Here is a 72,089-nt window from a genome sequence, read left to right as displayed (position 1 = left end):
GGTGCAGCTATGGTTCCATAGTCTGCCATGAAATTGCGATAGTAACCAGTGAGCCCCAAAAAGGCTCTCACCTGGGTTTGAGTAGTGGGAGTCTCCCAGTCCTGTACATCCTGTACTTTACTGGGGAGAGGTTGGATTTGACCCCCTCCTACCTCATGACCAAGATAGGTGACTTTCCCCTGCGTTATCTGGCACTTGGTGGCCTTGATAGTGACGTTAGCCCTATTTAACGCCTGCAACACTTTATCCAGATGAGTCAAATGCTCTTCCCAGGTGGAACTGTAGACGGCAATGTCGTCTAAGTAAGCCACACAAAAGGCTTCCAGCCCACTGAGCGCATGGTTGACTAATCTCTGGAAAGTGGCAGGGGCGTTCTTCAGCCCGAAAGGCATGGCTCTAAACTGGTAGAGTCCCTCTGGTGTTGAGAATGTCGTCTTTTCCTTGGCATGGTCCGTCAGAGCTATTTGCCAATAGCCTGAGGTAAGGTCGAAGGTGCTCACAAATTTGGCAGCACCTATGGTGTCCACGAGCTCATCAGCCCGGGGCAAAGGATGTGTGTCAGTCTTGGTGACGGCATTGACTCCTCGGTAGTCCACACAGAATCTCCAATCCTTGGTACCTGCCTGGGAACTTGCCTTGGGGACAAGGACCACAGGACTGGACCAGGGACTGGTTGAGGGTTCAATAAAACCCAGATCCAACATCTTGGCGACCTCAGCCTGGATGTGGTTCTTGACGGTATCTGACATACAGTAGCACCTGCTTTTGACAGGAACACTGTCACCAGTATCAATCTCGTGCCTACACCACAGTGTAAGGCCTGGTGTCAGTGAGAATAGAGAGGCGTACTGTCGGAGCAAAGCACGGCAGGCCTTCTGCTGCTCTGTCGTCAGATCGGGAGAGAGATGCACTCCCTCCACGGAGCCATCCTGTGGGTTGCTGTGCAGCAAATCATGAAGGGGCTCACTCTCATCCTCTTCTTGCCCTGAAGCTAGCAAGAGGCATGAGACTTCGGCCCGATTGTGGAAAGGCTGAGCCTGTTAACATGGAATAACTGAGGGCCTACCCCAGGGGCTCCCATGTCAACCAGATAATTGACCTCGCCCATCTTGGAGATTATTCTGAAGGGTCCAGTCCATTTATCCGCCAACGCCCAAGGCTTGGTAGGCTCCATCACAAGGACCTCCTGTTCCGGAGTCCAGTCCACTTGTGATGCTTTAAGGTCATGCCAGTACTTATTCAATTCCTGGCTGGCCTTAAGATTTGCTGTTGCCTGACCCATCATCTGTGTCATCCTCCACCTGATGCCTAACACATATTCCCCCACTTCCTTGGTGGGACATGGAGGGGTGGCCTCCCAACCTTCTCGGATCAAGGCTAGGGGCCCCCTCACGGGATGCCCAAAGAGTAACTCAAAGGGGCTGAAACCAACACCCTCTTGAGGTACCTCTCTGTAAGCAAACAGCAGGCATGGCAGGAGAAGATCCCACTTCTTCCTGAGGGGCTCTTCCAAAGTGCCTAAGATGCCTTTTGAGAGTTTTGTTAAATCTCTTCACCAAACCGTTGGTCTTGGGTGGTAAGAGGTGGAGAATTTGTAAGTTACTCCGCATTCTTTCCACATGGTTTTCATGTAACTCGACATGAAGTTGGATCCTCTATCAGAGACAACCTCCTTAGGGAATCCAACATGGGTGAAAATGCCCAGGAGAGCCCAGGCAACCACCTTGGCCGTAACCGTCCGAAGGGGTATAGCCTCAGGGTACATGGTGGCATGATCTACCAAAACTAGGATGAACCGATGTCCACTCGACGTGGGAGGGTCAAGGGGACCGACGATGTCGATGCCAACCCTCTCAAATGGTGTGCCCACCACTGGCAACTGTTGCAGTGGGGCAATGACTCTGTCTCCAGTCTTGCCAGACAACTGACAAGTTGGGCAGGTCCTGCGTAGGACTCCACTTCTACTCCCATCCGTGGCCAGGGCAGAGAACCTCTGCTTAGTCTTCTTGGTACCAAGATGACCAGCCAAGGGCAACTCATGCGCCAACTGCAGCCGGAAGGGCCAGTAAACCTGGGGTACCACCAACCTCTTGAGGGCACCAGGTTCAGGCTTAGTGGGCTCACTAACAAGGAGCTCAACCTCCCAATAAATCTGAAATGTCCTAGGCCCTTCTCCCTGTGCCTGGGACAGGGCCTGTGTCCTCAGACCCTTGAGACAGTGGCACTCTCTCTGTCCTTTACAGAAGTCCGCCCGGGAGGGTCCCCCTTCAGCCAACAAGCATTGATGGTCAGGATGATCCTCCGGGTTAAGAACCTTCCCACAGGAAAGTCTTCTGGCTTGTCTCCCACAGGAGCTGAGACGGGATTTACCACTGGACCCGGCCCGTCTGGATCATGGATCTCAATGGGTGCTGTCGGAACAGCGGGAGGAGTATGGGATCCCTCCACAGAGGCAGCCTTCTTACTCCTCTGTTTCTTTCGTGCCTTGGGTTTCCCCGTTGGCAAGGGTACCGGGCTCGCAGCCAGACCCTGTGTGACCTGCGATCGGGTGACTGCCACAGCAGCCATGGGTAGACCATCCGTGATCATCCCCAATTCGACCAAATCGTTTCCCAACTAAATATTCGCAGGCACGTTGTCCTGAACCAGGACCGGAAGCTTTACTGTCTTGTCTCCAATCGTAATGTTGACTAAGGCTACAGGCGATAATTTGGAAGGCCCACCAGCTAGCCTGGTGGTTCTCAGAGGAGCACCTACATAGTCCTCTGGCTTGATCAGGGTCCTGTCCACCACTGTCATGCTTGCCCCAGTGTCTCTCAAACCAGTAGAAGGCTGGCTATTCAAGAGGACACTTCTCAAAAACCTACGAGTGTTTTGCGGGATAGTCACCAGTACTTCTGTGTACTGGTCCCAGGGCCCAAGGGACACTAAGGAAATCTCTACAGGAGCACCGAAGGTGATCCTAGTAGAGGAGGGGAGGACGGTGGCCTCCACCACAGGTACGGAGTATGGATAGGTCAGGCTGATGCCTGGACTCCAAGTGCCTTACCCTTATTCTTGTGGTCACCCCTTCGGTGATCCAGAGCCCCACAATCCCAGCATGTGCTGGGCGTGCGGGGTATGGTACTGGAACCACTGGGCCTTGCTTTGCAACAGGCAGACCACTACTCTTACTCCCACCCACAACAAACCCATGTCCACTAGGTTTTTGGGTCTTTGGAGAGGAAGGTTTTGGTTTACCCAACTGTGATTGCTTTTGGGACTCCTCAGCTTTCTGAGAGGCCCCCTTTTCTTTCTCCTTGTCCTTCCTACTGGAGTCCTTAGGGTACACCCGGTGCGAGACCCACTTGTCAGCCAACCTAGCCATCTTAAAGGGGTCCAAAATGTTCTGGTCAGCAACATACTGACGCGGCTCTGGTGAACAGGCTTCCGAAAAATGCTCAAAAAACAAGAGGTGAGACAATTCAAGAAACGTTTTCACTTTGTATCCATCAATCCACCCCATCATGTTCATGTGCGTAGAACTCACCCAGTCAACCCAAGACACATTCTCTCATTTCTTAAAATCCCTGAACGGTTTAAGATATTGGGTAGACGTTTTTCCAAACTTGGCTATTAAAGCAGACTTCATGCACTCATACTGACCCCTTTCTTCCACACTCAGTTTCAGAATACAGTCATATCCAGTTTGAGGCACTCTGCTTAACAAACACTTAGCCCAATCTCTCTTATCAACATCATGGATTGCACAAGCCATTTCAAACGCTTCAATCCATTGGAGGATATCAGAACCCTCCACATATACATTATCCAAATCTTCCATAAACTTGGTTGCTGGGGACCTGACACTCTCAACTGGTTTCGCTGAAGTCTTCACTCGAGCTTTCTCTAGCTGGATTCGCTGACATTCAGTGTCCCGGTTCTTGAGTTCAAGGTCTGTATCTTTGAGTTCAAGATCCCTATCTTTTAGCTTAAGATCCCGGTTCTTGAGCTCCACTTGCTGTGCCAACTCCTCTTTCTTAAACTCAGCATCTAGTTCCAGCTTGCGATATTCAAAGGCTAACTTCATCCTCAATAACTCAAGCTCTAAAGAACTGCTGGGGTTCAGAACAGAGGCAGCAGGAATGGTGGCATTCCCAGAATCAGTTTCGATGACAACCCCCGGGCTGGAGTCCTCATTGGTTGCACCCCCCCCACTTCAAGAGTTTCACAATCGATCTGGTAGTCCACCAGGGCAGCTATTAGCTCAGCCCTAGACTTATCCACAAAGTCTAATTCCCTGGCTTCACAAGCACTCTGGAGAGCCTCTAAGCTCATCCGAGTCAATTTACCATTCGCAATAGATTCCATTGCTTGTAATGAAATTATCTTGTACACGACTTAACCTTAATTTAACAAAGTGCGGATATCCTTCGTTAGTGGCATGGTTATACCCTGAGGGCCTGATCATGACTTTGGCAGTAATGCTGGCGGTATTACCGCCGGCGGTATTCGCCCTACCGTGGAACTCCCCGGCGCTAATAGCGCCAGATCACGAGTTTGGTGGTAATGTAATTCCTCATTCCCCATTGAGCTCATTCGGGAATGCCCCATTCCCCATTGGGCTCAATGGGGAAAATTTGCGCTCTTACCGCAGGCGGATTTCCCGCCGGCGGTAATAGCGCAAATTTTCAGTGGATTTCCCCCCAGCTCAGAGCTGGGGCGAAATCCGCCGAAGTCCTGATTTGGCGGACCCTTAAATCCTGCGGTAATAGCGCTACTGCTGGATTTAAGGGTTACCGCCAAAGTCGTGATCAGGCCCTGAGTCTTCAAACCATAAGCATCCCACCGCTGCCACCAGCCGTAAAGACCGGAAGGGGGGTATGCACTTCAGCTCTCTATATGGTTGTGGGAGGCACAGAGACCCCTGCCAAGATTCCCTATTATTGGTACGTGGTCGAGCAATCAAGGCCTAGCTTCTCAGGAGGTGATGCGAGCTGGTTCTTAAGTACAGTGTAGTCCCCGAGCACCCACGAAGGAATGCCCACACACTGTATCAGTTAAAACACAGTCTTTATACAATTAATATTCAAAGTCATATGCACGATCACGATAACTCACTTTGTGCTCTGAAAATCAACAATGGTAAATATGTACAATTCTAAAGTGGTACCACTAATGTTAATCGATCTTATTAAAGTTCATACGGTCAGAATGACACACAGATCAAAATAAAGAGGAAACCAGCAGTAGAGAGAGGAAGGAAAGCAAGATGGTTGAACGATAGGCAGAGTACTGGCCCCGTTACCTAGACACAGTTCTGTGTGGAGATCCCCCCGCCTGGTCAACCTGTAGAAGAAAGATACAAACCCAGTCCATATATTGTTCCCCCTAGACTTTCCAATAGTTCTGCAACCCCAAAGTACCTTGGTGTTGTAGCGTTCGCATTGGGGAAATTGAGTATCCTCCCTTTCAGGCAGGAGTCACGGGTCATCGAACGTCCGACGGAGAACTGGTCGAGCTACGACGGTGAAGTGGCCGCGTCGTTCCTAGCGGTGCTCGTTGATGGGGAAGCGTAAACGTCCTGCAAGGAAGAGGCGTGTGGGGCTCCTCGATGTTGATAGTTCTGGACCACAAAGAGTTGGAGAACTGTGGCCCAGCAAGGGCATCGAGTCGTCCGCGTCTCTGTGGTCTTTGGGTGGTGGGAAACCCACGAGTGGATGCTCCTCGGCACGTCGACAGTCAGGCCTTCTCCAGCAGGATACAGCGGCGACGATGCGGACGAGAGTGTCCTTGGATCAATGAAGTTCTTAGGCAACGGGAGCACGGCGGCTCCAGTCAGCGACGGCTGTCGGCGACAGTGGCGGACAACAGTCCTGGCGCTTCTCCTTGGAGTTCTGCAGCAGTCCCTGTATCCTGTCAGCAACCTGTCGAATGTCTGTCTACCAGGGCACTTAGGCAAAGATCATCTGTGCACGATGGTCCCTCATAGCTCTGGAAGAGGGCGCCTTAGCAGGTCCTCTCTGGGTCAGTTCTTGAAGCACAGCAGCTTTCAGATTGCGAAGGAGAGCAACAGCAATTCTTCTCATCCAGCAGGGCTCAAGGTTAAGCTTCACTCCAGTTACTCGTCGTAGTGGACTTCAGCTTCTGAACACAATTCCTAGCAGTGAGATGTCCCCAGATGTACTGTTGATCTCCTATTCATTCCGCTGGGTCATACTCAAGCATCCAATCACGACTACGGGCATTCATGCAGGCAGGCAGCCAATCAGGCACACAACGTATTCAGGCCATTCACTTCTCTCCAGGCACTCACAACAAGTTATGTGTATTGGGACAAGAACCAAGCCATTCAACACTCCAAGCTGCATTCATACCGGTTTTTGGCAGGGTTGTCTCTTAATTGTGTCAACCACCAGATACTAGACAGCCACAACATAGAATGTATATTCTTCACACACTCCATTCACCCAGGTCCCACCCACAGGCGTACCCACAACATATGGTCGTTGAGAAGGCTCCAGCCAGTCTGTTCGGCACTTCCCCACACTACCATATACGGAACTTCCACCCAACAGCCAGTCAGGGGGAAGAGACAGAGGCAGGGGTTCCCAGGACTTCGGGAAGATCAGGGTAACAGGTGGTGGAAGGCAAAAGGCCATGGGGGCCATTTTGTCTCCATCAGGAATCTACCGATTCCAATGACAGGGCCTGGGCATCCCAAAATGGAGGATGCTCAGGGCACCAGTCATTTCAGCACGGAGCTTCCACCAGCCTGTACCCTGCTCTGTGGGTCACACACAGGTGCCCAAAAACATACACTAGGGGCACAGGGTTGTTCCCCTACCCATGGGTGCCATAAGGGTATCCCACAGGTCCATTCACCAAACCAAAGAAGAGAGAACTGCACCACCAGGAGCCCACATGAACTTCTGCGTGGAAAACACCACAGAACACACAATAAAATACAGTAAAGGACAAGGATACGGAGGCCCTGTCCCTCCGATGCATTTCCAGCATCACAAGGACACCATTCCAATAGAGGTGGATAACAGTGACCTAAAGCGTATCACTCTGGGTGCAGGCCCCATTATTGGAATGGTGGTTGATGACCAACATTTTTCCATAGATTTAGGTAACTAACTGTTAGGATCAATCCCAAGGACTGTTTTGACAGTGACAGCGACAATGACACAACACCAGAAAGGATCTTCACCCGGCATGGGGGGAATTTCCTGGTGTACTCTTCCTTCCCTTATAGTAAGGAAGATGTGACCTGTGACTTCAGGAGGGATGAGGTGATCTTTCAAGTCCACAAGGACTGCCTTCCCCACCTGAAGCCATTAGTCCAAATCAGCACTGTGACCAGGAACTTCTCCACCCAGCTGGAGGATCCCGCTGAGATAGCCAAACCGGAAGTCTTTCCAGGCTTCAGGCAGATGGTTGAAGAGAGAGTCAACCTAGCTGATGCCTGTGAGACTCTGGAGCAAAAGCAAAAATGTAAACAAGTTTTCTTAGATTTTCAAGATCTCCTTGCGGAGGACTCATATGACTGTGGTTGCACTGACATCCACACAACAACAATTTCCACGGACCCTGGCATGACTCCAGTGTTTGTGAAGCAATATTGCTTGCCTCTCGCATCAATGGCGTCCCTTACTAAAATACTTAAGAACCTTGAGTCATGCGGGATAATTCGTCCAGTTCACAGCACCTTCAATAATCCGGTGCTGGGGATTTTGAAACCTAACGGCCAGTGGAGACTGTGTGCTGACCTAAGGGAGCTCAACAAACGGGTCCATACTTTCCGATGGCCTCTTCCCTACATTGACCAAGGACTGGCCCAGATCCATAGGTCGAAGGTATTTACTGCCATTGACCTGACCAATGGGTACTGGACTGTAAATGTCAGTACGGAGGACCAATACAAGCTGGCCTTTACCTTCGGGGGAAGCAGTGCACGTTGATCTGGATTCCCTTTGGATATATCAACTCTGGCAATGAATTTAACATCTTTCTACATAAGGCCATGTCCGACTTGGGTGAAAGGGGTAACCTGGCCTATGTAGATGATGTTCTAGTCAAAAGCTCAACTGTGGACAAACACATAACGGAGATTCACTATGTCCTGACACAGTTGAGGGATCTCTTTTCAAAAGGCACAGTGGTGCAGAACCTGTGTCAATTTCTTGAGCCATGAGATAACTCCTCAGGGTCTCTGTCCCCAGTAAAAGAAAGTAGAAGCACTACAGAAAATAAAAGACACCACAACTCTGCAGGAACTAAGGAGCCTCCTGGACTAACTAATTACAGCAGGGGGACCACTCAGGGACCGGGAGGAAAGACCCAAGGAGCCTGGAGTGCCGTTCCATACTCCCATCCAGAACCGGCAAGGAGAGTGTGCCACCTCCAGCACTGATGGGAAAAGCAGACGACTTTCTCCACCTGGACCAAAGAAAGAAAAGAACATCCCAATCTCCCGACTTCCCCTTGACGGGCAGTCAAACTCAAGTCGTGAGGGGGGCTCCTTGGGATGTATTGACCCACTTTTGCTCTGCTATGCTGCATCACTGTGTTATGATGGTGCTAGAAAACAGCAAAATGGCCGCACAACCCTTGTGCGTGCCAAAATCTCTGAAAATCGTGCTTTGCAAAGCACAAAAAGATGGCTGCCCAATCTGCCATGCATTTTGTCAGTGGTGGAACAGAGATCTCACTCCTGAAATAAGTCACTGGGCTCCACAACAAGTGAAAATGGAGTACAGAAGAAAAAAGCAGTGCTTTGCTAAAGGAAACCCAAAATCTTGCTTTAAATCCCTTTTTCTTTGTTGCTGAAACTTGTACAAAACACCCTCAAACATCCAAAATTCTTGCTGGATGCTACAATTTACTTAGTTTAAGAAATCATTGTGAACTTACAATGTCCTGAAAAGCTGAAAGCTTAACGAGATTTCCACAGAAAAAATGGCATGTCTGTGGATCTGTCAAAAATCTCTCGATGCAGTACCCTGGGCCGCCTGAATGACAGCTGTCAGGAGCCTGCCCGATTAAACTTTAACATGTAAAAACTGAAATCAAATGTTTGCAATCTAAGAGGCCCATTACTGATAGTAATCCATATTGTAATTGTTTTGATCCCATGGTTTAAAATCTTGAATAAGTATTCTAGCTGTGATTTGATGCAACACCTTTGTTTGGAGCTAAGAAAAAATTCAACAGAGTTAACAGTTAAATTAAACCTGGCTGAAGCTACCATAATGGAATAACAGGTTTTCTCACAGAAGGAAGGTCTTTCCCCCGAGCAGGAAATCACACAAAAGCTCTAATTAAGGGGTAGGAAAGAACCTGGTCTACAGAGGCATGAGGAACAATGACCAGCTGCAACTAAGGAAATTCGAGGTGTGAGGACAGTCGTAAATGGCTTCTGCCAGGAGCAAACAGGGAGGAGACTGCTCCTGAACTGCAGGGAGACAAAAAGAGGCGGGCCCAAACAACCATCTGTGGCTGAGCATTAATAAAGAACATTTTTTTAAAGACTTATAACTTGCCAGTCAAAAGTGGGAAAAATATAAAAGTAACAGATTTGTGAAACTAAATCTTGGCTGCACGTTTCAAGAGGCGGCAAAATTGTGTGACATGTTCTGGAAAGAAACAGCAAGACATGTGATTTTACGCAAAATGTATTTCTGCTAGAAGTATGAAACTGTATACACATATGCCCATGTTAAACACGCACACTTGTAGAAATTTGCTTAAAAATTGGACATTGTGTTCCTGATGAAAAGGGCAAAATTCAGTGAAAAGCAGAGACAAGTTCCCACAGCTACGGGGTTTTGAGGAGTAGCTGCTATGTAAATTATGTAATCTGTATATGTGATTGTTGTAGATGTTGCACATGTGTAAATATCTATTGTGCCAAAAGTAGATTCTGTGTTCCAGGGGCTAGGGGTGGATTCTCAGCCTCATAAAAGCACACCACAAAGGTGACACTATGTTTCTCTCCTCCTATCAAGGCAGAGAGCAGACTCTGACCCAATCACATGTCAAAAGGGGTGAGCTTAGGCTAAACCAGCCCACACACCCCCTTTATGATGCCTGTTTATGGCATCAATAGAGACAGCTCACCACTGAAAAAGACAGATTCACTCACTATCCTGATTCTGGCGGAGCACCCTGCTGCTGAACTCTACATCTTCCTTGCTCCAGACTCCAGAAACTTGGCAAAGCAGAAACCCATTGCATAGCTAAATCATTTTCAGCTAGGCCTCAAATTCCAGAACCAGAACCCCACAAACCGAAGGGGAAACATCATAATAAAGCCGGGCTGGCTGTACTCCTTGCCTGCTGAAAATAATATCATCATAACCAAGAAGGGCAGATCCAATCCAGTCCTGTGCCGTTCTGTGGCCAGAGTGCATTGCAGATCCAGTCCAGTCCTGTGCTGTGCCGTGACCAGAGCATCTTGCTGACGCTGCCCAGTCCGATGAGCCCAGCCATCTGTCCTAGACCAGATCCCATCCCCTGACCAGAATCCTGACGGTTCCATTTAAAAACATATCCAGTGAGTATCTATAGAAAGAATTGTGTCACTGGCATATGTATTTTGCATAGTCCATTCCCTATCTTAAACCCATCTGATCTTGTCTTCGGAACCTGTATTGTTAGGAGTATTTTTGAATTGTCTGAACTCTCTATCCAAATCATCTTATCTTCCTCCTGTACTAGTATTGCTAAAACTATCTTTGCGCTGATGATCTTTTCTCATCTGAAGAAGGCACGTTTCCTCCGCAGGCAGTCATTCTGATCAAGTGACTGTGTTCCTGTGTGGTATTCGTTTTGTTCATAGTCATCTTCTAGTGTAAGAAACCCTGTTGTAATTTTAAAAGTGCATTCCTGTTTCCCATTCTCGCACCTATTGCGAAAAAACAACCTCCACTAAAATGTCCATAACTACCTTCGTTTGTGGCCTAGAAACGAAATTCCAATGTCTGCTTGTAGCTAACATCGATAGCTTTAAATCACACTTAGAAATGCATTCCAGATCAACACGGTTCTCCTGTTATCAGAAATATCGCACAGTGAAAAGTTTGCCGCACATTTTCGTTTTGGGAAATTCTTACACTTGTAAAACTGCTTTTAATTGCTTCCAACTTGAATTTTAAGATTTCAAATTGTTTCTTGGAATTAAATCATTGCTTGTTTTTGTGTGCAACTATCCAAAGTGGCTCCCATAAGAATTGATAACAATTTCAGCGATTTTGACCACATTTAGTGTTTACCTAGTTCATTCTAAAGATAAATTTACAAGCCATTTTGACAACTTGACAGTCCATTCTGTTTTCTCTCATGTTTGAAAGGGGGAAGTGGGATTGATATTCTGTTTTAATTCTGACATTCCTGAATACATGCTGTCTCCTCCTATCTCTTTACATTGCCTATTGGGAGGTTGAGGGGTGTGCTATCCGATCTGAAACCACACACAAATATTATTTTCTGTGCTGAATTGTTTGCTCACTGCTACTCCTTGTGTTTTAAAAAGATCATTCAGTGTTACATCACCCCATTGGTGATTGTTGTGTACCTATTAAGACATATTGTGATAACATTTTAAATACATAAATACATAAATACATCTTTACCTTTTGCAAACCAGCCTGATTCCTGGTTCAGTGTGACCAGGTGGGGGGTTCTAGGAGAAGGGCATGATATGAGTGGTATGTCGTTCAGAATAAAGAACTTTTAGACAAAAATAAATAAGGATTTCAGTTGTGCACTACATGCTAGGCGTTGACTTGGGTGTATGCCGGATTGAAATCACTTACACTATGTAGATGTATGACTCCTGTCAGTCATGCCCCCTTATGTAAAATGGTGAGGAGTGACCAGGCAGCCCCTCAACAGATGGCAGTGAACAGGGTAAAATGTCAAGGACAGATTATTTCGGGGGGGCCCAAAATTGCAACAAAATACGTGGGTGATGGGTAGGTTAGACAGGTCTGTTTGCAGGGTCCCCTGGATAGGTGGATTAGTCACCCAACTTTGGAGTCTTAAATTAATTTATGTTAATCTGTGGCTTTACCTAAGCCAGTGGTTGTGTCTGACTCTCTTAGCCCCTCTTCCAGGTTGCCTCCCCATCCTTCTCTCCTTCCCCTTCCATCTAATTAGGAGAATAGTGCTCCCTTGTCGCCTGGATTGGCCAGTGTGGCCAGAGGCAAACCCCCTCCGTCTGCCCCATCTGTAATTGTTCATTAACATGGGATATGGTCATTCCTAATACATTTTCTGGCCCCAACATTGTTCAACCTCCTGAAGTGTCAACTCCTCCTACTAGTTTAAGTATGGGAGTAGATTTGGCTTATGAACAATATACCTGGTTGGCTCAGGTCAAAGTATTGAGATGCAGCACTTTGGACACTCATGGACGGAATGTGGACTCTGCTTAGTTTAAGGATTTGTGGAAGTAAGCCAGTCAGCACCAAGCCCCTGAACTGTTAGATCTTATTCCAGACCTCTGCACCATTTCCTCCAAGGACATTCAAAAACTGGAACTGCCTTATGCTGAAAGCTCAGAGAACTGGGCACTGGTTACATTTGTCTCCCCGATAGTAGTGGCGTCTATTTGTAATAATGCTAAGTTATTGCTCGACTTGGGGTTTGAGATATTAGTATTCCATCCTCGTGCTAAAAAGGATCTAGACGATGCTTACCTCCAGTCTCTTAAACCTATTTTGGGGGATAGATCGAGAAAATTTGATCAATTGGCCCAGAGACAGCCCAGACAGTGGTCCTGGGTAACCCAGTTGGCGCACTGACCGAACCCCTTGGACGGTTCTGTTCTTTCTCTTTGCCTTTATGGAACTTCAGGGGGCACAGTTCATTCTTGAGTAACCCGGAATCCCTCACTATTTTGATGGGAGCTTTGTGTTTTTGTTTGCAGGAGCCATGGATAACCATTCCTTTTGACTTGGATAGCTACACCTTATTATTCCACCCATCCTTTAAGCTGCTCAAGGGTAGACCGAGAGGTGGATTATGCATTGGGCTAAATCTATTCACAACATCTCAGAATCTGCCCCTTGCAGATCGCATTGGAAACTTTTTATCTGTTTCTATTAAAAAAAGCATGATGTGGTCAGGAGGCCACTTTTGTTGCAACCTTCTATGATCGGCCGGGTGAGGACTTTACTCTTGAGTTAATGTAGGTGTTGACTGAGACCTTAAGAATATGGCATTTTCAATTTCCCAAGGATGGCATTATACTAATGGGAGATTTTAATCGTGACTGGGCTCAGCTTCAACAGAAAAACATTAGGTGGGCAAAGAAGGGTCCAGTGGGTAATAGGGCGAAGGAGTGGTGTGGGGTAATAGCAGAGTTTGACCTATCCCCTTTAAAAAGGAAAGAGGAGGAATCATAGATCACTTGGTCAAATTGAATGTATAACAGCTGTATAGATTTTATTTTCACTGATCCTCGACTTGCCAACTTTCCTCCTGTGCTTGAAATATTGCCTAAGTCTGCTAGTGATCATGCTATGTTATCTAAGAAGTGCTTGGGACCTCTAGTGATGTTGGGTGACATGCTAGAAGTTAACCCTACAGTTAATATTCAAGGGTATAAGCTAAGATGGACAATAACCAATATGGAAAAGTTTAATGTAGCACTAAGGCAGCGTGGCTTCAATCGAGGGGAGACTTTGAGGAAATGTGATTGGGATTTGGGGAGGTTGCATGTGTTGTTTGGTCCCTCTGATTTGAGACATATTGTTCAAAGCAAACCCATGGGTGTCAGATATGATCATGTAATAGATCTTAAGAAAAAATGGTTAAATATGGTGATGAGTAGGGTCAAGAGAAAGCTTGTTCTACTTTGGAGAGCAAAAATAAAACTGGTCAAAGCTGCTAGGTTAACATATAAGATATGGCTGCAGCGGTATACATTTTCAGTGAACACTGCCAATTCAAAGTTTATAAACCACTTGATCAGGACACATGATACCAAGAAATGTTGGCATCTTATTCATAGTCATGGGGCTGGCCACACAGCTCAGGAAATGTATGGCATCTCTGAAGAAAAATGGGGCTCTTTTATAGCGACTCTACATTTGTCGGAAACTGAGATGTGTCTGTCGGACAAGGTTAAGACTATCGGTGACTTATTAGTAAGTTCACATATAGGGGAGGTTGATATGGTGGCCTGTATTGCTAAGTCTGAGGCCTCTAGGTCCACTGGCCTGACGCTCTTTGTAATGTCCTGTTGAAGAGTGAGCCAGAGTTTTGGGCACCACTGCTTCATCTACTATTTAGGCAGATATGTGTATCTGGGAGAATACCTTGTTCTTGTAAAGGTTGAATCTGGATCACTATACACAAGAAATGTCTGCATGACCGACCAGTGAACTACATGCTATTGGCCATGATGGACTGTAGTTCAAAGTTGTTTGAAACTATACTATTGGAGCTGTTATCCTCCTGAGCTGCGGAGAAGGGCCTTCTGAACTTGCAGCCGACGGGATTTAGAAAGGGCTGCCGCACCACTCATTCAATATGGGTCCTTTTGGCCCTGATTTCTGATATTCAGTTATACCTGTTTTTTTTTTTGAAAGTCTAGGTTTTATTGACATTTTAGCTATAACATTACAGAGTGTTCAACATATCTCTGGTCCCAGCAACAATTATAACTATTTCCCCCTCTCCTCCCAGCCTCACCCCCTATGGGTGCAGGTCAACAGGATTCTTCCGCAATGGCAACAGGGTTCAAGATTAATACTTCATAAGACATTTAAGGACTTCAGGGCTGTTTCCACACTCAATCTTTTGGGCTTGGTACTGCTCGTTTGACATTCCCCATCCCGCGCAGCACGCCACCCCCTATCAAGGCGCAGCTCCTAAGAGTCCATTGCGATCAGGCCCTTCTGCCTTAAGGCCTCCACCTCCTCAATTCCCACGTCCATACTTCTCGAAAAAGGGAAGCCACAATTCTTCAATGTTAGTCTTGGACTTATCAATTATATGTGTAAGGAATTGCATATCATAGATAGCTCGAACTTTAATGACCCATTCCCTATCCCTAGGCATGGTTGAGCATTTGCACTTCTGGACCAGGCAACATCGGGCTGCAACCAACATAGTATGCAACATGTGACCCTGCCCGCCCGCCTTAATACCAAAAAGGAGGAGCCACAGGGAGATAGGCCTTTCAATTCCGTCCACCCCTTTAATCCAGGACAGCACCTCTTTCCAGTACATCTGTGCCACCGGGCATTTCCACCACGTATGTATGTAGTCCCCTATATCAGTCCGACATTTCCAACTGTGTGGGTCATAGCCCGTTTCATCCTAGCTATCCTCTGTGGTGGGTAATGCCACCTATAAAGGTGTTGGAATTGGAGTGAGGCCGTTGAGCGGTAGGCCCGCTTACACATCTTGGACCATTTTTATCGTCAATCTCCTCCCCCAAGTCTTTCCCCCATTGCGTCTGTGCTGGCGATGGATCCCTTGGTGTTGCAAACATGAGGAGTTGATACAGAGGATAAAGCCCCCTTAGATCCCCACCTTGAGATGAGGAGTTTTTCAAACTCTGTAAGGTCCCTTCTAAGGGTATCGCCCCAATTAGATTCTGTGAGTACGCCCTTCAGCTGGAGATAACGGAACAGGGAGAGTTTGCTAAGCCCCAGGGCATCCTCCAAGTCTTTCAGGGGCATGAAGAATCCCCCACCTACATCTGACCCTGCCTCGTACTATAATTGAAAAGCAATGGGGTCATCAATCCTGTCTCTGATTGGGGAGCCCAAATGCAGCTCAGCGGAGAGGGCCATGTCGTAAGCCACCTATATTGCCCCCTTGTCTCCAAACAGACCACAGGACCCCCAGTATCGGGTGCTGTAAGATCCACCTAGAGATGCGTATCCTAGGGATCCAAAGCCATTCATCCAGTGCAACCGGAGCCTGGACCTCATTGTCCATTGCCACACATTGCTTCTTGTGCCTGGGGTAAAGTGATCCACCACTATCCTTAATTGGGAGGCTTTGTAGTAGGCTTCCAAGTCTGGGAATCCCACCCCACCCTCCTCCTTGGGTCTGGTCAACACCTCGTATGAGATTCTAGGTTTCTTGCCTGCCCTTATAAAATGTATGAGAGCACAATTCACTTCTGTCAAAAATCTTTTGGGTACCAGTGTCGGAAGCATTTGAAACAAAAATAGAAACTTGGGGAGGTCCACCATTTTTACCAGGTTAAGGCACGCCATCCATGAGAGTCCCGCTCTTTCCCACCTTTCAATGTCCCTCCTGATCGACACCCATAGGGGAAGAAAGTTGTAGTGAAAGAGACTCTCCGAACTGTGCGACACCTGTATACCCAGGTAGCAAAACCCATCTCTCTGAACATGGAAGGGGAGCCCCTCCACATATTCCACCTCTGGGCCCGAAAAGTTGCCTGCCATGAATGCCACCAACTTCTCATGATTAACTTTAAACCCAGAAAGGTTTCCGTACCGTGTCAGTCCCTTCAATACCCGGGGCACTGTCTATGACGGTTTGCTGATGTAAAGCAGTGTGTTGTCTGCGAACAGTCCGACCTTACAGTGAGTTCCTCAGATCCTTACCCCAGTGAACTTGATGTTGTTGTGGACAGGGGTCGCCCAGGGCTCCATAACTAGTGCATATATGATGGGGGACAGAGGGAATACCTGCCTCATGCCCCTCTCCAGGGGGAACCATCCCGACTCAGTCCCATTTGCCACCACCCTGGCTGAGGGACTGGAGTACAGTGCCGACATCCAGCCCATCCACCTCAGGCCCATCCCCATTGATGTGAAGACCTCTCCCATAAATGCCCAGCTGACCCTGTCAAAAGCCTTTTCATCATCCAGGGCTAATAACATAGCCCTCTCGTTGCGGACCGCCCTCGAGTTCAGCACATGCAGGGTCTTCCGCATATTATCGGAGCCTTGTCTGTTTATCACGAACCCCACATGGTCTGGGTGTATAGAGCGAGGGAGGTATCTCTCTAGATGCCTTGCCAGGATCCTGGTGAAGATCTTAGCGTCCGTGTTTAGGAGGGAGATGGGCCTATACGAGTCACAGTCTGTTGGGTCTTTAGCCGGCTTGGGAATCACAGTAATTATTTTCTTGTAGGAACGTGGGCGGGATGTTTTTCTGACCCCTAATATGATTAAAAAACTTGGCCAGTGGTTCAACCATGGTGGGCTGAAACTGCTTATAGAAATCGGCCGTGTAGCCATCGCCTTCTGGGACTTTCCCCATTTTCAGTCCCTGGATGGCTATCTTCACCTCTTCTGGCATTATCTCCCCCTCTAAGGCCTCCCTTTCTGGGTGTGTCAGCCAGGGCAGCGGGTGTTCCGCCAAGTAGCACTGGGTGTCCTCCAGCGACTCACCCTCTTGTCTAGTATATAACTCTTTATAGTAGTACTCAAAACTTTCTACAACCTCTTCCCCCTTCCCTCACATCCATCCCCCCTGTCTCAGATGGGTCCAACCCTTCTCTCTATTCTGCATCCCCTCATACTTCGTGCTAGGAGGGAACCCACTCTATCGCCCCTTTCATGATACCTTTGTCGCTTGTATCTCATCCTCTTGACCACTTCCCCTATGAGGACCCTGTATAATGCCTGCCTCTTCTCTCGCATCTCACCCAAGAGGGCCTCCCGGTCTTCCCCTTTACGGGTGAGTCGTGTTCGTAGATCCCTCAATTCATCCCAAAGCCTGTTCTCAATGAGCGCCCTTTCTCATTTACTTTGGGCTCCTTCCGCAATCACGAGGCCCTGAAAGGTGGCCTTAACCGCTTCCCAGACCATCATCATCCCCGTCTCCCCATTGTCATTGGTTTCAAATTATGCCTTCATTTCATCCCTTAATAAGTCCCCGAAGACTGGGTCCCTAAGGAGTGTATCGTTGCAATGCCATCTATAGGTCCTCGGGTGTCTTGAAGTGACCAGTTAACCACTAGAAGTTTGTGGTCAGACCAGGTTATTGCCTCTACCTTGGGTATCCCAAACTCTCCTCCTCCCTCCTCAGAGGCTAGCAGTACGTCAATCCTTGTGTAATTATGGTGCTGGGGTGAGAAGAAGGTGTAGCCTCCCGGGCTTGATCTGCACCATATGTTGACCCAGTAATGCTCTTGCATAAGATTTCGGAAAGGAATGTTATCCCTCATAGTCTTCTTAACACTCGTACCCTTAGCTAACCACCAGTCCAGATGGGGGTCCGCCATAAGGTTGAAGTCTCCCCCTAGTATCATGGCTCCCTCAGCCCACTCATCCATCACTCCAAAAATCTGTCTCAAAAACCGTGTCTGTCCTACATTTGGTGCGTACAAGGTGGCGAGCGTGATTTGTTCACCCTCACAGGTACCTTTGACCCCAAGGAACCACCCACCAAAGCCCCTTTTCGTTTCTAAATTTGTGAGGTGGAATGATTTGCCTAGGAGAATGCCTACTCCCTCCTTCTTAGTGCTCCTATGGGATGCCAAAAAATTCCTCCCGATCTCCTTCCCCCTTATCATGACTCTTTACCCTGTTTGTAGTGGGTTTCCTGTAGGAAGAGGACCATCAGCCGCTGCTTGCGAAACATGTTGCTAGTTAGAGATCTCTTGTTTTGGGAGTTCAAGCCTTTAACATTAAGTGTGCCCACTCGTCCTTCAACCATTATCCTCCTTTGTCTTATTCCCTAGAACAACCCCATGATCGTCTCTTTTCAAAGCCTGTTGTAACCCATTAGTCCATTTTCTGATCCTGTTGACCCTTCCCCTACCCATGACCCCCCGAGTTGTCCTCCTTTCCCCTCCCCTCTTTCCCCCTGTCCCACCCTGTCCTCCCCCCTTCCCCTCCCTTCCTGTGAGGCATCCGTCTCCATCCCCCTAAGTGTGTTGGGATCAGTCAACGAACCACCAGGGACCTGTCCGTCGCCCCAAGCCCTCCAGCCAGTGGGTGTCCCTTATCCTAAATTGTATTCCTATGAATTTTCATTCAGCATGTCTCAATAATCCTAAACAGGATCTCCTCAATTTTAATTCCCCCCTCCCTCCCCTCCACTCCTATCCCAGGCACAATGTATTCCCCCAACGGTTCATGTGTCTCGCATCCCCTCAACCGTAACTGCCAACAAACCAATACCTTGTCTTCCACAGGAGTAGCAACAGTAAACATTATACAGTTAAACTAGCGAGCACTCCTGTCTTGTTGGGGGCCCCAACCATTTGGTCCACCTCCATTCAATCGCCCCCCGTGGGGGCAGCAAAGTGGGTCACAAGCCATAGAAAGCTCCAGGGACCACTTCAACCTCATTTCAAGTGTCCCTCAGAGGCAAAGGGGGAGGTGTCTGATCTTTTGGAACTTCCAGGTCCCCTTCACCTTAGCCTTCCCCCCAAGTGCTTCCGGGCTGCTAGGGCCCCTTGCCAGATCCAGGTCTGCCCCTCCCAGACCCCCTGCGGGTCCCACCCGGCACCCCAACAGGTCTTCCGTGACTCTCTGAATATCTTCCTCCAATACCAGATGGTTATTCTCCCCTTGCCACTCGAACGTCAGATAGAATGGGTGGCCCTGGCGAAATCTGCTGCCCTTCTCCTGTAGCCATCTGGTGAGGGTACCACATTTCATCCTCATCAACAGCGTGAGGGCTGACAGGTCTTGGTATATGGCGACCGTGGATTCCCCGTATTGTATGCTCCGAAGATTCTTGGCTTTTTCCAGGATCCTAGCTTTATCCCCATAGTAGTGTAATCTTGCCAGAACTGAGCGTGGTCCCTTCCCTCCACCTCCAGCATGGTGCACTCTGTCCATTATGATCTCCTCCCCTGCGTCTGCCCCCAAAACAATCTGTATTATGTCCTGTACCTTGCCTTCCAGTCCATGTGGGCTTTCGCCCTCCGATTCCACCAAGCCAAAGATACGTAGATTGTTCCTCCTCTCCCGATTTTCCATGTCGTCCACCTTGAAACATAGTTCCTCTTCACGCTGCTGTACTTCCATGAATCTCGCCTCCATCTGAGTTTCCAAGAGCACCGTCGACAGCTGGTTGTTCCTCCAACATGGACACCTGTGACGTGAGATCTGCTAGTTTGGCCCCCTGGTCAGTCCTTATCTCCCTAATCTCTTCCAAGATCATCTGTATGTTGTTCTGCATGATGGCCAGGTCAGGGGCTGGTGTAGGGGGGCCCCCAGATGCCATTTCAGCACTCCCGGCCCGAAACTGGTATTTGGACAGAGCTTCCTTCCAGCTCATGGGGGTCGTATCGCTACACAATTATGATGGATAGACTCAGGGAGAGTCCCGGACTGTATATGCGAATTCGGTTGGTGCACGGACAGGGGGAAGAAACTGATGCTGCAGCCCCATGCCAGTAGTCTCCTCACACAAAGCTCAGTGCTTAAGAGGGGTCCCTTTGGGAACAGAGGCCAGTCAAAAAAGTTTTTTTTCAGTCACTGCTACACAGGTAAAGCTCCGGATCTCTAGGGGGTATGCCGAGCCACCTGTCTGCTCCTGTGCGTGGTGTACCCCGGTGGCTCAGACATGTGGGTTGGATGGCAGATCGAGGGGGAGCAGCAACCTCACAGGACCGCTAGGTGGGCTCTCCCGGGGCCCCATGGAACTTTCTGTGCCCTCTGATGCCAGGGGCACCTCAACCCGGTGTCTTCCCACCGCGTTTGTGTCTGTTTCCAGAGCACCAGGCAATGGGCAGGCCCAGGCACCACAGTGGAGGGAGGTACAGAGGAGCTAGCATCTTGTGGGCCTGGTCTTGGGGAGCGCTGGGTGTCGGGTTGAAGCAGGTGGCCTACGGCAACTCTGGGACCAGCAAGGTCTTACCAATGCTCACCAGGGAACTTAGGGTGACTTAGCAACGATCTAAACGGCCAGTCCTGAGCTGGGTTCCACAAAAATGAGCCTTACAGAAGTTGGCCTCCTCTGATGCGACTCCACCACTTGGGCTACCCTGTGCTGCCACTCAAACAATGTTGAGCCAGCTCAATCATTCAGGGGGGGGGATGTCCCTTGTCTTGCGATCCTCACCTGCGTCTATGTGTGGCATCCGCTCCTGTGTGTGTGTTTTTTCTGTAGGGGGGGGTTAGTGAGCAAGAGCGCACCTCCCAATGCCTCTCCAGCGGTCCCCCGCCTCAACGGGTGTGCTGCAGCCTTGCAGCACAGTAGGTAGTAGCAGTTGGCTGGCGAGGGGGGGAGACCGGGCCCTACCACCGGGGCTGCAACAGCTCAATGTCGCACAGGAGCCAGCACCCCGTTGAGGGCCTGATTAACCTCCAGTGGCTGCGAAGGGGGCTCCGGTGTCCTGCGGGGCCGCAAGGCCAGCCCCTCCACCCCTCTGTTGTCCTCCGTCATCGCAGGTGCCCTGGATTGACACTGCAGGCGAGGCCCCCTGGGTGAGCCGGGGGCACGAATAAGTCCAGCAAGTCACCGTCTCTCGGGGGAGATTCACCGCCTCCCCCATCTCCAGGACCGCCGGGGGGCCCGTGGCTAAGGCACGCTCCCAACTCCCTCCAAGGACATAGTTTTCGGTGTGGTGATGGGGGAGGGGCAGGTTTGCGTCGCTAGAGGAATATCCCGATGCAGGGGCCACCCCTGTTCACCAGACCAGCACCTCCAGGTGGGCAAGGAGATCCTCTGCACATTTCTACTTCTTTTGTGGGGATTGAGTTCCCACCTCCTCACAAACTCCTCAGGATTCTTAGGGCAGTGGACAGAGCTACTGTCTCAGGCAGCCATCTTGCCTGCACCCCCTGGTGGCCTCCATACCTGTGTTTTTTTATTATTATTTGATGGTATGTTAAGATCTAAACTCTGGGAAAAGATGGCACGATGGGGTATAGATTCATTTTTGTTATGTCAAAAGAGAAATTATACTGTGCCTCCTATTACAATAAATATATGTATATTGGCCTACGCCAAGCTGCTCGTAAGTCGCTTGCGAAGGAATCTGTGTTGCAAAGTCCTGACCTTAAAATCAATGTAAGCCGCCATTTTAGGTCAATCCGCCATTTTAGGTTCACTTTGTAAAGTCACCCTGTGAGTTAAAATGGTGGACGATGTCATTCCAAAAATACAACATGGCCGTCTTGACCTCTGTACGTAGCTAATATGTAACTTGCCTGCAGGCCACTTGTTGAGGTCGTGAACTGAGACCTTGTCCTTCGTTGACCTGTGTGTAAAGGATTACTCGTGCAATGAAACTAAACCACGAGTATACGATAAAGACAATGTATTCAAATACTGAATGTAGAACACTTGTTTAACTACATTGTATTAATCTTTAAGAAGACCTACATGGAAAATCCCAGAATACACAGTTGCCGTATAGGCTTGTTGATATATGTATTAAAAGCAAACCAGTTATATGCAGATGTGTGAGACTTGGCATGAATCCTAGATTGGTGATGTATTAGTGGAATATCAACCCAAAGTGGGGCTGGACATCATGCTCACAAAAAGTATAAAAAGCCAATGTATTCTAATGTACAGCGTCTCTCACTGAACACATTGAACCACGCTGGAGTTCGTTGTGTTGTACTGAGGGCCGATAGCTATCTGACTTTTGCTCTGTTCTTAGTGACTGGATTCAGTATAAAATAAAGTACTTTGTATGTTCCTTTGTAACCCGTGTTCGGTGTGTTTCCTTTTGGGGTACTCAGCCTCGATATTTTGATTTTGTTTTCACAGTTGGTGCCCGAATGGGGACCATCAAGATTGATGCCGGATTCTTGAAGGTCGACTTAGGCTATCGGACCGGGATCGAACGGTGTGACAGAAGGGGGCCCCCACTGAACGAGACGCAACACCTCAGAAGAGCTGCCTGACCCGATCCCTGGACGATTAGCTTGTGGTCCGAGACGGCATCTTGACGAGGGTCCACTCATCGAGGCGGGCAGATTTGCCGAAATCACCATACACGAGGTAAGATTAGTTAGGTAAGATTCTTTGAAATCCGATCGGACCTCCTTAGGTTTGTTCAGGTGAGTCGTGACCCGACTCTTAATTCAACCCTGATAATTTGAATTTGGCGCATTGTATCTGCAGACACAATTATTGACCTGGTAACACCAATAATTTGATATGCTGGGAAATTGTCTACCTGCTTCAGGGCGTTGTTCCACAGCGATAGACAATCTTTGGAATTTAGCCATCCCGCACCACAGGAGGGGTCGCCAGCATGTACTATATACTGTAAGCATGGCATTGGAAGTATAGTATTTAATGACATTTGGCACAGACAAACCAGACTGCCTCTGAACTTCAGTGGCCAATCAGTAGCAGTTTTGAGATCCCTCGTATGGAGTATTTAGAGTCAATTCTATTAAAGAAAAAGGCTAGACCTGCAGCATTTGATGTTTTGCAGAATTGGAAAAAAGAAGCATTGCAGCAATTTAAAAGTAGAAAAAAACATGTGCGCCGTCATAAGACAAACGGCGAAAAAGCATTATTGTATGACCAAGATAAACATTCTGATTCGACTAGGAACATGGATAGTGCTTTCTCACTTGGAATTCAAAAAATATATCCTTCCAACGACCCCCATGCTTCCGATGAATTTATAGATAAATTGTTAAGTGAACGAAGGCCTGGTGCCTCTGCGCCACCTCCGTATGTTCCTCTTCCTGCTGCTTTGCCTCTTCCTCCTGCTATTCCTGCTGTACCTGCTGTTGTTCCCGTTGTTCCTGCTCCTCCTAATGTTCCCCTTCCTCCGGCTCCTCCACCTCTTCTTATCGCACCAGTTACAGTACCTCCATTCAATTTGCCTGCTCCCTCTCTTCCAAGTGGTTCTGAGCCGCTTGTAGTCAATCGAGGTGCAGGGTCCAAGGTTGTCACTCGCAATACTGTACCACCAGAGAAGAAACGTGATTTGATTGCATGGGCTAAGCATTGTATGGAGAAGGATGATCAAGCAAGTGTTTTAGCCACACTTTGTAATATGAATAATTTTCCTGAGAAAAATGTTTTTATTGAAGGTTTAGCGATTCATTTATGTGTAATGTGGGGAAAATTAAATAATACAGATCTCCTGCAAGGGTTAAGGGATCTAAATACTTTAGCGATTTCTATAGACACTGTGGTGAAAGTAAATGAGCATGTCGAGAGTTTATTTGTGTATAGAAAGGAGTTAGAAAAGTTGAAGAATGAGGAAGACGAGGAGGAAAGTATGTATGTACAGAAACGGTTCCTTCTTTGTCGTAAATCGTTATCTGAGGAAGTACGAATTTGTACGAAGGACGCGCTTAGATGGATTTCGGATATGTCGATAACTCCAGTTGAAGTATATGACACATACTGTCAGTATACGCCAGAAATGCAGAGGAAAGTGATACAGGTAATGATAGAGTACCTACAGGATGATTGTGTAAAAAGAAAGATTAGTTGTCCCACAGAGTTACTGAGTATTTACAAGAGAGCTTTTTCACTTGACACTTCTTCGACTGCTTTAGCGCTCGATTTAGCTCTGTTGCTTAGTAAGCGTTCGGAGTCATCTACTTCTCAGTTGCCTATGAGAGAAATTCCTCCAACATTTGTCCTGAAGGTTGAGATTGCGGCCGATGCTACACGAAATATAGTCGCTGTGAACATTCCTGCACATTATGTATCACAGTTCATTCACGTCCAGTTCTCAAGACAGGAAGTTAATACTATTAGACAATCTATTTCTGACATTAGGAAAAATCCGACAGGATTCTATAAAGAAATAGAGTCTGTCTTGCAATCCTCAGTGTTCACCTTAGGTGATATTGATTTGTTATTCCCTGTACTTCTGCCCGTAGATTTGTGGAAACAAGTTAGAACTATAGACAACGTGCCAGGGTTGGGAGATACATGGGTGAATATAACTAGACTCGATGGAGAAAGGCCAGCTGGTGAAAGACCGCCTAAGGTGATATTGACTTTGCCTGATAGAATTATTGCAAAATTAAAAACCATAATTCCGGAGAAAATAATTATTTGGGACAAACTTACGGCCTATGTCCAAGGAAAGTCTGAGGGTGCTACCGAGTTCTTTAATCGGTTCAAACAGGTAATCTCGGATTTCTGTGGACAAGACCTAGGCACAGAGTCTGGGAAAAGATTATTTGTGGACAAATGTGTGCGTGGATTGCTGCCTGACATCCAGTCACAAATAATGTCTTCTGAGAGCGCTTGGCAGGCAAAATCGCAATCAGAAGTACTGTGCATGGCTCAATACTACGAGAACTGTGTCAATAATGAAAAAAATAGAGTTGAAAAACGAAAAAGGTGATTTGAAAACTAAAGTGCTATTGCAGCAAATTGTTAGAGGCCCCAGAGGGGGTAGTTCTCAGATTAGAGGTCAGTATGTCCCGCAAGGGAATGTGTCCTTGTGTCCTGTGAACATTAACCAGTGCTCCAATTGTCGTCAAGAGGGTCATTGGCATGCACAATGCCCCGTCCTTCGACAAAGGTCGAATAGCACATTCGGGAACATGGGTAGACGATCCAGAGATCACCCAGGTGTAGGGGGCCCTGGTAGAGGTCAGTTTACACAGGATCATCAGCAACCTTTCTCGCAGGACAATCAGATTCCGGGTGTGGACACCAGGAACATATTTGATCATCCTTCCGCTGCATACTTATCTGAAGAGCTTCCTTTTGATGACATTCTGTTAGGATTGCACGAAGCAGGGTTTCGAACCTACACCTATTCTCGTCAATCAGAAAGGTCCCTACGTTGAAATGATGGTGGGAAATAGGAAACATCAGTTTTTGATAGACACTGGAGCACATAAGTGTTCCATTGATCATTCGCGGGTTCCAAACATTCAACTGTCAGGGCAAACCAATGTTTCTGTAGGGTTTTCTGGCACACAAGTTGTTTGTCCAGTTTCTTCGCCGGTACCTATTTCTTTGGGTCCAGTGTCCATTTTTGTTGACTTTGAATTGAGAAGAGAACTTGCTGGGGTTGAATCTGTTAAAGGAATTAAATGCAGTGATTTATTGTTCTTCTGATGGAGTGCGCTTGACGATTTCACCACCGCAATTTTCTGTCTCGCAATTCTTGACTAGGCCTTTGCTGCCAGAATTCCTTAATGTACCAGAGAGCTTATGGGCATTCCCCAGTATAAGATTTCAGTTGAGGGCGAGCAAGCTCTGAAATGCATTTTTTCCTATTTTGTGCATCGCGGGGTGATTGAAGAAATTTCAGGAAGTTTGTGTAATAGTCCGATTTTACCCGTGTACAAGAAAGGCGATAATGTAATTCCATTCCGTTTCATAATGGATTTACGTGCCATTAATAAAGTCGTCGCTCCACAATTTCTAATTGTGCCTGATGTAACGACAATCTTAACCATGATTCCAGCTACAGCTACTTACTTTAGTGCGGTGGATCTAATGAATGCTTTCTTTAGTATTCCTATACACTGGGATAGTAGATACCTGTTCGCGTTCACCTTAGGGGGACGCTTGTTCACATTTACTCGTGCACCTCAAGGGTACACAGAGAGTCCTAGTGTTAAGGAGAATACTCTGTTTAGGCTGACTTTTCCAACCTAGTGAGTCCCCTAGCAGCTTTGCTGGATTTCTGGAGTTTGTTTTTGCCATCCTGCCAAGAGTGAGACTCTTTTTCTCCCACTCTTGGACATGAATGTGGTTAATTCCTTTAAATGTCAATGTGTTCTATGGGCTATGGGGTCTTTTACTCCAAAGGGCCTCATGTGTTTTGCTATGTGTGTTACACCGCACCCTCCGTGCCGTAACACTGGGGTGTCCTAGAGGACCCCCACCATAGACTCCATACCCTGGGACTGACTACTGTCTCCCAGGGCATGTAAAGTCACCATTGGCTTTACTAGACCTAAATTTACTAACAGAACTAGTACAAACCATCCTATTGTGGACGTACTGGTAGGGGTAATTCGATTACCCCTGGGTCTGTTATTCGAGGGGGCACTGTCCCGTCCCCCCTCGTCGAGTTTTGGCTGGTGGCAGTGGAAACTACTTTTTATATTCGACCCCGAATATATTCCTATGGGATCCTTCCCATTGTTGGAGGCTAATACTTTTTCACGTTAGTCTCTAACATACCGCCGGTTTATATGTCTTAAATAAATATACCGGTTGGTATTTTCTGCCAAAACTCGGTTTTTAAAATGGCGTATGTGTTCGCCTCTGTAACTCCGAACCAAAGGTTGAGCCCTTTGTTCCACTTTTGGCGGGCTTCTGCACAGAAGTCCTCCAAAGTGGTGCCATTCTGTCTGGGTACCACAGAGGGTGATGGCTGGGGGTTTAGGCACCCTGGACTGAGTTGCCTTGCCAACTCAAGTCGCACTCTGGTGTGATTGGCCCAAGTGGTGAGCCACCCCGCTCACCACTTAGCGTGTTTTGATTGACAGCTAGGCTGAATGAATGGGGGTTTTCTGCATAAAAGCAGGGCTTTTGGCACTGGATCTTCAGAAGTCGCCACAGGACCTAAGAATCCGGTGAGGGTAAAGCTGAGCCGACCTGCAACAATGACACCTCCGGTGGAGCCCTGCTGAACCGACTAAACCCTTCCCAACGACAGAGGAGATCTCCCTGCTGGAGAGTATTCTTCCCCTGACTGGTGGGAACAACCAGTCCCTTTGCTTTTTCTTCGTTTCCAGGGCGTAGTGGTGAATTGCCCGTGCTGAGCACCACAGCAACCGGATAGCCACTAGCCTGTACTGCGTCCAAAAGGTGGTGCCTTGTGACGGAGCACTCCGTGGCTGGTCTCTTCCCTGGTGGTGCAACGATCTTCAACTTTTCTTCAACGACGAGACCATCTCATCTCTTGGCAAAGCCCCGACTTGCATCCACCAACCAGGAATAACTGCCCCCGCCGGAGCTGTCTCTTCACTTACAAGGTACTGCGTCCGCCTGGCTTCCCTTGTGACAGTTAGCGTGAGGTGTCTTAAATCCTTACCTTTGCATTGGGTCACCTCCAGACCTTCTTAACTTTTTGTTCTAAATTGGTCCGACCTTTCTGTGACAATTTGCTCCAAAGACTCGAAGTGCATTTCCACTGTGATACTTTTTGGGACATATCGCCTTGCCTCTCTCTGAGTGGGCCTGCCCTCTGAACTTTGTGATCTACAGTAGACCCTGCCTTACTTGCCTTGCATTTGCTTCGTAAAAGTGTTGGTACCGAGTTGGTTTCATACCCTGCCTTTTCTCACCCGTTCTAACGAATATTAGAGTGCCATCCAGGTTAAAGCATTCTCCTCTGTCTGTAAATAAGCGGTGCCGTTGAACCTAGACTTGTCGAAATATTGTTAGGGGATTGATATACTTATAGTAATTGTAATTGAAGTTGTTTGCCGTATTAGTGCCAGTGTGTTTTTCATAGATGTGTTTTTAAAATAAATAATTATATATCTTTACACCCAAGCTCTGTTCCGTGTCTGCTTGTTCTACTGTGTAAATTACCCTATCTTGTATACTCCACATACTGCCTAACTTTTCTTGAGGGAAGTCTGACTGCTCAGCCACAGCTACCAGGTGAATCTGTGTGGTACAGACTGCTACCAAGTGGGTTTACTGCCAAACACCTGTAGACCTAAATCTTTTGCAGTGGTCCCAGAGGGAACTGCACAGGTTTCTGCTTAGCACCTAGCATTTATAGTAGGGCTTTGAAAGAACAACTTGATACCCTTGAATTGCCCTCTACTTGTACATTGCTTCAGTATGTTGATGACTTGCTCTTAGCTGCTGGCTCTGAGAGTGCCTGTAAGGAGGGCACTGTGTTATTGCTTATCCATCTAGCTAAGCATGGTCACAAAGTTTCGCTTAAAAAATGTCAATATTGTTGCCAGGAGGTCGGCTATTTAGGCTCTCTCCTGTCAAAGGAGGGAAGAAGATTGACACCTGAAAGAATAAAACACATTTCTGGCATGTCTGTCCCAAATACACAGAATGAAGGTAGAGCCTTGATAGGTACGGCTTCTTACTGTAGGTTGTGGGTCCCACATTTTTCACTAGTGATCAAACCGATGTTGGTTTTGACAAAGAAGGGCATTTCTTCGCCATTACCGTGGAACGCGGAACACCAGCAATCGTTTGACTTGCTTAAGACTGCATTATGCTCTGCACCAGTTTTGGACATACCAAACAATGAAAAGGCCTTTGTGTTGTTTGTGCATGATTGTGATGGATGTGCTTTGGCTGTATTAACGCAGGAACATGGAGGGAAGAATAGGCCGTGCGGTTACTTTTCTTCCGCCCTTAATCCTGTAGCATGCGCTTTGCCAAGATGTTTGTGAGCTGTCGCTGCTGCTGCTGCATCTGTAAAACAGAGTGAGGGAATGGTCCTAGGCCATGATCTAACCCTGATGGTACCTCACTCTGTAGATGTTCTACTGAACCGAACCCAAATGCAACACCTCACTTCTGCACGGTTGACAAGATATGAATTGATCTTGTTTGCTCCTCACATTCAAATTAAGAGGTGCTGTGTTCTTAATCCGGCTGAACTCCTACCTTTCCCGCAAGATACTACTTGCGGCGATGAAGAGTCACATGATTGTCTGTATACTACCGAACAAGAAACAAAGGGTAGAATTGATTTGAAAGTCACTCCTTTGGATAATCCGCAAGGAGAGCTTTTCTGTGATGGCTCTTGCTTCAAACTTCCGGATGGTACATCCACAGCTGCTTATGCAATCACTACATTAAGCACGGTTGTGGAAACTAAGAGAATCACGCATAATTCTGCGCAGGCCGCAGAGATTATAGCATTGACCCGAGCTTGTGAACTTTCCGAAGGGCTTGCAGTAAAAATATATACTGATAGTCAGTATGCCTTTGGGGTGGTTCACAACTTTGGGAGACTTTGGTCAGAGAGAGCGTTCCTAACTTCACATGGCACTAAAATTCAATATGGCTCCTTAATAGTACAACTACTCTCAGTGCTTGCGCTCTTTACTCAGTTAGCAGTTATGAAATGTGCAGCACATCGAAAGATTATAGGTGACATAGGGAAAGGGAATGCTTTCGCTGATCAAATAGCTAGACAAACTGCTACCGATCCCTTTACGGAGGTTTCGAGGGAGACTGTAAATGCTTATGCAATGGATGAGGGTGTTGGGTCTGTATGGGATATCCAAGCTGATGTAACATTAGAAGAATCCAAGAGGTGGGCTGAAGGCTTGGGGAAACTTGATGATGACGGGTGTTGGGTGTTGTGCGATACGAAATAGATTTACGGCACGGTTCGGCTGTGCATTCGAAGAAGAAAAGGATCATCAAGGGTTTGTTTTTGCCCAAATTTGAGAAAGGGGATTCTGTTGGCTAGGATTGTGGAATGAAACTCAGTCAATGGGAGATTTTCTAGGTTGTGCCAACGTTGCAAATTTGACTGGGGAAGACAGACCTTTGTATGTAGGCGGTAATGTAGCATTCCCATGGTTGCCCAGGGATTGGCAGGGAACCTGTTATTTAGGGATCCTGTTACCTGGGGTGTTTATAGCTAGTACAAAAGAAGTTTCAAAGGCTCGTCCACGGCGGGACGAGAATAGTGACACCCCAGCACAAATCTTGGGAGATATAGCAAAATCAGAGGATATCAGAAAACTAGCAAGAGTACTGGAGAGAACCATCAACCGGACCACGGACATACTCTATAATATGACATTAGAACAGAAGGCGATAAGACTAGTAGCACTTCAAAACCGGATGGCATTAGATGTCATTCTGGCTGAACGTGGTGGTGTGTGTAAATTAGTGGGGTCCGCTTGCTGTGTTTTTGCTCCAGATTTCTCCCCAACCATCTTCAAGGCAATAAAGAATCTGCACATCCTTAGTTCAGAATTGCATGTTCCAGAGGGAAACTGGGATCTTAGCGCTTGTTTCTGGGACTTCTTGCGATCTTGGTGTTGGAAGGTATTTTCGGTCTTGCTGATTATTTTGGGAATCCTGTTGTTTCTTTGTTGCTTTATTCAGTGTCTACCTGGTATGTGTTCGATGCTAGGGGGATGTTGCGCACAAGCGATAGGTTCGATAGGACATAAAGTGTATGCCCCAGATGCAACTTCCAAAGAATATGTGTTAAAAGAAATTTTAGTGAATGACCTAATGGCAATAGATATTTCTGACAGCGATTCAGGGTGCATGGACGATGATGCATGGAGTTATTTGCAAGGATATCCAAAGTAGTTTTAGCACTTGGCATAGGCCAAAAGGAGGGTTTGTCAAAAAAAGAGAAATTATATTGTGCCTCCTATTGCAATAAATATATGTATATTGACCTATGCCAATCTGCTCGTAAGTCGCTTGCGAAGGAATCCGTATTGGAAAGTCCTGACCTTAAAATCAATGTAAACTGCCATTTTAGGTCAATCCGCCATTTTAGGTTCGCCTTGTAAAGTCATCCTGTGAGTTAAAATGGTGGACAATGTCATTCCAAAAATACAACATGGCCGTCTTGACCTCTGTACGTAGCTAATATGTAACTTGCCTGCAGGCCACTTGTTGAGGTCGTGAACTGAGACCTTGTCCTTCGTTGACCTGTGTGTAAAGGATTACTCGTGCAATTAAACTAATCCACGAGTATACAATAAAGACAATGTATTCAAATACTGAACGTAGAACACTTGTTTAACTACATTGTATTAATGTTTAAGAAGACCTACATGGAAAGTCCCAGAATACACAGTTGCCGTATAGGCTTGTTGATATATGTATTAAAAGCAAACCAGTTATATGCAGATGTGCGAGACTTGGCATGAACCCTAGATCGGTGATGTATTAGTGGAATATTAACCCGAAGTGGGGCTGGACATCATGCTCATAAAAAGTATAAAAAGCCAATGCATTCTAATGTACAGCGTCTCTCACTGCACACATTGACCCACGCTGGAGTTCGTTGTGTTGTACTGAGGGCCGATAGCTATCTGATTTTTGCTCTGTTCTCAGTGACTGGATTCAGTATAAAATAAAGTACTTTTTATGTTCCTTTGTAACCCGTGTTTGGTGTGTTATCTTTTGGGGTACTCAGCCTCGATATTTTGATTTTGTTTTCACAGTTATATTTCATCAAATTATTATACAGCAACACTCATGTTAGGGCCAGGCTGTCCCAAGAGGTGGCCCTGTCAATTCCATATCTGACTAATAGAGGATTGAAACAGGGCTGCCCTCTAGCACCCTTACTTTTCAATCTTTATGTATCTGGTTTAGCCTCAGTATTGAGGTGATTAACAATCATCCCCCGCGCTATGTCAGTGAGATTTTCTCATGTCTGACTTACGCGGATGATACCCTGATTTTAGATTGCACTGCAGTTGGTTTGCAGTACTCTTTAGATGCTCTCGACATGTTTGCTACTGAACATAGTCTCACCCCGAATACCATTAAAACAAAAATTATGATGTGTGGTAAGGATGCGTGTAGTGCACCCTCATCTGTGTGGAAAATGGGAAGGGTTAATTGGGAACAGATTACTGAATATAAGTATCTCAGTATTTGCATCAGAGCAACCTTTTCATGTCTAGCAGAGGGGATAATGAATAAGGCTTGGGAGATGTGGCTCTCAATTAAATGGATTATCAACGCCTATGGTGGCTGCTAAATTGAGATAAAATTCATGTTGTATATGACCTCAATAGTTCCGGGCATACTATTATACGCATTGGAAGTATTTCCTAAAAAGGTGGTTGTATGGCACTGTAGGTTGGAAGCGAAAATCCTGCGGTCACTGCTCAGCCTTCCTGGAATGCTACCGGTTGAAGCAATAAGACTCAAATTAGGACTCCCATCTCTTATGTCACTATGGAAAGTCTCGGCCTGTAGGTTTTGGACAAAATACTTTAGGGTTGCACGAGAGAAGATACTATACTAACTGGGGAATATAGGCACGCTAGGTTTTCTAAAAGTGTATTGTATGAGGAACTGGAGGAGATGGTGAGGGTTCACCTTTATGCAATCGGCATCCACAGGGCTCCAGATTCGAGGCTCGAATTCAACTTGTCTAAAATCGAGAAGTCTAGATACCTTAATACAGATCAAGCATTGAGTCACTTGGCCAAATTGTGTGGATTGAAGACCTATACAGCAGGTTTTACACTATATTTTTGTTTAACGAGGGGTCTATGTTGCATCAGGGTAATAAACGTATGCACAACAAAAAAGGGGGGAACACAGACTACCTCCTGCTCCTGCGTGTCAACTGATTAATTCCACAACCAAAAGTACACCCAGAAGTTTACAAACCTATCAACTTCTTAATGACCAAATGTCAATTAAAACTGATTTCGAACAAACAGGAACACATATTTTTATTTTTTACTCATCTTGAGTGCCTGTTTTTCACAAAACCATTGTTTTCTCTCTTCTATAAAAATATGCATATACATAAACAAGATGTATCACATTCAATAGTTATATTAAACACATTTCTGAACATATACATTACATTGGTATCACAGGTGTGGGTGGTATATTAGAAGATTCCACCTCATTTGGTTTCCACAATTTTTGTATCAAATTGCTGTAAACACACAAGTGTTTGATTGTTTCTCGGGTGTTCACTATCACCTCTGGGGGAATGGTTAGCAATTGATGAAATTGCAAAACGTTAAGTCAACGCGGTGTGTTTCAGCCCATATGGTAGAGATAGACCGCATCCAGACTTGGTCTTCTCTTTATTCATGCTGGGCCTTCATCAGGCTGGGGATTAGTAGTCTTTTGGGATCTTTTTGTCTTCTGACCCCAGTGATACTTCTCTTTACTCAATGTGGTGGACATGGCAGGGACAGGATAGTTAATTCCAGATGTCACTTGAGGGATGTTGTGACTGTAGATCTTCTCTATGATGTTTTGTGTTTTCAAAACTGCAGAGGTCTGTTTTCTTGTTGCAGGAATATGCAGTGGAGCACAAAAAAAAAAAGAATTGTTGTGGCTCCTGGAGAGGACCTGGTTAAAGCGGGGACAGCATAGTGCTAATTGCTGCAGAAAAACAACGCGGGCAGCAGGCAACTGCTTCCGTGAAACTCTCGCGTGTGCGCAGTTAGGCGCGTCTCTAACACCGTCAGAAGCAACTGGTTATCCAACTGTCGTGGGTGCAAAGCAAACTCACATATTCCGAACCGGTAATTAAAACCAGGATTTAATTACCAGTTCTGAATATGCAGTGAGTAAAGTGAAGTATCACTGGGGTCAGAATACAAAAAGATCCCAAAAGACTGCTAATTCCCATCCTGATGAAGGCCCGGTATGAATAAAGAGAAGACCAAGGGCCTCATTACGAGATTCGCGGTAATGGAAAAAGGATCCCGGTAAGGGAATACCGATACCGCATACCACTCTGGCCCATTACGAGTAGACATCCTGGTATCAGCACCACCGCTGAGACCGTGCTCCTCCGTACCAGCATGGGTGCTGGCACGTGGCCCTTCAGGCCAGCAATACCGGGATGCCGCTAACAGGAGGACATCACAAGTCACGCAGACATGCATCTACTGGCATCCCGAAGGCAGTAATTAGGGATACCGTGATGCTGACATCACCGGCATTGTGGATCACACACTAATACAAATGTGCTGTGTTCCCAACAGCCACAGATGCACACAATCAGCACAGGTGGAGGCAATGGACTCTGGCCCAGCACAAAAGGAGCACAACCACACACCACACCCCATCCCACACCAAAATGATCCCACTTGCAGTTGTAATATTGGGGCTGGAGGACATGCTTACATTGCTACTCCATGAGCAACAACTACAACAGGCACCACAGAGGAGATGCAGGAGGAGAAGGAGGGTAAAACAGGCCCAGCAAGTCCCACCAGTGCATCCAGTGGTACCACGCAGGCAGTCACCAATCTCTTGCATGAGAGCCAGTCCTTTCAACCTAACTCCTGTGCAGAACCACACCCTGTACCGCCTGGACTGGGACACCATCACCACCATTGTAGACATGATACACAACAACATTTTCAGCCTGATTGAAATCTGCACCGCCATCCCCCCCTTTACTGAAGGAAGTGTCTGTGCTCCACTTCGTGGCTACTGCCACCTACCAGCACACAGTGGGGCAGATACATGGCATATCACAACCTTTTTTTTCACACATGCTGAACCAAGTGCTGGATGCCCTCCTGAAGAATTCAAGCGACTACATATCCCTACCAAGGACTGCCCAGGAGATCTTTGACACTAAAATTGGCTTCCATGCACTGGCAGGCATGCCAAATTGTATTGGTGCCCTCGACTGCACCCATGTGGAATTGGTGGTCCCACATGCCATGGAGGCGGCGTACCACAATCGTAAACTATACCACTCTGTCAATGTGCAGATGGTATGTGACTCCAGAAAGTTCATCACACATTGCTATGACCGATATCTCGGTTCAACTCATGATTCATTGGTCCTGCATGATACCACTCTACATGGAGAGACATGCTGGATGATGTGCCTGGCTGCTTGGTAAATTGCATGGCAGGCACATGGCAGTGTAATGTGGGGGGGGAGATGCACACACCACCTGGGTGAGATTGGGGTGGTGACTGGACAATGCCCATACTGCAAAACACTGTGCCCTAAAACATCCCAAACTGAACATGACACCTAAACATCATAGAAATGATTGAAGCTGCACACCAATGCCAATATGCCAGACTTGCAACCAGCCCACATCCCTCAACACGTCCACTGCAAACCATCAGACCGTACCCTCTGTAACACAATACAGAAACATGCTGTGAGTATGCACAATGTACATGACCACAGCAAAACACAACACAGGACAGGCATCCATGAGTGCGCAAAAATCAATCCCACCAAGGGAATACACTGATTGTCACTGGTCCACCAACACAGTAGCGCTGCATGTCACCATGGGAATAATAATCGATGAATGACAAATCATGATGAAACTTGTGCCAATGCTGCTAGTAAAAATACATACTAATTACTCCACATCACCTATATGATTGCAAATACAGGAGTAGGCATCCACGGTGCATGAACACCAGCAAGGAAGTGGACACCCTGCATCATCTGGACGACACCACCCACACCTGTAGACCATGGACCAGCACACATGGTGGCAAATAAACAGGTGTGCAGAGATCCAGGGACATGTGCATGTGAACAACAAATATCTGCAGGCATGAGAGTGATAAGTACAGGTGTCATGGTAGTAATTGACTCACATATACCTCATTTTGTTCCCATGCTGGTGATGCTAGCTATCCCTTGAAACTCTGGCTCCTCACCTCTGTTCGGAACCCGCAGAACAGGCACGAAGAGGACTACAATCGGGCCCATACTCATATCTGTATGGTGATTGAGCAGACCTTTGGCCCCCTCCCTGCTCTACCCACAACTCCCTCACACACACCCTCCCTCTCCCCCTCCACCCACAACTCACCCACACACTCCCTTCCCACTCCCTCTCCCCCACAACTCCATCACAAACCCCCTCCTCTTCCCCCTCCCCTTTCCTCACCCCTCCTCCACACCCTCTCCCCCTCCCCCCACAATTCCCCCACACATGGTGTGCAATCATAGTCATTGAATGCTACATGAGTCAATATGAGTCCGCACATGCAGGCTGCCCCTGCTACTGGCAGCTTCTGTTAGCCTTCTGGGGCTACATGTCAGTGCGCCACGTGGTGCGTGAAGACCAACGGAGGGGGCTCATCTGGGTGGAGCTGGCCGATGACGCCGTGCCTGCATGCTCCAATGTTGGGACAAGCTGCTGAGTCTCCAAGGCCTGGGCAATCATGTCCAGGACCTGCCTCACCGCTGACAGCTCCTCACAAATCTGCCTGGTACTTGACTCCATGGCCCCTGTCATGGTCGCAGTGTTTTCATGGGCCTCCTGCCTTGTCAAGGCACCATCGGACACATACTGCTTCACAAGCCCTGTGAGCTCTTGCTGGTGTTCCACCATTTGGGCCATGCGCCACTCTCTGTCCCGGATGCCTGTTGAGGTGGATGGGACATCTGCCGAGGGACCCAATGCAGGTGTGTCCTCTGGGAGACTCCAGGCCTCTTGGATTGCCTCTCCTCCGGACTGGTCCAGTGGGTAGCTATTGGGGGTGCTCAGTGGGGTGTGCTGGAGGGTTTGCGCAAGGCTGGGTGTGTGTACCACATCCATGGACAGCTTGTCATCCTCAGGTAGACATTCCTCAGCCTGGCACTGTCCTTCGTCTTCAATCTGGGGAACTGTGGCAGCTGCCTCCCCCACAGAGCGGTTTGCGGCAGACAGAGTGCCTTCTGCCACTGCCTCAGGATCAGCAGAATCCACCTGTTTAGCTTCTGTTGGTTTTGCAGCAGTTCTTTGCCACCCCTGTGCTTTGGCATCTTGTGTTGATATTGGCTTGGGTGGCTGTTGTTCCTTGCCAGTGCCCTTAGATGTGGATGGCCTGGTGCCATCATCCCTGCCCCTGGCATTTTTGGATGGTGTCCTGGCCTGTGCGGCTGTGTCCTCACCATCGCTGTCGGAATCTGTGCCTATGGGGGACCAAGAGAAGCACGGCATCAGTGGCCTCCATGCCAATCATACTTGCACATGTTTCCTCCCTGGCTTCGATTGGCTTAATAGGATGTTCCGCACACAGAGGCTCAAGTTATCCCACCTCTTTTTTACGTCTTTGATGGTGCTGGGGGTGGTGCCGACCGCACTGACCTTTTGGGCCACTTCCTCCAATATTTCTTTTGTTTTTCTGAGCAGGTCGCCTGAGGTCTGCTGCGAAGACCACATCACCATTCTGGGCCAGAGTGCCTGCCAGAATATTCAACTCATTCTTCAAGAAGCACACCTTTCGCTGACGGGAAGCACCTTTCTTGATGGCCTTAGGCATTGTGCTGGGGATGTAAGTGGTGGTTTGTGAATCCAGGTCCTGTGTCTGGAGGATTGCAATGGATTGTGTTTTTCAAGATGGCCGCCGTTGCATTTCCCGTTCCGGCGCAATGATGTTAATTCCAGTTCTGGTATTGCTGGGCCCGGTATTGCCGGACCCGTTATTGCCGGTGCCAGTTATTGCCAGTGCCCGTTATTTAGGGGTAGGCGAAGGAGGAGGAGGTATCAGCACTGTGCATGATGTTGCTAAAGGGGGTTTTAGGGTCGTTAATGCCATGCCACTACACACCTTCACGCATTCTCGTAATCGGCCGCTGTTAGTGGTGTCAGTGCTACCCAGATGCTGTATTGCCTCCAGGCCGGTAAGGTTTGTTTTTTACTGCGAATCTTGTAATGAGGCCCCAAGTCTTGATGCAGTCTATCTCTATCATGTGGGCCGAAACGCACCACGTTGACATAACGTTTTGCAATTTCATCCATTGCTAACCATTCCCCGAGAGGTGGTAGGTAGTGAACACCCTAGAAACAATCAAACACTTGTGTGTTTGCAGCAATTTGATACAAACATTGTGGAAAGCAAATGAGATGGAATACCACCCGCACCTGTGATACCAATGTAATGTACATGTTCAGGAATGTGTTTAATTTAACTGTATTGAATGTGAAACATGTTTTTATGTATATGTGTATTTTTATACAAGAGAGAAAACAATGGTTTTGTGAAAAACAGGCACTCAAGTTGAGTAAAGAATAAAAATATGTTTTCCTGTTTGTTCAAAATCAGTTTTAATTGAGGTCTGGTCATTAAGAATTTGATACGTTTGTAAACTTCTGGATGTACTTTTGGTTGTGATAATTAATCAGTTGACACACAGGAGCAAGAGGTAGTCTGTGTTCCCCCCTTTTTTGTTGTGCATAAGTACATTGAAGACCTACTTACATAAAGGTTTTTCTATTGACCATCCAAAGCTCTACCTTATTAAACTTCGTCTTCCTGCGCTGAATAGATTCATTCTATAAGATTCGTTTTCTTTCCTCTACTGGTTACGGATTCGCTGAACAAAACAAAAGAGGTGATGGCTGGAAGGTTTAGAATGAATCTTAACTTCTGGCATTGCTCTGGGCAACCCTCCAGACCATTGTTCTTCGCCTGCCAAGCCATTACAGAAGGGGAAAGACCATATGCAAATCAGGCTTAGCCCCACCCCCAAAGGGGTAGTCCAGCCCGAACTGCTAGGTCACATCCCTTCTGCACGAGACCACAAGCATCCCCAGGCATGTTTTAGCCTTGTTGGGCGTCATAAGTGAGGAGTAGCTTGTGTCTCTAGGCCCAGCAGGCACGGGATTCACTGAGCCAATGTCACTTTTTCAGTTTTGAGAGCTTGGTCTTGGAGTATGGCCAAACTGGAAAGGGAGGCAATCAGTGATTGTTTCCACTGCAAAACAAACATGAGTATCTTTAGTACCCAGGAGTGTTAAAAGGCTGCCAAACGAGCTGCATTGGCCACAATAGAGCATTTACTTGCACAATGAAAGACTAAAATGGGTCACGACCTTTGCACTTAACAATGGCCAGGACAGATATGAGCAATAGCGCATGAAATATGACTGATGCATGTTTTCCATTCAAGATAGGGGTACCAGTGGATGGCAGGTACCCTCACTGCTTCCATAGTACACAGTATTTATGCACAACACCATGAACATATCTGGAGCTTATCACGAGCCAGGATACACACCTGGGTGAGGCCAACAAGATCTGCAACCAGGGCAGATTTGGTCATTGGCAATTGGTGTACCTCAAAGACGTCAATGGAACTTACTCCCAAAGAAGACTCCTTTGGCTGAGGGGCCTGGGAGCGTTGGAGATGAAGAAAGAACAGGGACGGTCTGCTGACCCCTCTCATTTGGCCATTCTAGCAGTGGGAATGGAATTGTCAAATTTGCAGCTTGCTACTGGATATGCTTCAAACCCCTATTCTCTGAGACAATTGCAATGGAGCAATCTGAGCCTAGGCCCCTGTTTCTCTCGGCAAGTGTACTTGTGGATGGCTTAGAGAAGTCTTGTGCAGGCAGGACATGTGTAGGAACAAGCGGACATGGTTCCTCTGGGGAATCTTCCAGGGGCAGGGTGCAGGCTGATTGCCACCCAGCAAACTCTGCCCAGTAGGGCGAATCTCTATTAGAAGCCTTGGAGCACTCGATTGACCGACTCTGAGATGAGAGATGTCACCCTGGAACATATTGTTAAGAGGTTGTAAAGCCTGGAAAATCTGATTGAAGAGCTCATGGCTATGATTACCTCTGAAATGGCTTCGCGCAAAATCTGCTTAGGAATTGTAGACAAAATGTCTTCACGGATCCCATGTCTATCTAGTGTCCTGGTACCTACAGCCCCCCTGTACCAGAGAGATAATTCATCAACAGATCCCCCACTGGAGGCATAGTCAGACCATGACATCAGTTGGAGTGATAGTCAACCTGCAGTGATTATATTTAATAAAGCTCTCAACCGGCAAGAGCTGAGGCGAGCCCAGCCAAGTGTAGGTTTGGTGCTGGCTTGGGGTCAGATGCCCTTAACACTGGTAAAATTCTACTGATTGGGGCAGCTGTGGCCTGTGGTGACTTAGAGCTTAAGGGGTCTTTGCCCCAGCACCCGTGAAACTCTGGCTTTAGAGCAAAGTGTTGACAAGGCTCCACCGCCCATCAAAGTGTACCATTTGGTCTCATCCCCTAGCCCCTGGGGTTTGGCTATGGATTTGAGCACCTTGCCACTGTTGTTTTCATCACTGCCATCTATTTCAGCCAAATTGACAGTGCCTAAGCAGACACCACATATGACGGGCGCGCCCTCAAATAAATATATAGTCAGTTCCAGGAAGGAACCATTGGAAGACTGGAGACAATTGAATTTGATTTGTACTATCAAAGGCCTGACACACAGCAACAAAACAACTCAAATAAGAAAGCATTTGTAAGTGCCTTGAGATCAATACTTGGTTTGGAAGACATTTCTTTTAAGATTGTTTCTACTGTACAGATTCTATCTGATTGTATGTTCTCTGGGGTTGTAACTTACGCTTTGGGTTTAATAATCCATACGTTAGAGCCTGTGTTATTCAGTGCAGACCATGATACAGAACTTCCCTCTGGAGCTGCACCAGGTGTTGTTGGGTAGTTACTTTTTCAGGCAGTTCCTTCCACAGTTATTTTCCGGGGGGCAATAGATTGTGTCTATAACTGCCCATCAGCGTGCAGGCCGAGCTGTCTCTAGTTGAGGCGGTGGTGAGTGGGTTTTCACTTTTAAATCAATCTCCTGGAATGTAGCATGTATAAGCGACAAAGTGCTAGACAATGAATGGGTTAACTATATTGTTGATCATGATATCATTTGTTTGCAAGAGACCTGGGCCGAGATGCCGTCCTTCTTCGAAGGTTTTGCAAGCTTTGCTGTGAATGCTAAAAGACAGGTCAAAGGGCAAAGGTGTGGGGAAGTCATAACACTGGGTCCCAGAAAGAGTGGAGGTGGTAAATAAGTTTGCTGTTGTTTTGAAATCTCCTTCGGGTTACGAGGGTTGCGCTGGTGGTGAATATAAATCTGCACCCAATGAAACTGCCTATCAAGAGGTGTTCAACGGAGAAAAGCCCCGGAGGCATTGCTGGATCCAGAGGCTTATGCCAATATTTTAATTGTTGGGGATTTTAATACCAAAGCGGTGCTGAATTTTGGTGAGGATGCAGATACCCTCCTTCTAGAAGAACAGTGTGGGGATCCTCCCAGGCAGCAATTAAATAAATCAGGTGATGGCAGTGGACAGGAGCTGGCTCAATTTATGAAATATTTCCACCTTGTGGAAATAAATTGGAAATCTGTTGAGGATTGCACGTCTAGGAAAGCCTTGCAGTGGGGCAAGCATACCTCTCTAATTGATTACTGCTGGGTTGATATTTATTTCCCTGGATAATTAACTTTGCGGTGGGCACCCAGATGGACAGTGATCACATTCCTCTCGTTTTAAGATGTGAGTACCCCAGTCATCCCCCAGACCAAACATCAGGCAATGGGTTGGCCCGCTGTTTTTTTCTCTGATTAACTCAGGAGCAGTGGGCCTCTGTTTTGCACTCAGTTAGAATTGAGGAACTCCTGGCCATTTTTTGTAACTTGCTAGAGGGTGACACCAACATAGTTAGTTGGTACGAAGATTTAGTAGCGGCTATAACCTCTGAAAGAAAGAACTTCTATAATTTCCGCAGGCAGACTGTTAGTCCAGGAGCCAGGTGCTCCCTGGTATGATCATCAATGTAGGACGCTGAAAGGGGAAATCCAGCAGACAGCCAAAGGTGGTGTTATGATTGCTGGGCAGCTATATTGGCAAGTGCCAAGGCTCTCACGGCAGAGAAAACAGCGGGCCCAGACGGTATGTGGTCAGACTATTTAAAAGGGGCCCTGAATAGTGGGAAAACATTTTGGTAAAACATTTAAATGAAATTTCTAGTTCTGGCATCACACCACTGTCCTGGCAAAAGGCCATAATCATCTAACTTTTAAGAAGGGCTCTGCTCAGGATCCTCACTGATACCGACCCATCTCGTTGCTAGACATTTCTGGTAAAATTATTAATACATGTCTTTAAAGTAGAGTGGACAAGTGGGCAAGCACTAATATTGTCCTACACCCCACCCAAGCAGCATTTAGGAGTGGTTTCTCAACCATTGCTTATTTTTAAATGTATTCATTGAGAAGTACTGCTTGCTGAGTGGGAGCAGGCTACATGTGGCCTTTTTGGACCCAGAGAAGGCATTTGACTCGGTCAATAGGGAAGCCCTGTGGCAGAAAATACACAATCTGAAGGTCCCACCAGAACTTCTGCATTTGATTTCAACGAGCTATACGAATACCGCTGTAGGTGTAAGGTGTAAAGCAGGGCCGTTCTATGGAGCCGCTTTGATTCATTTATTTACTCACCGATTTTTGTCCCTAACTTTTAGGGTCCAAAGTTGGGCCGCCATTAGTCGGAAGATGCCTTTCGCAACTCTGTTACATGCGGATGATACTGCTCTTATGGATCAAACACCAGTGGGGCTGCAGCATAGCCCTGAGTATGCAGTCAAATGCTTTAAGACTAACCAATTAAAATTGAATTTGAAAAAAAAACAAATATGTATTTTTTCGCAAAGGTAGGAAAAAAGTTAATTACCCCAGGTCTCTAAATGATGAAGAAATTGGGGCGGTGAACTCATTCTGCTATTGGATTTAGTTTTCGATACTAGTGGGACGTGGGTGAAACACCTGGAGTTGGTTAGTGCAAAAGCAATGATGAGGCTGGGAGGCTTAATAAGATTCTACCATATGTTTGGCAGGCATATGTTTGATAAATGCTTAGAGGTGTACACAAGCAAGGTGGGGATTGTGTTATTGTATGGCACAGAATTATGGGGGCACTCAAAGTGTGATAAGTTTGAGGTCATTCAAAATGGAACTTTGAAGAGGTTGACTGGCCTTCCACATGGAACACCTAATTGTGCTCTCCATTTGATCCCCAAATTTGTAACAGAAGCTAAAATTAGGTTTGGAAATCTTTTTCTGAAAATGTTTCAGGCTGAACCTAAAAAATCAAACATGAAACATATCCTGGAGATAGCAGTAAAATCCAAACCATGCCCGAAGTTCAGGTGGTTTTATGAAAGTTTCAAACTATAGAGGAACTGCAGGGTTGAATCAGTGGATATGTTGAAATGTGTACATATGTTGACCTTAAAATCCTCATTCACAAAGAGTGAACTCAGTGAGGACCAGGCAGAGGATCAGAGAGGAACCTATTCACTAGTTTCCCAAAGATTGTTCTCCTCCTTCAGATTTAGTATTGTGGGGAGCGGTGTCAACACAATTCCATTGCCAAATTGTCGGTACCTGATTTTGAAGATTTGCCTAAATATGCTCCCCCTGAAGGCTCATACTAATCGAGTAAAGGATGGCCTAGTAAAATCATGCTCTTGTGGGTTTGCAGCAAATGAGGATCTGTGCCATTTTGTATTGATCAGTTAATGGTACTTGTTGACAACATCCTGCTGCACAATTGACATCTGAAGCTCTGAGTTATTGGTAAACTATGGCCCTTTGATTTGGGTGTGGTCTGATTCTTACTTGGGGATTAACAACCAATTATAACCTACAACCAAGAGACTGCAGGGTATTTTACCCTTAAATATAGGCTAACTGTAAACTTCTGCCTGCAAAAGTACCCTTTAAGGGGTATTTAACACATACTTTGGCACTTTCTGAGCGTGTTCCCTCACTGATTTCTGCTTGTGGAAACTCACCAACGTGAGAGTAGGAATGGTAAGGCAGCCCCCTTGTGAAGCCCTACTGGAGTCCACAGCCATGGAATGCACGGGCATGTGTATTAATCTTGTTGTGTTAGAGTCACCTAGCCGGCAACCCTTACTGTTGCCAACTGCAGCCTTAAATGAACATGATGAGCCCCAGAGTCTGGCCATGGGAAGGGGTAACTTTAATGACAAATCAGTGCTCCAAGGCGCTCCCCCGTTAATTAGAAGGAAGGATGTTGAAGGGAACGGGAAAAGGGAAAATGTTGGGTCCCCAGGGTAATGGGAAACAGAAAGGAGCGGAACATAAAACACCAGGCCGCCTACCTCCGTTTTCTCCTTGATGGATCGATATTGTGTCAAATCTATCAGATTAAGCACTGAACTTAAGTCGGTGGCGCCAGTAAAAGGTATGGCGATGTTGGACCATTCTATTATGATCAAGCAGGGAATGGCTTGAAAGACATAACTAACTTGAGTATTATTGAATTTGAAGACCAGACAATGGATCACATACCGGTTCCAAGAGCCCGGCATTGATTTGGGTAGCGTCACTCAGCAGATCAGTGATGCATCAAATCTGGGCTCACCAACGGACCTTACAAACATCATCGATAAATATTCCATCTCGAATTAACCAGATGGGCATGCTCGGATAAGGACTGAATCGTCCTCGGAATGTGTAGATCACCTGGAAAATTCTGAGAACACTAAACAGGTGGCTTTACATCACACGCTATGGGGGTGGATGAAAGGATTTGCTTGAAACATCTGACTGTATTGGCCCTGAATATGGTTTTAAGTTCCTTTGTTGCCTTATATGACAAAATTTGGAATGAACTTAAATCTCTACTCTTAGTGGAAGTCAGTAATAAATTGGAGTTGCATGCCCTGGGGCGGGCCTCCGAGATGGGCACCGGCCTTTCGGGACAAAGCACCACTAATCTGGTTGTTCCTTTAGACACAGCGCAAGTTGACACACTGGGGGGATCTTCAAGTTCCCAAACTGTGATGGAATCAATGGTACATGAGGAAGGTGGGCTCACACTGGCATGTACTTGACGCCCAGTAATTATAGACTTAACCAAAGAGTCTCCCATACTGGGGCCAAAGGAAGTGCAGGAGGCCCCCTCAGTAGCCCAAGCACCAAAGAGCTTGTTGTTGGCCTTAACCGAAGGGAACAAATTTAAATCCGCAAAATCAGCCAAAAATAAATGAATTTTGGCCCCGAAGATCCACTGCCCTTTGAACCCCACTTGCTAAAAGGTAAAACTCGCTAAATAGTCATCCAACCATTGTGGACCAACAGAGACTATTGAATAGGACGATGCCAAAGGTTTACTGTACTGTGCAACTACATTTGGACAAAGAGATCAGAAGGAGGGCCTACAATGGAGCCCCTGAAATCATGGTCCCTGCTGCATCAGCTGTGACATCAATGGGAAGTTTGCCGAGCTTGAGTTTGGGCAAGCCTTGTGTGGGAGCTACTTCTAATTTACATACACAGGCAAACCACTTGGTGGGAAATTGGGGGGAAGTGGTTGGAAGACACATGAATATCTAAAGCCTGTGATCCCTAATTGGAATACAGCTAAATTGCCAACATTGAGCGACAACCCCTGGGTGAATTTACACTGCCCTAGTGGTTGCCCTACTGTTTACTCCTCATAAAGTACACCTGCTTTACAGATGGCCTTGGATGAAAAACTGGCTCGCCAATTGAATAATTCTGAATAATGGTCCAGTACTCTTGATTTGCGGGTAGGCACATTGGGGACACCTTCACCCCCTATGTACCCTACACTAGCAGTTGGGGTGGGGAGATTGTTGGATAGATTACATCAGCCCTTTGTACCCCAGGGCAGCAGGACTAACTTGCAGGTACATGAACTTGGGAAATTCAATGAACGCAACAAAGCATCTGATGTATGGGCTCTCTTTGGAGATAAGATTGGATCGATTCCAGCAGGGGCGCAAAGAGATAGTCCAGCCGCAAAAGAGCAACATGCTGTTAGACTCACTTGTGAGCTGGGGACTAATGCTCCTATTTGTCTAAATAGAGGTAATGTGCTACTGATCTTTGGTGAAATACCCGATTTAGCTCTGCTCTCTTCTACTGATATTGAGCGGGTGGCCATCACAGATATTTACCATCCTGAAACTGCCATTATCTACTTTAATTCAAAACTGGTAAAGGAGTTGGTACTCTCTTGAAGAGTAAGCTTACAGGCACTTGGCTTAGATGTAAGCTCAATACAGCAAGAGGAGGGGGGCACAGGGGGCTCATAAGAAAGGGATTGCCTGTCACCCTATTCCATATACTGTACAGGCGCATTTTCCCAAGGGGGATTTAGCTCCCATTTGAGGTGTTACCCTGTTTGGGGGGGCCAACCCTCACGTCAACTAGTTGGAGGACATTTGACCAATAATAAACTCAATCATGGTTTGATACAAGAGAAAGAAAGGCTATTAAGTGTCAAACCATGGACTAAAAGGGGGATCCATCACCTTCTATCCAAAGCTTTTAAAAATGGCTATCCTGCCTGTGTCTGCAGGAGTCTTGGCTAGTGGAGGACTTGGTCTTGGATGGTTTCCAGGCGTTTAGTCAATTTGCCAGGGCTAGCAGGGAGGGGAGGGCCCAGGGGGACTTTTTATTGCATTGGATTCCACTTTGGGAATGGTAGCATCTTTCGTTGAGGGCCTCCCCTTTGGTGTTATGGTGGTATCCCTTACAGCAAAGGATTTAACTCTCAAACTATTGCTAGTGAATATTTATATTACTAATTGCTCAAAGTCTAATTTGGAGAGGAATGTGATTGTGGCTGGGGATTTGAATGCCATGTGTGACTTTCAGGATCTAGGGAATGAGTTCATTGAAATGGCATCTGATATGTTTCTACAGAATTCTAAATATCAAATGGGTAGGAGTTGGTGTATGGCATTAGAGGCACTGGGGCTCCTTTCATTGAGTGGGGTGGATTTTGGTCCTGGGGTTAGGTTGGCCACTTGGTTTAGAGGGACCAGATCCTCGACAGTGGATTACATATTTAATGACACACGCCTGTTAAATAGTTGTACTTCCTTTTTAACTCTGGGAAACGATTGGAGTGATCCCGGAATTTTGGAGGCTAGTTTTAACATCTGCTTCTCATATAGGAGATTGCCTCATCTCTCGCAAATAATAACTAATGCTTTGGGTGGGCTGTTCATTGGTCAGACAGAAACATTGGGGCTTTAAATTCCAAATTACACATGGTCATGCAGTCATTGCCATTGTAATGGAAAATGGAGGTCTTCAAGGTAAATAACTTTGTAACGACTATTTTAAATCTGGTGGAGTACTTGGACAAAAAGTGCCCCCGAAGATATTTGAATGCTTAAAGACCAAAACATATTCATAATGATGAGGTCGTTATGGCCAAAACCAATATGAGAAAGAATATTAGATGGGTTAAGGCTGAGGACATAATTCTGGATTAAAATAATCATGAATAGAAAATACAGGCAGAACTATAAAATGTTTGTAAATATATGAATTACAAGTTGATTCAGTGAGATGCAGAAGAAATCGTGTCTGTTTTAATTTCAGTAGACATGGGGGTGTTCTGGTACCTGATGCAGCAGCAGGAACCATCTAGTACTACGTCCCAGATCAATGTGTTTCAGAAACTCAGTGGGTGGAATACTTTAGGGCTATGTATGACAATAGCCAGGGGAATAGGGATAGTGAGGTTCTAATTATTGGGATGCCTTCTTTTGACCATCAATGGATTTTTGATTTTGATGGAGGATACATTCTCAATCTTCTAAAGAAGTGCAAGAAATCTAGAGCCCCGGGAGCAAATGTCTTCATGAATAATACTCTGAAGGCAGATCCAGTAACTTGGGCACGTGTCCTTTTTCTGCAGTTTGGAAGCATTCTCGACACAAGCCTGTTTCCTTCCTCTTGGCAGTGGTTGAAGTGTACGAAAAGAAGTAGTGGAGCTATGTTCTCTGCTGGCCTGCCACACTTCTCACAAACCCCATCACTGCGCCCCTCCCACACACAAGCCAAACCCCTCAAAGAAACACACATGCTATTTATGGGAATGTGCAGTGCAGTGCACTGAAGTGCAAGCTTCAGCTTCTTCCTACACTTTTATTTTAAAACTAAACCATTGCAGAACGGTTTCTTTTTAAAATAAAAGTATAGAAACTGTAAAACTTAAAATGTATGGGTGCACCGCTCCCGACCGCTCCCACCCACTTCGACCTCTGCCTCTTGGAGTTCAGCAATTGTTGTGCCTATATTGAAAAGGGGCTGCAGGGCCGACCCGAGAAATTATCTAATGATCTTGTCGATCAATGCCAACTGCAAAATATTTGTGACCCTTCTTCTCCAACAGCTGGAGGATTGGTTCCAAATATTTGAAACTGGATTCCGCAGAGGCCACTCTATAATATAAATGGTTTGCTGTTGTGAAGTACAAGGATGCACCTTTTTGGCCTCCATTGATTTATTGGCCACCTTTGATCGGGTGATTCGAAATCGTCTTTGGTCAAAATTGGCGAACTGGGGTCTACCAGGTGGCATTCTGCAGCTACTGATGAGTCTATACCAGAACTCAAGCATGCATATTAGGCTAAAAAAAGAGGGGGACCTCTCCGGGGCAAATAAGACCTCCTCAGGCCTAAAGCAAGGCTATGTCCTGATACCGTGGCTGTATCATCAATACAGGTCAGACGTAGGGGAGTATCTAGACAAAGCAGGCCTTATCCCTCCGAGTGTTGGCAAATGTAAAATTCTGTGGTTAGCCTATACAGATATTTTATTTTAATGGATAACACAAAGGTAGATTTACAAAGACTTCTACCTGCCTTCTGTGCATATGCTGATTGGAATGGGCTAATTATTAATCCAGATAAAACCAAGATATTAGGGATCTATGTGATTTTTCCGTAGCGGAAAAGTCTGCGACGGAAAAGTTTGCATGAGAAATGTACGCAGCACAAAAGGTTTGTAAATTTCCCATGCACACATAATTTTAAAAACCCTACAAAACCGACACCCCCACCCACACCCACAACACACCCCCAACACACCCTCACGCACACCCTACTTACCTTTTAAAATGCTCTGTGTCCCAGCGGCACCAGTTCCCTTTCACTTCCGTGATCGGGAACCGGCACCGCAGGGTCCTGTTTTTTTTTTGGGGCAGCTGCAGTGCTTTCCCCCTGCAACCCCAGCTCACTATACTGTGTAGTATATAGTGAGCGGGCTGTTGCGAGGGACAACCACACAGCCACCATTTTTTTTTATTTTTATTTCTCGTGAGTGCTGCAGGGGAGTGCCCCACAACAGTATGGTGAGCGGGGTGTTGCGGTGGACACTCCTACAGTGTTTTATTTTAAATGCATGCCACCAAAGGTTTGAACTTTTGGTGTTCGAACCTTTGGTGGCATGCATTTACGACCTTTTTGAATAGGTCAAACAATTTTTTCGGGCATTTCTACCAATTCCAGATATTAGCATTTTTGAAGGGAAAAAAGCCAGAAATGTACATGTATGGTCCCCGGGAAAGACTCCTATTAGAACAACACAGAGTGTCACCTAACTGTGCTTTCATTTTTGTGCCAATCCAGGAATACAGCAATCTCAGGAGATTATACTCCAAAAGGCACTGATGCTACATAAACTGCTGGGGAGGATAAATAGTAAATGTGGCAAATTTTCTTTAAAACTGGCCTTATTATTTTATGAGCTTTAAATCATCCCGAAACTGACCAATGGGCTGGAGCTATTTGGTACTACTATGTATAAAATCCAAGATCAGATAGAAGTCAGGGTGTGGCGTAAAACTCTGAGGGTCCTGAATGTGATACCGGGGACAGCCATAAGATATGATATGGGTATCTCCTCACGTAAGGCTAGAATTGAATGGAGTATGTTGGCTCTGTATGCAAAACTTATCTCACCACTACCGGGATCTATTTATGAGGCTCTTGCCCATGCATTACCAGGGAAAACTGGAGACCTGGTTGGTGAGAGTTACATTGCTGATTTTGGTGGGAGATGTGAAGCTATTCTTGAGGGTATAATAAGTGATAGAGATCGTCTCTTGAGTAACCCAAATACAGTGAAATGAATTCTGCTGGAGCAGCATTGGTGTGAAACAATTGACTCCTTCCATGCCTACCCATCAATGGCTCACTTAGCACATGAACATAAAAGATGAGAGGTGCTTCTCCCGACCCCTATTTTGTTCCCTAATATGAACCATATAAATATCCTGATGAGGTTAAGGTGGAACCTCTTGCCTACTAGACAGGAGGAAGCTCATTACATCTGTTAAAGGCCAGTGTTGGTTTTGTAGGTTGGACACAGAAACAATGAGGCACTTGCTGCTTGAGTGTAAGTCAGTGGAGTTCCTAAGAAATAAATATATGGTGAGATTTCATTTGCTAGAAAACATGGTGATAGATGACTTTGCATGGTTTCGCTGCTTGAATATCCAATTCCCCCAAAAAGGGTTGGGAGTATCGTCATTCGTTAAAAGTATGGATCTAATGTAATTGTCTGCCCCGGCTAACTAATTTTGGATGTACTTAGAAGATTTTTATGTTTTACGTTTCACATTTGCCATGAGATGAAAGTTTTGTTTTTCTTCTTTTTGCTTGTTTGGGAATTATTATGCTCCGTTATGGATCGAAACATGTTTACTTTTCAATGAATTTTCATGTTTTATATGTTTTATTATTCTTTTGATTTGATTGATTCTGGTTTCTGTAAAAATATGAATTAATGTCTGTTAGCTATGTGAATTGAATTGTTTTTTGAATTTTATTGTAAAGGTTTTATTAACCATATACAATAAAAACAAATTAATATTTAAAGAATTTCATGAATCTTGGTATAGGTTTTTTGTTTGGTGCCATCCGCATTGGTCATATCGACAATCGCTTGTTTAACTTGTCCGATTTCTACTAGTATCCTGGCATGCTCTCTGGTGGCTTGTTCTACCAATAGTTCCATCATGTTCTTTGAGCTTTGGTTAAGATTAACTTCCCATTTATGGGCTATGTCTTGATCATCTGTATTTTTCGAAGTTGGGAAATATGACTATCCTGAGGCCACTGGGTATTTTGCCCCTGTCTAGGTAGTTGTAATTAGAGGCTTGTTTTACCGCAAAGGGACATCCACTCAGTGATCATCGGTGAGTGTTAACATTTTATCTCACGCCATACTCACAAGCAATTAGTCATGGCTCACTCTTTTGCATCACTATGCATGGTCTAACAACCATGGGCATGTTTACTAACAAGTATCTCACCCCTCAATGGTCAGACTTCTTATGATAGCACATAGCATGAGAGTTGTTTGGGTGCTTTATTCTGACTACACAACAAGGATATAGTTTAACTGTTCATTCAATCTGTGAATTTAAAGCAAACTGCTAATCCAGATTGTCTGCATGTTTTTGAATTGAGGCTGAGATACATCTGCCAAAAAATTGATTATTCTATGACCAATTGCTGCCAACCCCTGACTTTGTCTGGACTGCATCTCTTGGTCCCCCCAAACCCACCCACTCGTTCCACGCTCTCCCTTTCTCTCTCTTTCCTTTTCTTGGTTAATAACCCATACTCATCAATTTTGGTATGTATATTTATTTGTTATCTCTGTTTAAATTTTTATTTACCAATGGTTTTCTCTGTACAACATGCCTTAAATGTTACCATCTGCCCTTCATTTCAACACTGTTTTAATTGATTAATGTACAGCCTTGAAAAAGACTCCAAGTTGAAAGAAGTATTGGCTGTATTTTCCTAAATAGTGTACTCCATTAAAGCAAGACCTTTGCCAAAAAAACATCAGACTAAGTTACTTATATTTACTTATTGGTGCCTCCACGACCAACTAGTCCTATTCTGTTATAACATTTTACACATAATAACCAGACACAAGTTCACCTCTCTCTTGATTACATAGACATGATTGGTTCACAAAGAGGATCAGCTCAGGGTTCTGCAATGGGGCATCTAACAAATGAGCACAGGGTGTGGCAACAGTGTTTATTCTACAACAAGCAGTGATTATGTTATGTCATGTTAACAAAGCTTATAGAGTGCAGTGTCACCCGAAGATATCAAGGCGCTGGAATATCACAGGGCAAGCAAAACCCTATGGCCTAAAGAAAAGGGACTTCAGGGATCGCCTAAATTGCAGAGGGTTGGTAAGAATTCTAAGTGGAGGCAGCGGGGGGGCTCCACAATTGCACAGCTGCCACAGAGAAGGCCCGCCCACCCACTCCCTGTGATGGGACGTGCACACACGGAGCTAGCCAGCAGCCCCAGAGCTGAGCTCCCGGCTAGGTAGGTAACGGACAAATTTGTCATTGAGGCATTCAGCCCCAAGGCCCTGGAGGGCTTGGTGAACTGGACAGAGTGATTTGAATTTGATACATTGTGCCACAGGTAGCCAGTGCAGTGCACACAGGACTGGAGAAATATGGGCTCCGTATGGGGAGCCTGTGGCAACTCGAGCCACAAGATTCTGAAGGTGCTGCAGTCTCAGAACAAGACCTCTGGGGGCTGGGCGAGATAACGCTTGTTGCAATAATCCAAATGGCTAAGAACAAGGCCAGCCACAACTAGTGGTCGGAGTTTGGAATTTATAAGGGGGAACACTTTCTGCAGGATTTTCAAGTGGTAATGCCCCACCTTGCACACGGCAGATACCTGCTGATCCATAGAGAGAGAGGAGGACAGCATAACCCCAAGATTCTTAACAATTGTGACTGGAATCAGGAGAGACCCAAGTGCAGATTGCCAAAAGGAAGACACCCAAAGTGAGATATCAGTGGGTGCACCCACCAACAGGACCTCTGTCTTGTTTCCATTAGGTTTCAGCCAATTGTGGTTCATCCAATCTCCCATGGCAGAAAGACATTGGAAAAGACACAACAACATCTCAGTCTCACTGATCTAACCAAAACAGGATCTGAGTGTCGTCAGCATAAGAGTAACATCTAATGCCGAAGGAGCAGATGAGACACACAAGTGGCTGAATGTAGATTGTAAAAAGTATAGGAGACCAGGTGGAGCCCTGAGGGACCCCGCACAGAATATAGCAGGGGAGTGAAGAGAAAGGAGGAAGTGAAAGGAAGTGAAAGTACTTGGTCTCTCTCAGCCAGGAACAAGGTGACCAGGTCAGCACTTGGCCGTCAATGCCGCGTGGCAGAGAAGTAGGATTCTAGACATAGCAGCATTCAACTTTACATTTGCAGCAGAACTGAGCCGTTTATTGTATTTTGTTAAGCGGTAAATCGACACATGTTTTGTCTTCCCTTTGAATTACAGGGCCAGTATTGAGTGGGGCACTGACACTGTGATGATGAGGTGACAGTGTAGCAATGCGTTGGTCTTTCTAAATAACAGAAGAGCAGCAGAGACAGCTCAGAGGCAGGCTAGGAGTCCCACTGCCACCAGGATTAGGGCGACACTGTTTTGGGACACGTGTCAATATTTCTCACCTTGCACCTGTTTTAACACCTCTCGGCTGAAGTCTTCTCGTTCATCACAATACAACACAAATGGCTTTTCATAATCAGGCAAGCCCACTGCTGGGGCCATTGCAAGCACTTGCCCTATGGTGACAGAGACACCTTCTGCAACCTTGAACCATGAAAAGTGTTCTCGGGTCGAATCATGTGTGAGAGTCTGAAGGGATTTAACGGTCGCGGCATACCCTGGGATCCTTTTCCTACAGGAACTGACCATCACAAGGAACCCTCTCCTTTGCTTCCTGGTTTGGTGCTTGGGGACCTTCTGGATCACTGTAATACAATCCTGGGACAAATGTCTTTCCCCAGCTGAAATCTCATGGCCCAAGTACTGCACACATGGTAAACAAAGCGATAACATGTCTTTGGGTACTTGTAACCTTTTTCAGCAAGTGCTGTCAACAAAGTGAGGGAGTCTTTCTTCCAAACTTCCAAGGTGGGGGAAGCTAGCAATAGTTTGTTGATGTGCTGCACTAGCGGAGACCCTCCTGGGAACACCACTGAGTTAAGAACTTGCTTTGATTTTGAAAAACAAGGTGGGGCTTTTTACATGCCCCATTGTAAGAGGTGTGAATTTACACTTTGTGGATTCATACAGTACTGGCTGTCAGGTTGGACCAAGATACAGAAAAATGCTGAACCCGAAACTACAACAGTGATATAGGAGGCTGACGCTGGGATAGAGGACAGGATGGTAGCTGGGTTAGGAACCAACGGAAAGGCTGTCAGAACAGCAGCATTTACTGCTCACAAGTCCTGTATGAAATGATTCCTCTTTACCTGGTTTCAATGTGGGCAAAATTAGAATATTACAGGGGATTTGTGTGGGCACAATGATACCTCGCTAGAGCAGAGTCTCTATCATGGGGAAGATACCTTCTTCTGCCAGTCAGGAGATAAGATGCTGATGTAAACATGCAGAGGTTTGGCTGGGTTCAAGGGGGTATTGACTGGCATAGCATTGAGCATATAACCAGCTTCATTTGCATGAGTGGATTAAAATGTTGCTGGAACTTAGTCAAACATTCCATGTTGCAAAATGGGGGTCCGGTCTCGGTCTCCTGGATTTGAATGGGGAATCTCCTGTAGCACAGCCTAGATCTTGTTTTCTCTTTGGGCAGAGATATCAAATAATATACCATCAGGGGAACAGTATATGGAACAACTCAGTTTACGCAGCAGATCTAACCCAAGCAGATTGAATGGAAAAACGGGCACTCAACAAGCAAGCATGATCATCTGACATAGGACCCAGCATAACCATGCGTGAGGGAGATACTGGATGTGTCATTGGCATACTCCCAATACCAACAGCATTGACAATTTCATCAGACTGGGAATATGTGGAAATTCAGAAACTTGCACAGCTGATGATGCTGCAGTGCCAACCGAACCTGAAACTTGTTTACCGTAAAGAGTACAATCAACATAGGGGCAGTAGGATTAAGGGGACTGAGCGGTGCGCAACGATCATTCCGTGGAGATGCCAATGGAGTGGGGGGCACAACTGTCAACTGTCATACTGAGAACAATTCAGAAATTTGGCTTACCAGTGCCCAAACTCTTTACAATATTTGCACTGATTACTGTAAAAATGTGTGCAATGTCTCTCGTCACTCTGGCCCTGTGCATGTGGTGGAGGAGTGTTAGGCAGAATCACCTGCAGTACCCTTGGGGAACACTGCAGGCAATTAAGACTACATGTGTCAGTATAATTTCACCTTTGGCACAAGCCTGTACTACACAGTTATGTGGCAGCAGTGGCTTAGCAGCCAGAATTATCTCAAGAGTTGAGTGAGCAGTAGAACAAGTTACACAAAGGAACAACCAATACAGTGATTCAAGTAAACACTTACTTAAGGTTTCTCAGTAAAAGAATATACATTTATTTACTCAATCATTTATAAAAACAATACACTAGCACACGCAGCTCAATATCACACACTAATACACCACACAGATCGAACCGGTAAGCAATTAAACCAGTTTAGCTCAAAAATGAAGTGTGAGCAAAACGGCACTTCAGATACTTAATATGGGAGGGAAAAGACAAGGTTAAAAGAATAGACAGCCCAAATGCATTCATAGGCAGGGCAAAGGGTTTCAGGCACACACAACAAGCACATTTGTCTCAAAAGGCCTGGGCCAAAGTCAATGGTTCAGAGTCTTTTGTGTAGGATAGCACAGTTCTGGTATGTAACTGTTAAGTCTTTGCCACAGATTTCTAAAGGATTTGCTAGGAGAAAAGTTTGACGAATGTTTAGGGAGGGACAAGCCTTCGTAGTTGAGGAAAATTTCACGCACTTTCTCGACGACCGAAAAGATTTCCGGACTGCGTTTACACAGTAACTTTTAAATGAAGAAAGCTGTAGCTGAGGCAGTTGTTCCTGGCTGTTCCTGCAGATCTAGCTGTTCCTAGGCTTCAGTCGTGGGGACAAGAAGAAGGACGTCGGGAGGTTTCTGCACTGCCCCGGGAAGAGACCAACAGCTGTAGCAAGACGTCGGTTTAAGGTGTGAGTGCCTTAAAGTCCCCCTGGTTTCCTTCCCTCTGGCTATCTTTTTTCAACATCACACTGATGAAAATTCGACCAGAATAGGACGGTGTCCAGGTGGCTTATGAGTTGGTTGTTCCCACCAAACTCAAGGGAAGAAGCTAACCTTGAAGGGCTTCTCTGCCGTCGTGCCGTCAGAGTTTCAGGCAATTCGGACCTGCAGCAGGGCTTCACCGATCGTCCAGGAGTTGCAGCAGTCCTCTTCCTTCCTCTTCGGTTCTTTCGTTCCAGTGGTCGACTCTGCTTTCCAAGTTCCAGAAACAGTTTACCCCTCATTAATTCAACCTGGCTGTCACTCACACAGCAGGGTGACTGTCCTTGCCGGACAGTCAGCTGGCCAAACACACCAGAGTGCATTCAGGTCTCCTAGGAGACTAAGCACAGGGAGTTTCGGGCACCTCCCTCACATCCTGTCCACCCCAGACACCCTGCTACCAGAGGATGGGCTTCAGCACTGAAGCCCACTTGACGGCACGAACAAAGGGACCAAACCTGGTTTGGCACGCAGAGACAAACACAAGAAGGACATTTCCTAAAAGAAATGGCGAAGGAAGTTGACAGAGTCTGTTTTTACAGATAGGTCTCGGGCGCCATATTGAAAAACATGGCTACCTTTGATTTTTAGCTACCGTTGTTAGCGGTCGGGAAAAATCATAGTAGTTGATCTAAACCACTGCCACCAGCCACCTAAAGTAGGAAAAGGTAACATTTTACTGTTGCATGAGTATTTTGACTCAGGGGAAGCTAAGCAACCCATCCAGCACTCTATAGGAAGATAGGGTGTGCTGGGTCAGTAAATTTAAAGGGACTAGTAAAGTCAATTTAACTTTACATACTCTGGGATACAGTAGTCAGTTCCAGAGAAGGCATTTAAACCTTGGGGAGTCTGAAAGACACCTCTGTGCCACTGGACTGAAGGTGCTGTATGACACACAGAAAAAGATGATGCCATGGAGGTTGTTTAAAACACCATATCCAAAGAACACACATGTACAACACACATCAAAATACATGAACAAGTGGGGGAAAAAAGGCTCACACTCTTTCCAGGTAAAAAATTAAATCCCAGAAATCCAGCAAAGTTGCTGGGGGTCTCAAAAGGTAAGGCAAATTAGCACATTTTTAGAATTCTCCCTAACAAGGAGCACCTCTCCCCATTCCCCATCCCTGACCCCACCCTCCAGACATGGAGGAGAACCCGGCCCTTAGCTGGAAAGGCTGTAATTGCTCTATCTGCAGTGCCATATGCTTGGCTTCAATATGTCCTTCTGTCTTTCAATAGTTTCATGGAAATGTTGTGAAGCTCTTAAAACGCCATCAAATTCTTGCCCTCACAGCCTCTGAGGACCACTTTTATCTATTCTGCCACCTTTGGTTTCAACCCCATAATAAACTGCACCACCACTGCTTGGGGGGCTACAATTACTGCATTAATAATCCCAGAGTTTTGTCCAAAACATTGTTTCATACGCTCAGGATATTGGGCCTCATTACAAGTTTGCCAGTTCGGGAACTACGGTACCGGTAAGTTTTCCGGTACTATAATTCCCAGACCAGAAAACCACGAGTTGTGCTCACGGGTGCCATTCTACCTGCCAGGTCTGACCTGGTGGGCAGAGCTGCACCCGCACAGCATGTCGGATGCACCGGCACCATTCTTAATGGTGCCGGTGCATCCAACCTCCCGATTCCCATTGAGCTCTTTGGTGCTCAATGGGAACGGGGAGCATTCCATTCTGGTGCCCCGCGAATGGGAAATTACCGGGTCCAGCACGGCCGTAATGACCCCGTTTTTGCCCATTCACAGGGGCCAGAATTTTTTGGAAGTTTGTCGCCAGACTGCCATACCCCCAATTGAAGGTTAGTGTCTGTGCTGCATTTTCTTGCCAAAGGCACATTCCAACAAACAGTCGATGAGCTGCATGATATATGATATGATATGATATATGATATGAAATGATATGATAAATAATTAATGACACGCTTGTACAGAAGTGTTTCTAGGCATGACAAGACACAGAGGGGGAAACAGGAGGACAAACAATGATCTTACTAGGCCTTGTGTCATTCAGATCATGCAAGTGTGGGGAAGAGGGGAGAAGTGCCAGGAGTGGGGTGGGAGGTTATGAGAAGTGCAGGTTTATCAATAAGTGCTGCCAGAGGGTGGCTCTTAAGTGCAAAGAAATGGGACTGTAGGGTTACAGATAGAGTACCTTAAGTGCTGAGGGAGCCTGAAGGTAGGGCAAGGGCAACTGGACATGCAGGAGCCTGGGCCCAGGTTCAGGGGTGGTCAGGTGACCAGTGTGCAGAGCTATCCGAGAAATTAGCACGGGAGAGGAAGAGAGAAAGCAGAATCGAAAAAGGAAGGTCTTGAGTTGCTTCTGGAACCAGAGGTGGTTCTGCTCAAGTTTGAGAGAGTCAGGGAAACTGTTCCAGAGGGAGGCCCCAGCCAAGGGAAGAAGTCTGCCAACCTTTCTCTGCTTGCAAAGCATCTGATCTTGAGAATTGGAGGTGGATGAGCATAGAGCTCGAGAAGGAAGATGCTTAGGAAGAGGAAGTTGGAGGCAGTGTGGTCCAGGCCCCAGAAAGCCTCGTGGACGACGCACAGGGTCTTGAATTTGAGCCTTGCAGCTACAGAGATCCAGTTCAGAGATTTCAGAGCTGGAGAGATATGATCCCTGGGCTTGAGGGCAAGGACAAGTCTCACAGTCCTGTCCTCGATAATTTGTCAAGGTCAAAGAGTAGAGACAGGCAGATTTAGGAAGAGGCTGTTGCAATAGTCCAGACTGCAGGTGATAAAAGTCAGAATACCTCTGAGGAGGTGCAGCTGAAACTGTGACTTCTTAGAGATGTCCGAGATGTTAGGAGAGAAGGGGAAGGTGGAGTCAAAGATGAAACTAAGGTTCTTAGCCTTACAAGAAGGAGCAGGAAGAGGGCCCAGGATGGGTGGGCAGAGAGAGAGAGGAAACGAGGGATCAGGTGTCCCGATGATGAGTATCTCAGTCTTACTAGCATTAAGGCAGAGATCATTGGCAACACACTATTGCTGAATTTGTATTTGTATTTGTATTTATTTGTATTTATTGTGTTTATATAGTGCTTTAATCGAAAGCGCTTTACATTATAACAACAGAATGCATAGAACATTATAACAGTAGAAGCAATTTACAATCATGAATCAAATCAATTTATAATCATAAAATCATGAATTGCAGCCAGACTGTCTGGTATGAGAGAAGGAACAGAGATGGCTGAAGGGAGACTGAAAGTTAGAACAGAATGTAGTGATGTGGTGGGCCACCGGTGCCAGGTAGTGGTTGAATAGCTGGGGAGAAAGGTTAGACCCCTGGGGAACACCACATGTAGAGATAGAGATAGAAGAGAGGAAATACAACAGTTCGACCTGGGAGAGTCAGTCAGTGAGAAAGGAGGTCAACCAGGGCAGGGTTTGACCAGTGATACCTAGGTTGTCACAGAGGCGATTGAGCATGGCATCTCCTAGCCAGCATTTTCAATTGTGCTCCTGCAGGTCCTGGATGCTCTCCTGCGTCATGTGTCCCAGCACATCACCCTGCCATACCTAATGTATTGGGAGCAGTGGACTGCACACACATAGAACTAATGGCTTCCCACGCTGTCGAGGAGTTGTATCGAAACAGAAAGCTGTACCAGTGTTTGAATGTGCAGGTCATCTGCGATGTTGACCTGATGATCACACGCTGCTGCACACTCTTCCTGGGATCAACCCATGACTCCATGGTCCTGTGGAAAAACACAATGCCTGGGTACATGGCTTGTTATGGTGGACAGCGGACCTGGCTATTGGGTGAGTAAAAGGATCAACAGACACACCACATTGCATGTACAACAGTGCATGGGGTGTACAATGGCACCAGTGCATGCCCACCAGGCACCATGCAAATGAAGGGACACATTCTGCATGCACGAATGGGTGGCCACGACTGGCATGTACCACATGAGTCGATGGATGGACACCCAATCACAATCTTGGCACGGATGTACAGGCACTTGCCATGAACCACAGGTACCACAATGCATCAGTTCCATGTCACGAAGCACAGCATATCCTGACTTTGTCACACCCACTACCAACATCCCATCCTTGAGAGTCAGATCTTACACATGGCCTCACCACCATTTCCTGTCAGAGGGTGCAGCAAGGTGACTGGGGGCCTGCAAGAGCACAGACCCAGATGCGTGTGTCACCCACCCACATCCCATAATGCATGCACTGCCCAGTCACCTCAGAAAAATGCCCCCCAGAGTCCTATTCCATGCAGGTAATTCTGGCTACTCTTTACTACCATGGCTGATGACCCCTGTGAGAGATCTACAGAGCCACTAGGAAACAGAATACTATTGTTCTCACATCAGAACAAGGGTGACAAAAGAGCAGACCTTTGGATGGTTGAAGGCAAGGTTTCAGTACCTTCACCACTCTAGTGGAGCACTGACGGAAAGGCCAGTGAAAGTGGGAAAGATAGTCCAGGCCAGTGCCATGTTGCGCAATATGTGCATCCTGCAGAACATTTAACTGCCCGAACATGAACATGCCTCGGCTGGATGCAGCTGCAGATGCGTGACAACAACATCACAAGGATGTCAGGGATGGGTGTGCAGTCCACTAGGAACTCATAGAGAACTACCTTTGAAAACACACACCTGCACACAACCCATGGCACACACTGCATGTGATGCAGCGCAAAATTTAAGCACACCACATCGCAAATTGAATGTACAGGGGCAGCTGGCTGTGCCTCCGTTGGCTCAGTAGGTGTTGCTGCACGGGCTGCTGGATGTGCCTCCATTGGCGTAGCATGTGTTGCTGCAGGGGCTGCTGGCTGTGCCTCCACTGGCGCAGCAGGTGTTGCTGCAGGGGCAGATGGCATGCTCACTGGGCCTGTGGTTTGCGTGGCCAGTTCTGGTATGGTCTTGGCAATGGTTTTGTGTGGCATGGCTCTCCTCCTCTGTGTGGGTGTCCATGAGGTGCCTGGTCCACCTTTATGGCTGTCTGATGATGGGACTGTGGGGTGAGATGGGCATGCCATTAGACCCCTCTGTGACATCCTATGGCCTTGCAATATGAATTAGATACAGTATGTGACATGATGCCTCTTCATGGAGTTTACAGTTCATACATTAAGCATTTGTGTGGTGTCTATACACAGGTTTTTCCAGGCTCCACCAGGTGAATGGTGGTGTATATAGGTGGATAAAATAGGATCAACGGTCGTACTGGGCCTTGTGTCATTGTTAACGTTCAGGTGTAGGGAAAAATGAAGTGCACGGAAGGGAGGAGGAAGCGAGCAGGGATGGGATGGGAGAAGTGCAGGGGATGGGGCACACAGGTATGATCTAGTGCTGATGGGAGCCACAGCACCAGATGCAAGGGGTAAAATGGGGAGGGCAGTACAGTGCGAAGAATGGGGAGGACCCAATTCAGGCTAGTCCAGGGAAGGGTGGCTGAGGTCAAGTGCTGATAAGGGATGCTGGGGAGACTGGTTGATGGGCTGGACCCAGTGACACTCATGGGGGGCCAGACCCCAGACAGCAAAGGCAAATGGTCTTGAATTTGATTCTTTCAGTCACCATGAGCCAGTGGAGTGATTCTAGGGCTGGGGGAAGAAGTCCCAGGGCTTGCAGCCTAAGTTTGTTCAACGGCCCAATTCTGGAATAGTTTAAGGGGTGAAGAGAGGTAAGGGGTAGATTGAGGAAGAGGCTGTTGCAGTTGCCATGCCGAGTGAGATCCAGAGCTCTGGAGACATTGGGCTTCTGGGAGTAAGTGAGGAAAGAGAGGATGCCCCTGAGGTGGTGGTGCCAAAGTTGGACTACTTGGCAAGGTCAGTAATGTGCAGAGGCGAGGAGAGGGATGAGTGAATAGTGACACCAGGATTTGTAACTTCCCAGGGGGGTGAGGGGAGGGGGCCCATAGAAGGTGGCCAGGTAGTGGTGGAAAACAGGGTGGAGGCGTCAGGATGAGAGGCTTCTGTATCTCACTGCCATTAAAGAAGAGATTGATAACAGAGCATGATGCATGAATAGCAGTCAGGCAGTCATTTAAGAGAGAGGGTGGAGAGGAGGCAGAGGGTGGAAGCTTAAAGGTGAGCTGTGTGTCCTCAGCATGACACTGGGAGTGAAGTGAAAAGGTGGTGATCAAGTGGGCCAGAGGGCCAAGGTAGATGTTGAGGAGCCATGGCGATGGAATGGTGCCCTGAGGTAATACACAAGTGGAGAGTGAGGTGAAGGTGAGGGAAGGGCACAATTGCACTTGGGGGTGCCGGTTTGGCAGTTGAGTGGTCACCCATGTCAGGGCCAGGTCCATCACAATAGCTTTGATGCATGCATGCATGTCACTGTGTCACTCGGGCACATTGCTCGTGGTGCATTCATGACACCTTGGAGTGTGTTTTCCTCGTGTATGTATTGCTTCTCATGTCGTAACTTTGTGCACATGACCAGTACTCATTTGGGCGTATGTGTGTTTGGATGTTTGGGAGGGAAATGTTTGTTGACCATTGGCCAATGTCCATGGTTCATTGGCAACTGTATGGCTTGGATGTGTTTTGGTGTCATGCAGTTGGACATGTCTCTGTGTGGTGTGTGCTGCATTTGCATGCCCGCTGTGGTTGCTTTGTTGTGGCATGTTGTACTCACCACCTTCTCTAGGTACCCCTGCACTGGCCTCCGCCGCTCCCACTCCCTCGATCCATTGAAGCTGCAACACACTGCTGCATCCACAGCATGAGTTTTATTGGTGAGGTCTTTCCACGGCCAGTGGCCAATCATTCCCTTTGGTGTGCCGAAAGCAGGTTCTGGACCTTCAGGCAGAGGTGATCCTACTGCTTATGTCAGTCACGTTCTGTGCGAGGTACGGGTCCCACATCTGACACCTTCTGTGCCAGCTCTACCCAAATGGCATTTTCTCGCAGTTGTGCACTGCACCAGTGGTCTGTGGCAAACAGCTAACCTGCATGTTGCACAATGGTGTCTATCAGGATGACTAGTTCCTGCTAAGAGAAACACAGCTTCTCCTTCTGCCTTTCCGGTACCCGAGATGGCATGAGTGATAATGAGATGCTCGTGTCTGTGTATCTGGATGGCAACAGGAATTAGGTGATTTTAAGTGAACTGTGTTTTCCAAAATGCCCACCGACGAGCGTCCAGTACCGACGATGACGTTGTTTCCAGTCACATTGTTTCCGCTGCCTTTGTTTCTGTGAGTAACATGCCGGTAACAGTGCCACCAACATTAATTTTGGCGGTGACAACGATTTTGGCCAACAATGACAGTGTTTCCATCATGCTGGTCACACCATTACTGGTATGCCGGAGGGCGAGCTCCTGCAAGGTTCTACTTTCCTGGTGATTCTGTGGTTACGGATGATGGAAAAGGTGGTACCGGCTCCACAGAATCACCAGCAAAATACTGGCTCACTTGTAATGAGGTCCATGCTCTTGTGAGTCAAGCACTGATCCTCAAACAAAAATATTGTAAATACTCGTTCAAGCCAATCCTGGATTTCTACATAGTTATGGTTGTGCCGACCCTAACATATGGTGCGGACGTCATCCCAGACCTATCGCCCAAGGTCTCAGCATTAAAGGCTTAGGCACATGCTGCGTTCTCATGCTCGGGAAGACATAATCAGGATGCAGGACCAACATTGATACATTTTGGGTACTGCTGTGCAAGCTATTCCTACAGTTCACGGACCTCTTGTAGCAGGCAGGCCCGTTTGCTATATGACAACTTCCAGCTGCTAAAGCTGCTGTCAAATTCCCCCACACCCTTTATTTAATTTCGAACAGTTACAAAGCTGAGTATAAAAGTAAAGGGAAATACTAGGTAACATTCCATCTACACTTCACAATTTCTCTTTGTTTTGTTAAAAATGTAAAGGTGCTTGCAAATTATGCTTCTCAGACAGCATTTACAAATGTATTTCTATGGAATTTGCCTGATTTTAGAAGGTGTTCAATTCAAACAAAATTACATATGAGTCCATTCATTTTTTGCCTGCATGAACATCTCATGACGGTGAAAAATGAATTGTACTTTCAAGACACATGAGTAATGTACAGCAGGAATGTTAACTCGATTCGTGTTCCTTCACCACCTTGAAAGCAATTGAAAAGGTACTGTAGCAGTTAATCAAGGTATACATACATGTTTACTTCATGTGCTACTCTGCCCATCAGGAAATGACTCCCAGTGTGTTTAGTTTTATGGCTGTCTTTTCATGCATGTGAAACAAATGGATTCCCATGGAATCCACCTTGGTGGTGCATCGGCTCAAGACCATATGGATTCCCCATTAATCAATTATGAAATGCTTTGTGCAAAGCATAATTTGCAGGCACTATGTATTCCCTAGCAAGATGGAGGGGAAAACTAAAGAGTAAATGGGAATTCACCCCATTTCATTATTTGGAATTCTCTTCTTGAGAATGCACACAATGTAATTCATGAGACCCAGCGATACATAAATGCTTTGGGGTTCTCGTGCATGCAATTGGCAATTCGTGTCAACTAGTGATAAACCATTTTCCCTTTGTAGACAGATAGGGAAAGCCATGGCGAAATGTTTGTTGTGTTTTATGTCCCTTCAACACATCCAAATGGCAGTAAAATGCTATGCAGTGTGCAAGTAATGTGTGGGTAATACCTCCTTGTACTCCTTATTTTTGCACTCTGAGACTTAGAAAATGAGTTCCTTTACTCGATACTCATTAGCCCCGCCCATCTCATTTTAGATGAGGAAAACTGCATGCTGGCACCACCAGTCGTGGCACGTACTGGATGTAGGATCACCTGCATGCAATTTTAAAAGTTCATGCGGTGGACTGGAGAAGGAAAGTGTAAAATCGAGGTGGAGAAATACAATTTGCAGGCCGTATTTCATAATGGATTCCTCCGGAATCTCCCTTATGTTAGGCAGGTGCAAAACCAAAATGGTTTCCATAGCAATCGATATGTTTTAAACATGAATTAAAATCTCATGCCGGGTATATTGCATTAGTAAATGCATCCTGCAAATTGTATTTGCAGGTGGCATTTACCTTTCTACGTGGATTGCCTTGCTCTTACTCTTTCCTTGTCCACTCATCCTCGTAGATTTAAAATTGCATTCATGCAATTTTCATGTTTTAAATAAAAAAAGTGTATTTTCCAAATGGAGAGTGAAATGAAAGAACAAAGACGATTTTGCCTGTTTGCGTTCTTTCATTTAAGACTCATTTTATTAATGTGGAACATCCATAGAGGGGAAGATAACAGCATTTAAGTGCTAACGTTGGTCACCTACATGTAATTGGAACTTTTTACAACACGAGGCCCCTTTTCACCATAAACACACACATTAAATAAAACCCATAGTCGATAATACATCTGATGAAATTAATTTCACCATTTGTTTCCCTTTACAAATTATTACACTGGAGTTCTCAATCGCACAAACTGAAATGAAACACCATCCCGAATTTCTGTTGCTAAACCCGGCTATCGCAAAGTCTGGTAGCTCGTATTGCCGCGCGTTATATCTGTCAAGTCTCTGCTCAAAGAACTCACAAGATTCATATCAGATTTTCGAAGCCGGAAAACGGATTCTCTACACCATTTCTATGATCGCTGAGGCAGAGCATCATTAAGTATAATCTAGCGCCATTACACTCAGAGCTGAGGAGGATTTATATTCAAGATACAGATGTGCTCTGCTAAGGGAATGTACAGGAGGTGCCAAGCTAGTTAAACCTGCAGAGATGAAAAGAAACAATATAGTACTTAATCATCCAAAAACCATTAAAATGTGTTTTTCAGACTCTAAGCTCTTTTCTAAATTATATTCAGCCATAAAAAAATGATTTTGCAGACACATAGTCCGCCGTAAAACATTGTTGTGCAGCTCTGGACAGAACAGCCGGGTTCCTCGCCTGTAAAGATCCCTAGTGATATGATACAGGCACATGGCAAAACAGTGGTCTTTGAAATGGCCACATGTAGCATTGAGGAGTGAGACGTGTGGGATGCTATTTAAACATACCTTTTATATTATTGAACTTAGTAAACGCAAATATCATCTGTTAGCCCTCTTTCATGAATCAAACCCTTGGCAGAAACCTCTGCTCTGCTTTGGAAGGCAAGAGCATGCTAATAATCCACTTAAACAAGCCAAGGAAGAGGTGAGCCCGTTCGCCTGTTGTGATGGGATGGAGCCTGAAATGTGTTGAATCCAAGTGTTTTTACTTTCATTGCATGAAACATGCAGCCAGCATGTGCCAACGGGTGCTTGACTGTGAACTGTAGAATCGAGGTTGACTCTTCTGTCTTATTTATTTCACTATTGGATCCGAATATAGTGCATTTGCATCTTCCAGATCCGCGAGGAGCCATCAGGTGCCCTTTTCATTGCACATATGCACGCAGGCAATGTGTCATAGCCTTCAGGTTGTGCCTTAGCCTTCAGGTTGTGCCTTAGCATTGAGGTTGTGCCTTAGCCTTCAGGTTGTGCCTTAGCCTTCAGGTTGTGCCTTAGCCTTCAGGTTGTACCTTAGCCTTCAGGTTGCCCATGACTTACACAGGAAGTCATTAGAAGATGAACATGTTTTACATGTTCCGGTTGCGGAAACAGCTCAAAACCTTCCTCTTTGCTTCTGGTTTCTCTGCCTCTCTCCCCTGCTGAAATTCCTGGCTTAAACTGCACTGGTTACCTGGCCACCCTTTCTGATCTTGGCACCAGGCCCCACCTTTTGCACACCTGCCCTGACTCCCTGGCAACCCCAGCACCTAGGGACTGTTCTCTGTATCTCTACAGTCCCCCTACCAGCACTTATGTCTGCTCTGACCTTGCACTCACCACCATCTGGCCGCTTTTATTTATCATATTTATTCTTCTATCCCATGTACTGCACTTTCCCCTCTCCCTTCCCCCGGGCACTTTTCCCCTTCCCCCTACCCATGCACTTGCGCAATCTGAATGACACCTGGCCTAGTAGGATCGTTTGGTTGTCTTCCCACTGTTTCCCCTCCCTTGCCTCGTCATGCCTTGAAACACTTGTGTATAGGCGCGTTATAAATGCCATATCATATCATATCATATCAATTGTTGAATTCTCCAGCTACGAAATCAAGACAGTGAACTATTGCAATGATATTGCATTGACATGAACTCACAACAGTGGAATACAGCAGTGTCTATGTCTCATTGAGCGGCCTTTGTGTGTGAAACATTGATATACTTAAAATACTTATAAACAGACTAACTCACTACAGAAAAAATATATCAATATTTGCATGATCATACATCGTATACGTTTATGGGCTAGGCACTTTGATGCCTTCTCTGCATAGAAAGCAGGGATATGGTCAGGGATTTAAGTGGGGTGGGGCTAGCCAGTGCACAGCCCTGGCAGTCTTTAAGAATGCTGCTTGCGACGGGCCCCTGCCAGGGCTGCCTAAAGTCCTCTGATAACCCCAGCCCACTATAAGCTATGACATTTGTTCTAAGGCCTGAAGCTCGAGTGTATAAGAAGAAATGCAGGCTTTAAAAAAAAAAAGAAAGCCTAGCCTTTTCTTTCTTTGTGTGTACAAAGCACCCAGTACTTCATTTGTTAAAAAATGGTATGTGCCAGGGCCTAAATATTTTTTAGCACATCTGGGACACATCGGGAAGACAATGTCTGTGCCCCCAAGTGTCAGCATATTTTTATTTTTTTTATTTTTTTATTTATTTGCATTTTTAGTTTACATTAAACTTTTAGGAAAACTTTAGAAACTAGAGGGTCTACAAAACCCTGGTCCTTTTCGTCAACTGCATTGTTGTATTGTCCTCGTTGCCATTGGATTAAAAAGTCGTCATATGCATCAGGTTCACCAACACATTCCAAAAGAGTCTTACGATCGCAATTATTACTGAGGTTTGGATTCCACTCAGTAGAAATGTCCAACACTCCTCTGCAGTCATTGTCTGGAATTTGTCCAGGAAGTTACCAAAATAGTGAGTCCATTCCAGGCTGAAGGCGGGGCAGAGGGTTAATAGGTGGCAGAGAGTTTCTTTCGACTCTGCAATATCACAGCATCTGAACACAGCGTTGCATACTTCATTTTTGGATCTCACTGCTATGATTTCCTTAGACCTGCAGAGATTAAATCGTATGCTCATAAAAGCTGTTTGGATTTTCGAGTCTGGACATTTCTTAAGGTTTGCGTTGAATCTCCCTTTGTTTTCTTGACTCTTTGGCCAAATGGGTGTGTAGTTTCAGCTTGCCTACATCTATAGTAATTATCCAATCCAGTTCTCAGAGGTTTTTTTCATTTTTCCTGGGTTGGTCAAGAGGTCTTCCACTGAGCTCTCTAGGTCCATGGGCAGCTTTCTACATGTGTTGCCCAATATAGATAAAGATTTGTTATGGCTATTTGTAAAATCATATTTGATCCCCTCGATCATGTACTGGCGATTTGGACGTATACATTTCCTGAACAGGTTGAGCATTTTCCATTGGGCTGCCATTTTCAAGGAGCTCAGCCGAAATTCCTTTCTGATAACCTGTATAGGGAGTGAGTGGGGTAAGCCAAGGACTTTTTTCCCCAAAAAGTCCCAGTACAAATGGCCAGACCTTGGGCGATAGGTCCGGGATGACGTCTGCACCATATGTTAGGGTCGGCACAACCGTAGCTATGTAGAAATCCAGGATTGGCTTGGGCGAGTATTTGCAATATTTTTGTTTGATGATCAGTACTTGGCTCGCAAGTGCATTTGCCTTCTTTTTTTAGAGATTCAGAGGTGTGGGACTCTACTGTACTTCTTGAGATCAAAATTCCTAAATATTTGAAGCATGGTACTTTTGTGATCTCAGAGTGTTTGAAGTACCATTTAAAAATACTTTTTCCTTGTATCAGAATGGCTTTTTAGGGTAAGGGTAATCTCCAGGTTGTCATTCTCCGTGTATTCCTGTAGTCTGTTTAACTGTCTTTGAAGGCCAACTTCAGCATAAGTTTAGCTGCTAGTACTGAAGGAAGGCAAGCACACAATGCCTTTTCAATGTTGGCCTTATAGGATTCGATTTGGTATGCAGTTTTCCTAAGCTGATTTGTTTCTACTTCATGGTTGATGGTCAGAACTAAGTTGGGTTTCAACAAGTTTGTAGAGGTCTCATCCTTAGGCATTTGTCTGGAGATCTTTTCCGGAAAGTTGGAATCGTGCGGCTCTTGTGGTATATGTCTTAGTAACGTGAGGGTGTTGCCTCTACATTCATAGTTGTTCAAGGCCATTGCTCTAGGTTGACTCTGCCTGTTAGGGTTACTCAGCTCATCAGACCCCTTAGAGAGATCAGTCAGGTTAAAGCCCATCATTAAAAAACTCACTGTTGTGGTCAGATGTAGATGTTTTACTATTAAGGAATTCAAATGGAGATGGACCAGGTTGGATCCCTCCTCTATTCGGAACTCTATTATAGTGACATCTTCAGTAGTAATTTGCCTTAGTTGGAGAATGCAATGGCACAGTTTGAACATGTTGTGTCTATTTAGAATGAGGTTGTCCCTCTCGTCGAACACTCTTTCCAATCTTAGATATCTTGAGTAGTGTTTTGTATATTCGAGATGGCTAGTGCCTTGTTTCAGACTCTTAACCTTGTAGTTCGCTCTATGACATGGGTTGCGAGACAGTCTACATTCTTTAAGCACACAGTCTAGGCTACTGTGAGTCTTCTGCTGGGCCTGGCAAATGGATGTGTACTCTTTGGTACCTTGGGTCTTGATTTTGTTGTTGACCTTGCGACTAGAGCTTCTCAGGGTGGAATTGGTGCGCCTAGGCGGCTCTTGGCTCTGTTCTGTATATTCCAGTGATGTCATCCTGGGGGCAGCTTTACAGTCCTGTGGTTTGACTTTTTAGCAATCAGGCACTCTTGTTTTTCAGCTAATGTAAGGAAAGGGGAACTCCCTGTTGTGTCATTAGTAGAGGTGGCAAGACCGCTAAGGCCAAACTAATGTCGAGCAGGTGGACGGGTCACTGCTACTTTATCTTCCTCACTCCTTGCAGGAATATCCTTTTCATTTGATTCAATCGAATAGCCAGAAAGATCGATGAGGGGATTAGGATTGTCCTGGATCATCTGGACCATGCCTTCCTTTTGGGGAACTTGTGCCTTCTTTCTCATGGTAATGTGCTTTAATTTGGTCGCTTTGGGCCCCTGTTGCTTGCTGACTTTCAGGGCCAATGATAATTTCTTAAAGAAGCTTCTTGCGTCATTGGCCCGGGAGGGAAAGGCGGGTCTTTGAGGGATGGATGGTGTCATCTTCCTTTTTTTCCCAAGCAGAGGGTAGATTTGATCTCCTTCCCTCTTGTTGTTGTTATGGTTATTTGTAGCTTGTCCCTGACATGACTTGCTTGGCTTTTTTCCTTCCTTCTTCCCGATATTCTCGGGATTCAGTAAGGCATACTTGTTTCATGGACCGCAATTAGCACTATGTCTTTATGAGTACTAGTCATTGTAGTGCCTTCCTCTAGAGTGATTTTGGCAGTTGCACTCTCCGACAGGATGATATGACCTTGGGTAGTATCTTCATGAGTAGAATATAAATCTTGAGGGAATTTTGCAGTGGTGAGGCCGACTTGGGTTGAGATTCACTGATAGGCCTATCGCTGTTCCTCTTCTTGTGTTTTGTGCCAGAAGTAGGTCCATTATCCATCTCTCTCAGATCCTTTGCAGTAATGTAGCCTTCCACGAACATCAGTTTGGAATGCATCATTGCTAGGAGGTTAGTGTGAATAGTGAAGGTGTCGTGGATGTCTTCATAGAGCTTCATGAATGGCGCCATTGCGATGGTAATAATGGACATTTGGGTTGAGGGGTCTTGTTTAGATGGCCTGACGTATTTGACAACTGGTTGAGTTGATGTAGATAGGCATGCCTTATTACCCTTCGGGTCTTCCATAGTGGAGGAATTATGGAGAGTATTTGGTAGATTTGTCTTCAAAGGTGCCTCTTGAGCCGTGATCTAGGAAACTTCAGTTTGATCTTCACTCATTATTAACTTGTCTTATCATGAGGGGTTCTTCATTACTTGTAGGCACCCAGGCAGGTGTATTTGGCTCTTTTCCTGATGTTGTTCCTGTTGCCTCTTCCTTTCGTGTATTATCCAGGTATGAGATCCTTGCTCTCAGGATCTCGATGTCTTGGTTCACATCTGCTAGCATGGTGCTTGCAGGCTCCTGTCGCTCTTTTTCCGAGGCCATTTTTCTTAGTATCTTGAGATCATTTGTTTTGGGACCTTCATTTGCCAGGTCTACAGTAGGGGTAGTAGAGTCTTCCTGCTGCCCTTTCAATTGGATGATAGTTTTATGGGCCTGTCGATTTATTTCTGGAGGTTATTCTGGAATAGGTTGGTTATTGTGCAGACAAAGTAGCAGTGGAGAGTCTTGAAAAAATTCCTCTTCATCCATAGTGCCTTCTAACAATGCAGCATCTGTTACATACGGCGGGTGAATTTCAGTCAGATGTTTTTCACAGGTTTTTTCTTCAGGTTTCCATTCTTAGATGGGGTTACTGATAGTCTGCTCGTGTACTGGGCTGGTCCTTTATACCCAGCGGTGAGATTGAGATCTTTCGCCAGTCTCGCTGAGCCTGCCCATTTCCATTTTAGGATTGGTTTTCCCTGTGAGTCAGCCCCAACATTAATGGGGCTTCCAATTGGTTAGATTGTTTTTTAATAGATCTGGGGCTCAGTGGGAAGTAGGTCACTTCCATTGGGTGGCAGATGGTAGGTTTTTCCTCGGGATCACAGTTTATTTTATCAAAGATGGCAGAGTTATCAATCCTGTCAGTGCAGAGGTTCATCAGTGCAGATTGGACGGTGGCTAACAAGCTGAATCTTCGGCTGATTT

Source organism: Ambystoma mexicanum, chromosome 6q (genome assembly GCF_040938575.1).
Source record: "Ambystoma mexicanum isolate Mex_15411 chromosome 6q, UKY_AmexF1_1, whole genome shotgun sequence".
In the NCBI taxonomy this organism is placed as follows: Eukaryota; Metazoa; Chordata; class Amphibia; order Caudata; family Ambystomatidae; genus Ambystoma; species Ambystoma mexicanum.
Note: the sequence above shows the minus strand (reverse complement) of the source record.